The 62,230-nt window shown below is 44.8% G+C and overlaps 5 protein-coding genes and 1 long non-coding RNA gene across 11 annotated transcripts; 3 read left to right on the forward strand and 3 right to left on the reverse strand.

Annotated features, from left to right (window-relative positions):
• The first annotated feature begins 3,476 nt into the window (after positions 1-3,476).
• On the forward strand, positions 3,477-9,091 carry LOC111861031 (zinc finger protein 703-like). Its single transcript, XM_023845292.2, has 2 exons — positions 3,477-5,180; positions 6,682-9,091. The coding sequence occupies exons 1-2, from the start codon at positions 4,911-4,913 to the stop codon at positions 8,197-8,199; spliced, it is 1,788 nt and encodes a 595-aa protein (XP_023701060.1). The 5' UTR covers positions 3,477-4,910; the 3' UTR covers positions 8,200-9,091.
• A 3,769-nt stretch (positions 9,092-12,860) lies between these two features.
• Positions 12,861-17,240, reverse strand: LOC111861027 (uncharacterized). Of its 4 annotated transcripts, XR_002842155.2 has the most exons (4): positions 16,859-17,240; positions 16,442-16,651; positions 14,017-14,118; positions 12,861-13,450 (listed from the first exon to the last, which is right to left on the reverse strand). It is a non-coding gene; the product is annotated as an uncharacterized lncRNA (long non-coding RNA). The 4 variants fall into 4 exon arrangements; XR_011992441.1 differs by having other exon boundaries at positions 14,017-16,651; positions 16,952-17,240; XR_011992440.1 differs by having other exon boundaries at positions 12,861-13,068; positions 14,017-16,651.
• Positions 17,241-24,376: 7,136 nt separating this feature from the next.
• On the forward strand, positions 24,377-34,287 carry gramd2b (GRAM domain-containing protein 2B). The gene is made up of 14 exons (XM_023845287.2): positions 24,377-24,795; positions 25,782-25,901; positions 26,594-26,681; positions 27,234-27,303; positions 27,596-27,699; positions 27,821-27,919; positions 28,002-28,073; positions 28,460-28,540; positions 28,763-28,874; positions 29,538-29,642; positions 29,730-29,817; positions 29,989-30,093; positions 30,388-30,472; positions 32,497-34,287. Exons 1-14 carry the CDS (start codon positions 24,686-24,688, stop codon positions 32,533-32,535), a joined length of 1,278 nt encoding a protein of 425 aa, XP_023701055.1. The 5' UTR covers positions 24,377-24,685; the 3' UTR covers positions 32,536-34,287.
• A 340-nt stretch (positions 34,288-34,627) lies between these two features.
• aldh7a1 (aldehyde dehydrogenase 7 family, member A1) lies at positions 34,628-41,884 on the reverse strand. Its single transcript, XM_023845286.2, has 18 exons — positions 41,628-41,884; positions 40,738-40,791; positions 40,576-40,641; positions 40,359-40,439; positions 40,003-40,126; positions 39,555-39,687; positions 39,125-39,169; positions 38,173-38,250; positions 37,322-37,419; positions 37,186-37,227; positions 36,944-37,038; positions 36,721-36,805; positions 36,375-36,481; positions 36,076-36,192; positions 35,640-35,737; positions 35,475-35,548; positions 35,298-35,373; positions 34,628-35,024 (listed from the first exon to the last, which is right to left on the reverse strand). Exons 1-18 carry the CDS (start codon positions 41,820-41,822, stop codon positions 34,970-34,972), a joined length of 1,623 nt encoding a protein of 540 aa, XP_023701054.1. The 5' UTR covers positions 41,823-41,884; the 3' UTR covers positions 34,628-34,969.
• A 1,345-nt stretch (positions 41,885-43,229) lies between these two features.
• phax (phosphorylated adaptor for RNA export) lies at positions 43,230-50,483 on the forward strand. The gene is made up of 5 exons (XM_023845282.2): positions 43,230-43,361; positions 44,613-45,232; positions 47,970-48,090; positions 48,269-48,352; positions 49,452-50,483. Exons 1-5 carry the CDS (start codon positions 43,257-43,259, stop codon positions 49,719-49,721), a joined length of 1,200 nt encoding a protein of 399 aa, XP_023701050.1. The 5' UTR covers positions 43,230-43,256; the 3' UTR covers positions 49,722-50,483.
• On the reverse strand, positions 50,041-56,626 carry LOC111861021 (la-related protein 6-like). Of its 3 annotated transcripts, none has more exons than XM_023845281.2 (4): positions 56,506-56,626; positions 54,537-54,600; positions 53,743-53,956; positions 50,041-52,207 (listed from the first exon to the last, which is right to left on the reverse strand). In XM_023845281.2, exons 2-4 carry the CDS (start codon positions 54,560-54,562, stop codon positions 51,245-51,247), a joined length of 1,203 nt encoding a protein of 400 aa, XP_023701049.2. In that variant the 5' UTR covers positions 54,563-54,600; positions 56,506-56,626; the 3' UTR covers positions 50,041-51,244. The 3 variants fall into 3 exon arrangements, with proteins under 3 accessions (XP_023701049.2, XP_023701047.2, XP_023701048.2); XM_023845279.2 differs by lacking the exon at positions 56,506-56,626 and adding an exon at positions 55,406-55,517 and having other exon boundaries at positions 54,537-54,657; XM_023845280.2 differs by lacking the exon at positions 56,506-56,626 and having other exon boundaries at positions 54,537-54,712.
• Between the last annotated feature and the right edge of the window lie 5,604 nt (positions 56,627-62,230).

The following is a 62,230-nucleotide window of genomic DNA, read 5'->3' on the forward strand; positions in this document are numbered from 1 at the left end:
GCACTCTTCACCTCCCTCACCATCTCCAACAGGGCGACGCTCCAGGCAGCATGATCCGCAGCAGATCTGATCACGAGAAGAACTGGTGTTTCATTAAATTACCGCCATGCCGTGGGTCTGTGAGTGCCGCGCGAGATTAGCTTAGCTTCAGGAATGTCTCCCTTATTGGATTTCCCTTAGTCGCGTTAGGAAAGCCATAGAGTTAATGAGACTACTCTGTTATCCTGTTAACTATTAACTTTATCAGATAAATAGCACCTTCTTATCAAGTAGCAGTAAGGCTACGCTGTACCGCCATTGCAGAGGCCAAATGTACATCCTCACCAGCCAAGTAGAGGTGATGAAAGTGAAACTAAATACACAGTTCTTGTTTAATCAGTATATATTAAAGTATATACATGTATTAAAAGGAAGTCTTTGTTTTGGTCTAGCAATCAGAAAGTCCAGAGTTTATATATTGGCACAGAGTGCTGTTATTTTTCATACCCTGCACACACTGACCCCACGAAAGCATTAGCAGGTTGGAATGACATCATCTTCCGTATTTTCCCTTTGAACAGGAGGCCAATGCAAAGGAGGGTGGATGGATCAAGCCTTGCTCCTGGGCCCCACAGGTGTTTAAATTCGATGACACAAGGTGCCCCTTGGCAGGGACTAAAAGTACGAGTATGTGAGACAGAGCCAGCGAAAACAATGGGGAAGTCAGACAACAGGTAATTACTCAGCAACAATTACGTCTCCCCTTCGCATTTGCATAATCACATTTGCTGGGAAATCGATGTCAGGATGAATTAAAACGTTACAAAAACACAGCAAAAGTGCTAGATCATCCGAGACACGTTGCAGACAAGATTTAAAGAGGGTTCATTTACTTTTATCCAGTGACACCTCAGGTTTGCCAAATGTAACATGAAAAAAATGACAAAGAAAATGGAAAGCGGAGCCACGATTTACAATGTGTACTGAACTTGCAAACAATTTATACTGCTGGCTGACCTGGATTATACTGATGATATAAGAATGGGTGCAAACACAAATGGACAGTTCCTGGCTCACAGCCGTCAGGACACCCCATAGGGTCCCCAGAGGAGGGGGGAGGCCTTTGTGCACCACGTCTCCAGATGTCAGCCATCGTCGTTGTTGTCCCCCCCCCCCCCCCCCCCAGGGGGGTAGACTGGCTCAGAAAGGCACACGTGTGTCCCAGCACCTCTGTCACGCGTGTGTATATGTAAGTCAGCCTCATCCAGGCTGTTTTGCTCAAGCTTAGCCAAAGTGACAGGCGGTGGTTTACACTACCATGCTGCACCACAGAGTAAGAAACTGAGAGAGAGAGAGAGAGATAGATAGATAGAGAGAGAGAGATAGATAGAGAGAGAGAGAGAGAGAGAGAGAGAGAGAAAGAAAAAAATGACACACAACCCTTGCCCTGTTTCTCCACCACTGTAACTGGAGGGAACGTACAAGCCAGCAAATTGCATTTGTCACTTAATTAGAAACAGGCACGGCAAGGACGCCTTTGGGTCAAAGGTGGCGTTTGTGGCAAGTCCCATATTCCTGTTTGCGTTGCATAAGCTCAACAACACTAGTTAGGCTCACAGTTCGATAATGGGACTATTTTTCATTGCACGGTAAACAATCTCAAATGTCAAGAACAGTGCCGGTTCTGAAATATAGTTATGATTAATAAATAATATTAAAGTATTTTCTATTGAACATGGCGACCTCACGTGTAAATAATACAGCAGAAACAAGCACTCGCTGTTTCCCTAATCTAACTAAATCCATCACTAGATGATGTGTCGGATCCAAGGGAGGCACAACTTAGAAAGCTGATGTCATATTCCGTGGTGGGGGTTGCAGGGGGGGTTGTGGGGCCTGCTTTTAACGCCCGCTGATCACTTGTAATACTGGTGATGGGCTGGATTTTAAGTAATTGGTCCTTAAGAAGTCAAATATGCCATGGTTGCTAAGACATTGTTCCTAAGTGTGTTGCGAGTTCAGGCTTTCTTGGGAACACACGGATCCCTCGATGTTCTTTTTTAGAAGTCTAGCCTAGGCCAGCTTTTCTGAACGTGGATCTGTTCCAAGATCTCGGTTGTAAATGTGCGAAAAGTGTTGGCGAAATGCAGGCCGTCCGTTTCTGCTGGTCACAGGGGCTCCGCGGCATCTCGTAAAGCCCCGGCGAGACGCTCAGAGGTGATACGCAGCCCAGGCGCACGTTCCCGGCCCGTTGCTTTATCGTCTTCATTTTTATAGCCTTCAGATGTCCGCGCAGCTGCTGCACATGACATGGGGTTGTCCTGGGGTGGTGGGGGGGGGGGGGGGGGGAGGGGTTATGCCTGCCTCTCATCACTGACAAGTATGTGTCAGCATCCGAGACGAGCCAGGGCCGCTGTCCCACTGCCGCCTCTCCAGCTCCATTTGAACTCTGACCTTGATCTATGACGTCATGACGTTCCAATTACGCCCCCATGATCTTGCCCTGTGGTGGACCCTGATTGGCTACTGGGATTCTCAGTCTTTTATCTGAGGATTAGTCCACCACACTTTTCAAATTTTCCTTTTTAACTGCGCCCCCCCCCCCCCCCACCCCGGCCTGCGTGTCAAGGATTAATGACCATCATTCCAGCTGAAATTTCCGGCAGATCGGGGAAAATAAGCACTTGACAGTCCAGTCAGTAGCTCACAGTAAAAACTCAACAATTCCTATAAATGACAGGTCACAGTAGCGTCATTAGGTCATTCAGACGAGACGTTTATAAACTTTCTTAATCTAAAATGCTAAAGTCATCTCAAGTACTATTTTAATGGTAACTGTTCCTTCTGATGACATTTCTCACTCATTCTGATTGGGCCACTAATAATAATCCACCCATTGTCTAAATATATATCCTGGTCAGGGACTTGAGGGCCCCAAAGTCTATGCCAGGGCAGGGGTGCCAGGAAATAATAATAATAATAATAATAATAATAATAATAATAATTGTATATTTATTATACAGTGAGATCCCACAAGATGGATGGTTAGGGTTACCATAATCATTACAGTCTCCATCTTGGCTCCTCGAGTGGTGTGGAGCATTTGTGGGTGATGCTGGCATGTTCTGCCCACAGGTTATGAAGGATTAAAACTGACAAATTTCGCACACAATTACGACTGTGAAGGATTCGGAGCATCAAAGCCCCTCAGACTCCGACTATTTCTGGCCACCTCTAATAGCTCTTGTCAGGCGTAATTTTTAAGTACTTTAACCAATTCATTGTATAATTAGGTTAACAAAATTAGCTCATTGGCCAGTCAGTCAGCAGTAATGCAATAAAGTTATTAACATTCCAGATTTATGTGCAGACATGAGCATACGGCCATACTTGCTCTATTAGATTTATTCTCGTTAGATGTGAGAGCCGCAGAAAACGCACCGACTTGAATGACATTCATCGCTAACCTCGTATGGTTATTTTCTGAGACACATTGCTGGACTCCCGCGAGATAATGGGCTCTTTAATTAAAACCACAAGCTTTGAAATATGCGCTCAAAATGTCCTTTGGTTAGATGACTGCTCGGGATTTTTTGGTTAGCTGCAAAACTTCATTCATTCCTTTATATGCTATAATTAACGTTAAATGAACAATGCTCTTAGGCATTTAATTACAATATATTCATTGGCTATCCTGGAAGTAACGTAATGCGTTTTTTTAATTATTGTTTAGATTTGTATTTAAATAGCGTTCTTCGACTTAAAGGCTTGAACGCCCATAATGGCAAGAAGAAACATTTACAGAGGAGGTGTGACAGCGAGTGTCCTATTTGCGTCCCAGAAAAACAAAACTAAGAGTGGGAAGAAAGCAGGTTATACGAGTAGTTGCAGAGTAATGCACCTGACAGTCATCAATAAGCAGTAGGACGGAGCATCGGGGGACACGAGTGAGTCCCAAAGTAGAAAAGCGCCCCCTTTCTGCCATCAAGTTTATTTTGGGCAAATAGAGAGAGGACAAAAATCCGCCAACGCCGCCCGAAAGGACAAGAGGAGCTACGCCGAATGTCGCGTCCTTCGAGAGGGGATAAGACCTTTCACACATGCGGGGAGCGCTTCAGAAAGGATCCGAAAGCTGAATGGAGGGCAGGCGCCGCCGAGCTGCTTATCTGTCGCACTCGCATTGTCCTTATAATTACATGAAAGAGGGAGAGATCGGGCATGTGAAGCAGGGGAAAATCAAAGTGACTCCGCCTTCGGAAGAGTAGCGCCGACCCTCTCATTAGCGATGCGGGCTCCGGTTATTGGACAGCGGCTCTTTTGCTTTGAAGGTCTCCCTCTGATCTCGGATATTTTAAGTGTTGATGGTTGAAAGGGATGCGTCTTAAGAAAAACACCGTAGACGCTGAGCGGGGGAACTGCGCACTCCAGCCTTTAAGGGCGATCCGAGTGAGGTTTTTTTTGGGGGGGATTTTGTGTCTTTTTCTTCTTGCTCGTCCGCCCGCCTCTCTCCCCCTCTCTCTCCCTCTCTCTCTTCCCCCATCCCACCGATAGAAGTCTGTTAAAGGGTTTCTTACCCACTCCCGGGCAGCTGCGACGGTGGTGACTGTCGTCTTTTCAAAGGAGGAAAAAAACGAGAGAAGGGCGGAACAGGCTTGAGGGCGATGAGTGAGTGAATCGAGAGAAAGCGCTTTTTGTCTTTTAGCCGGGCGGAGAAGTGAAGGACGGCCGCTGCCTTGCTTGGTTTGGACTGCGCAACGGGAATATTGTTAAAGCGTTTGCTTGGATTATAAAAAACACACACACACGCATACGCACACAAGCGCCCCGAGAAAGGGTCGAGTAGGTGATAGATTGATATGGTGTAGCACAAATGCTTACTGAATTGCCAGCAGCCGCAAGCCTTGCTCGACCCCTGATCCGCCTTACTCCAAATGCACGATTCCTCCCGTGGATGTAAAACGCAGCAGACACGCAGCCAGGCACCCGAGAGCACCAACCGCGACGGCGGCGACAACAACTCCTGCTTTCCCAAGAGCCCCGGGATAAATAGCTCGCAGGTCTCCTTGCTGTCACCCTCCGATCCCCTACGACAGGCGAAGCGGCTGCCCATCAGGCTCCTCAAGATGCTGACCGCGCATACGAGCCACTTGCTGCACCCGGAGTATCTCCAGCCCCTGACTTCAGCGCCAGTAAGCATCGAGGTAATGTATCTAGTATCTCCTTTTCGCTATTAAATTGCACACCGATCCCCCCCTACCCCGACTAAAGCTTCTTGCCCCGTTATTTTAAATCTCTACGACTTTGCCGATCGCCAGTTGTACCCCCCCCCACCCCCCGCCGCCTTTCCGACGCCTTTGCGCACTTTCCCATAATTTACCGCAACTATTTCTGACGCGCTTATGTTACTATTTCATGTGTCGTTTTGCTTTCACGTTTGAAACGGTTCGCTTCCCCGATCACTCTCGTTATCTTGGTAGTGGAACATTTTCCTTCATATCTCTACATTTAAAGCTAGAACATTTAAAATTCAATTGACATACTAACTCAGAAATTAGCACATGAGAATGTGCGTTGCCGTCGTGCGATATTTAGATACGGTTCTGTACGGTTATAGTGAAAAACTGCAAGTTTGTTTTTAGCCTAAATTTTAACTATATTTTCTTATTCACTGGCTCCTTAATCTCGACGCTCAAAGTGCCCTGTTATACAGAGGTTCATATTTCAATATTTAAACCGATATCGCCTCCTCTTTTCCCCGTTTCCCCCGACCTTAGGGTGCCACCCTATGATTTCATATATAGGCTATAGCTTTCTATCAAGTGCCCGTACGTGCGTAGACTCAGAAGAGATTTACGACGATATCTTAACTATTATCATTATTAGCCATGATAGCACCACTATTATTACTACTGCTACTAATTATTATTATTTTGTTGCGCATCAAATTGCACGAGGGAGGCGAGCGATTCGCGGGAAGTTAAGTTATAGTTATATTTGTGTAATGTGTCGTGTTTCCATTTACAATTAGAGATGATAAAGGAGAATTCTCTGCAAACTACTGAATTTGGGACAAATTAATTTCTTTCGTTGCGGCCACTGATTGTCTGCGCGCACAACCGGGCGCACAGTATTTAATGTCTAGTAATTTACCGTTAAGCAAATCAAAGTGTATATCTTATGTGGGGTGTTTTTTATTAATAGGGGAATCGCCGTTGGAAGTACTCATTTTATGCTCAAGTTCGTTTTGGGTGTCACGTAACTTAAATAACTATCATTATTTGTCTTTTTCCATACATCTTTAAATGTAATTTAAAACACTTTTAATACAAATAAAATGATACAATACATATAAATTAGTTTTTCTCTAATAGGGTGATTTCAGATAAACGCGAACGACAAAAATAGCAAATATTTGAAAATTATGCTTAAGAAAACATTTTTTTCAGCAACGTAATTAAAGATCAACCTTTTAAATCATGTTTTTCGAAACGTACCACACAAAAACATATATCAAACATACATTTTCCATAAATTAGGTGCAGCAACATTTTGAGTGACGTTTGGAGTGATTTATTTGTTTTTTACATTGCGTGCACGCGGAGCCCTAACAAAGTGATCATTGCTGTTATGCCAGTGATTTGTCTTCCTTGTTCCGTGGTTACCTCGTGACAGTGACGGTATGCTCGTTGTCTCCCCCTGCAGCTGGATGCCAAAAAGAGCCCCCTGGCCCTGCTGGCTCAGACATGCTCGCAGATCGGCAAGCCGGACCCACCGCCCCCCAGCAAGCTGAGCTCCATGGCATCCGGGGGCCTCGGCGAGAAGGATGCCTCCGGTCGCTCCTCGGGCTCCGGCCTCAAGCTCAGCGAGCACCGGCAGCCACTGGAGGACAAGTCGAGCTTCAAGCCGTACTCCAAGGCGGGTGGAGAGTCCCGAAAGGACGGGTTGGGCAGCGGCGGTGCGGATAAGGCCGGGTTCCGGGTCCCCGGTGGCGGCGGCACGGCCGCTTGCCCGTCGTTCCCACCACATGCCGTTTCTCCACGATCCCGGTCGACCTCGCCCTCCCAGCACCCGGCCTCCCAGCCTCGGGGATCTGGATCCTCGCCCCCGGCGCCACAGCCGCCGCCCACACAGGTGCTGCACGTGGACCCCAAGTCGGCAGCCGCCGACTCAGCCAGCATGGACAACGGCGGGGCCTCAAAGAAGGACGGCGAGCCCAGCAAGCCGGGTCTGGACAGCGCCCAACTGGCCAACTCAAGCCACGCCCGTGCCAGCGCCGACTCCAGCAGCCCCGGCTCCGAGGGCAGCCCGCACCACGACGGGAAGGTGGACGCGGCGCCGGCCCAGCCGGGCCTTGGCTCCGGACACGTGGCCCCAGTATCACCGTTCAAACCAGGCCACTCTGTGTTCCCCCTGCCGCCCTCCAGCATGGGCTATCACGGCTCCATCGTCAGCGCCTACACTGGCTACCCGTCCCAGCTAGTGCCGGGCTTGGACCATACCAAGTCCAGTCTGGTCGGGGGTGGTGTGGGCATCCCCGGGAAGCACCCCAGCTCCAGCCCACTCACAGGGGCCTCACCCCCATCCTTCATGCAGGGCCTGTGCAGGGACCCATACTGCTTGACCTACCCCAATGCCTCTCACCTGGGAGGCAGTAACTGCTCATCCTGCGTCCACGACCCATCATCCACGCTGAAGTCCAGTTTCCCGCTGGTGTACCCCACGCACCCACTGCACGCCCTGCACCCCAGCTCTCTGTCATCCAGTGCCACACCCTCACTGTCCCACCCCCTCTACACCTATGGCTTCATGCTTCCCAACGAGCCCCTCCCCCACGCCTGTAACTGGGTGTCGGCAGGGGGACCGTGCGACAAGCGCTTCGGCAGTTCAGAGGAGCTGCTGAGTCACCTGCGCACACACACCGCACTCCCCGGGATGGACAGCAAGCTGCTCTCCGCCTACCCCTCCGCCTCCTCGTCCGCTGCAGCCGCAGCCGCCGCCTCCTGCCACCTGCACCTGACCCCCCAGGGCAGCCCCGGCTCCTTCTCCCTGAGAGCCCCGCCCGGCCTGGGCCTTGCCCGCTATCACCCTTACAGCAAAGTCCACTTGCCCGCAGCCCCCTCCCTGCCCATGCCGACGCTGCCGGCCGCAGCACCATACTACTCCCCCTATGCTCTCTACAGCCAGAGGCTGGGCTCGGCCTCAGCGCTGGGCTACCAATGAGCCGTGTGCATCAGACCCGGATTCACTTTGGGGGTGGCACTCATACGCTGGGCAACCGGGAATGCAATACCAGCACCCACCTATAGGGGGCGCCCAGGCTCTGATCCAACAACCACTATATACTTAGCTGCGGATTCGTCACAAGGTGATGCCACACATCGGCCCTGCCCCCCCCGATCTAACCTGTCCCCACCCTGAGCTTCCAGCGATCGGATTCCTAAAAACCTGTGACTCTTCCTGGGGTGCTAGTGACCCTCCGTGGAATCCCAGTGAAGTTCGGTCAGTGGGACACTGGGAGAACTGGACATGTACAAGCTTCACTCCTGAGCTTTTTGGGATTAGTTTCGCCTTCGTTTTACTACTTTCACATCACTTTCTCCCGGACTGAAAAAGTGTATTTATTTTTTACAGAGCGCTTGGCTTTCAAGTTGGGGGAAATTTATTATCCAAATGCATTGTTCCTAAGTATTCTTACTATTCTCATTAAAAATATTATTATGCTTATTATACACTTTTTAAAATAAAGTTTTGTGGTATGCAACTTGGCAGCAGTTTAATGGCAGATTCTCTAAAGAAGTTCTCTCCTTGTTTTCCAGTCTTTTTCTAGCCACCCCCCCCCCCTCCCACCACTGATTTGCTGTCTCATGTCTGGTGGGGGGGTGTGTCACCCCCCTCCCGGGCTCTCAGAAGGCTTCTTATTTTTTATTTGTACAGCTGACGAGACAAACACAAGAGATGTAATATTTTTTGTATTGTATTTGTGTGGGCTGGCCGTGCAGAGGGGACAGAGCCATGCACAGAACTCAACAGGAAGAAAACCATGATGGCAGTGCTATCAGCTTAAAGGGGAAGGTCTTATTTTGTTTAATAAATGCGAATTATTATATTTAAATGATGTCTTTTGGAGTTTTGTTCTGGGTAGCTAGTAGATGACCACACACGCAGGTTCACTCGCTTTAATAAGAAGCAAAGGGTTTAATAGATTTGTGAGAAACAGATTTACAGCCTGTGTTAGCTGTAACATCACAAAAAAGTATTTTTTTCCTACAATTAAGGTGAGTTGGCGACATGGACAGCAGGGGGAGCAGTGGTTAACATCCTGAATTTGTGAAATTATGGACTCAGATGGGGACCTTCTTTTTACCACTGGATCAGGGATATGAAACATCGTTCTATGTTTGTGCTATTGGAAAATTTCCCTTCTGAGCCACATAGGTATATAACTTGTGGGCCGATAACTCCCTTTGTTTTTTTAATATTGGGGGAGCAAGTAGATGTATGTTATTTCCAAACATACGCAGGCTGAGTGGTTCAGTTTGTGTGGGGATTTAAGTTCTGGGTCCAGCATAAATACCAATGCAGGGCTGTATTCAAAGAGTCAACTACATGTGAAAGTTATCTGACCGTGTGGAAGAGCTTAGGACACAGGGAGCCAGGGAATGAGTCCAGGTTGGCCTCTGATTGGTGGAGACAGCATGCCTGGGCCCTTTATTTCAGTGATTGATGATTTGTTGCTGTATTGATGGATTGAGTGATCCAGTCCCAGTGGAGGTTCTTACCCTGACCCAATGACCTTCGCTAAAGCAATGCTATCCAGCCAACTGCAAGACAATATGGTTTTCCTCTCACATTGTGCTTTTATTAAGAAAATACAGTGGAATTGCTGGCTCCCCTATGTGGTTCTCAAATTCGTTCGAGAACCTCCTTCCTGGAAAATTCTGGAGAATTCAATAAAATGTGTGTTGATTTTGCCCCAGTTAAATCTTAAAGGGGTTGACCTGCAACTTAAAGTGAAGTCACATCGCTAATGATCGCTCTTGCTGTCGGAGGTCCATTGCAGCTCTGAAAACAAGACTAACGGCTGTTCATTTTTAAATAAGGCAAAGTTAATATTTGTATTCCTGCTGAGACAAACAGGAGGAATCTTAAGAGAAATGGAGCAAATATGTGTGGTATATGATTTTGGAAAGGGTGCAGTTTTAACGGGCATTAAGCCAAACTCAGTCGTATTTTACTGATGAGCTCTGTGATCGGCAGGATTTTTTGTAATATCAGCACACTAGTATCTGTTTGAATGTTAAATGATCAAATTCCCATAGTCGCCGGATCTATCGGGTCTCCAGGGTGTCCTGTTTGGGGCCGGGGGTGTGCAGTCACAGAAGCTCCTTCTCCTTCAGCTTCCAAAGCACGTCTCCTGCTCAGGAACTCGTTGAGTCTTTTTTATTTTTTTGAGGGTAGGAGCGGTTACGCTTATCTCCACTCCAGAGCCGGGGTGAAATTCTTAAGTTCCCCCGAGTGATCTCTCATAAACGGATCACACAAGCGGAATAAATGTACTCGCCGGCCGAAGGGACTTAATTTAGTCAGGCGAACATTATCAATCTGTACAAATAAACAAGGTGGCTGCAACAAACACCATCATCGAAGGAACTATTATCATGTGTGATGACAATCACGGCTACGTCCAGTGGATGTCTAGTTCTTGCCCCACCGCAGAATCCCAGGGTGTCACAAATCGGCGATTCATTATCCCATTAGCGCGTGTCAGCTTGTGTCGCCACCTGCAGGTGCCCCGCAGTACTGCATTTGGAACAGCTGGGGGAGACGTGATCGCCGCGCAAGGGTGACGGTAAGCAGAGACGGTGCGGGGGGGAGGGGGACGTGGGAGATAAATGGTGAGGAGAAGTAGCAGAGGGAGAGGCGGGGGGATCCATCTTGTCTTACTGGAGGAATTAACAGCACTGTTACCCTTCAGCAGTCCCATCTCCCATCCATCACTGCACTCATCCCTCATCAATCACACCGCCCATCTGTTCTTCATTCGTCTCGCCGCTTCCAGCCACGTCCTCCGTCCACCCTCATGCACTCTCTGTTCCCGGAGCCCGCCCTGACGAACCCATGGCTAGGGTGGGAACTGAATCGCAGTGCCGATGGTGGGAGACGCGGGCGGGGTGCAATGCAAAGCGCACATTGTGCACACTGGACGTGATGAAAAGTCCCGTGGAGGGAGGTGTGGGGCGAGGGGGGGGACATCCGACAGCCCCCGTGATTAATGACGACAGAGTGCGGTGCGGCTCCTTGGCTGGCAGCAGGGCCGCACCCCCCAGCGGGCCAAACCCCAGGAATGCTGGGAAGGATCCTAACACCGGTGCACACGTCATGTGACTTGCTGGTAAACACTGCTTTTTATGGGACAAGAGCCCAAGCGCCTTCTTCTCAGGGTTTTGGGGAGATTATAAACTGTCCAGGGAGTGGACCTTCCCTCCCTCTCTGCCCCCCCCTCCCTCTCCGGCCCCCCCCCTCCCTGCCTGCTTCCATCTCTCATCCTTCCTCAGAGCCCTACAGTAACCACACAATAAACCAGCCCAGATGTCAGGCCCATCTTTCATCTGGGTTGTAAAACAATCATACAGGCCATTCTTTATGTTCTCCCTCACAAAGAGAGTAAAAAATGTTCTTTGGCTCTTGGTTCTGCATCCCCCCTCCCACCTTCAAACGGAACGCATGCCTCCGCGCCCTGAGAACCACGCCGGCCTTTGGAAGTGCCACGGCGCTGATTCATTGACTGTGCGACTCTTTGGTAAATTGGCCAGATCCCGCGGTGAATTAACGCATCCAAAAGGGGATGTTGCATAATGACCCCCCCCCCCTCCCCTCCTTGCCTTGTTTGTCTCTCCCTTCCAAGTCTCCAGGCGCCCTTGACATGCAAATGCACAGGGAGACGCAGCGCCGCAGCGGTTGCGCGCGAGAGGACCCTCGCAATTATGGCGCACCGCTAATGCGCGCGTTCCCAGCTGGGTCTGATTTGCCCGCGTGCTGGGGGGGGGGGGGTGGGTAATGCCGCGGGGTTGTCAGCTCCCATGCATCACGGAGGCCACGCTGGAAAGAAAAAAACCCTGGCAAGAGAACGCAGCCATCTCGCGGGGGGGGGGGGGGGGGTTGTTGCGCACTTTCTGTAACCGGGGTGACAGCACCTTCCTCGGTTTCCCCCCACGGCGGCCCCCCAGGCCTGGCCCAAAGGCCACACTCTCCCATACGTTTCTTTGCACTTTCCTGTGTTCGCATTTCATGCCACACGGTACTTGTGGTGCCTCACGAAGCCCAGCAGTCACGCATGCGTCACTATCTGCCTCCGCCGGCCAAAAAAATCCTCCCGATTTTGCAACCATTCCGCATATTTTCACACATCCAAACAAACATGGCGACTGGATGGAAACAAAATGTGGACGAAAGCGTTTTGATAAAGACAACAACGACTCCAGCTGATCATTATGCCGCTTGGCATCATACGTGTGCGGAATCACTCAGTCGTCACTGTTTTTCTCCCATCTAATTGCTTAATTGTCTGTGTGGGTTGCTGATTGCCATCTGCACCTGTTTCTTTGTGCTGCATAAACACAGGTGTAACACTCACTCTGCGGGACAGTCGCTTCATTCATCATATATGTTTTCTGGGTTTAAACCACGGATTAAAAAAAAAAAAAAAGTTTTTGTTTTGGAATTGTTGTTGGTGAGTGGCTACCCCAAACATCCAAAAGTCCTGCTTGACAGAAAGCTGTACCGCTATGCCTGAATCGGCCTTTGTGGGGCAGCCATGTCGAGATGGGTTGGGGGTTGGGGGTTGGGGGGTGGGGGGTGGGGGGAGAAAGCAAAAAAAAAAAAAACAAGAAAGACGTTTATTCGAAACTTTTGTCTGCTCCCTGCAGATCCGTCCCGAGGAAAGGGGCAGATCCGTCTCCCACGCAGGAAACGCTTTCATCCACAGCTGACAGCTTTTGTCCACAGTGGATTCGCCGTTTCATCCAATAGCAGCTGCCAATCGACTCCGGGTGTGAAAGCGCCCATTTTCCTCGTTCGCTCTCTTGCTGTCTTCCAGGTGTAAAAAAAAAAAAATAGCAGGAACGTCATCAGGCTTCCCCCCAAAGAGCTAATCCCACAGCTATTCTGTCACGTGCTGCTGCAATCAAGGGGGGGTCGGTGCTGTGCCCGTCAAGGGCCCTGTTATTCTTTCCGGAAAAGACCCAGGGCTCTCGATTGTCCTGGGATGCTTCATCCCATCCCAGGCTCCACGTTTACATCCTTTCGGGGGGGAGGGGGATTGACAGTATGACAGTACAACATTTTTGAAAGACAGTTTGATTATTTATACTATTTAGAACCTGGAGTAACTTGCCGCCCCCTCTCTCTCTCCTCTCCTCTCTCTCTCTCTCTCTCTGTCTCTCTCTCTCAGTGGTAAGTTATCCCAGCTGTCCTGGAGTGTTGTGCAAGGTGAAGAAAAAAAATGGGGGGGTGGGTTAGAGGAGGCAGAGAGGCGGACTGGGGGAAGGAAACAGGCCTGATTATCCAAATACAGTCATTAAAGGGGAAATGTGTTTTTGGAACTGTCAGGATGATTAATGGCAGAGAGCAAATCCTCACAAATGCTCTTGTTTAGTCTAACTGGCAGACACGATTCTGTCCGCTGATTTATGGCATGAGGCTGTGGTGTGGCGTGGAGAGCAGAGGAGAAGCAGGCTGGGGGGGGGGGGGGGGGGCGGTGTTGTGGTGAAAGAACATTACCGCATAGGAGGTGGGAATCTGAAATGCGCAGGAGGAGCACACTGACCCTCACATACTTCTGCACTGAGTTAGAACAGACCAGCTCCAGCAGGGGGGGGGGGGGGCTGGCCAGCAGAGGGCAATTTGAGCAGGGTGCAGCCTGGCCCTTAAAAATAAGTCTGCCACAGCTTAAAAATAAAAAAGGACAGAGGAACGGCGAAAGGGCCGTTTCCAGAGCACGCTCACACCCGGGTTCCGGTGACGCGGGGGTGCATTAACCTGATAGATCTTTTTATCTGTCTCCAATGCATCCGAGAGACGATCCTCCAGGATAATTAACATGCCACTAAATCGTATCCTGAGTCTCCATGGTCTTGCTGGCTGGGAGAAAACAAAAAACAAAAAACAAAAACGACTCCGACTTTCCTCATTTGTCACAACCTTTTAACAACCATCCCCCCCAAAGCAGGTACAAATGAAAGTGTCCAAACCAATCAGGAGGCCAGTGTCAGCACCTCATAGATAGTGCCAGGGGGTGCATGGGGGGGACGGGGACGTGGGGGGTGGTACTGGCCGTCCCGTTTCTCACTGTATTACTTGTCAGGCCCATTTGCTCCAGTAAATTCAGCAAATTAACGACGGTTACGGGGAGCCCGCGAGGGGGGGGGAGTGTCGTTATGTAGTTAACGTTGCCTTTACCTTGACTTCTTCAGCCTCTTTGTTGCCATTGCTCACACACACACACACACACACAAACACACACACACACACACACACACACACGGGTCCTTGTAGATCACTTTCATTCTGCTAGTAAACTTCATATTACAATCTGCCCCCCCCCCCCCCTGCCTCCCTATTTTCACTGCGGGGAGGGTGATGAGATTAACGACACGGACAGTTTACGACGACAGGGATATCCGGAGGCTGACGTCACGCTGCAGACTCGACGCCGGGCATGCTGGGTACAGACCACTGTGCGGCTCCTGCGTCTTTCTATCTGTCCGTGGGAAACAGAACCCAGTTTTAATTCTGTTTTGATTTGGTGCGTCACCCAAGGAGCCTGGTTCTCTTACAGAATGTCACCTCCCCGGGGTCTGGCGAGGTTTATTGCATGCGTAGCTTATTCTGTGCTACATTAGGTGCCAGTGGAGAGCTTCTGGGTTTCCAATTTATCACCCTGGCAGGGCTGTGACTACCAGCTAAACGGATGTGAAATTATAAGCCAACTGACACCCTGAGCTGCACTCCCAGATTTCAGCTAGATAACGTCCCCTAAAGGGTTAATCGGCAATGAACGAACACCTTCACGAAAAATAAACTGAATAAAATATAAATCCACAGCCACACCCCCGCCTCCACATACCTTGACCATAATTCATTATGTCTAAAGCAGTCAGGAATAGTAACTCGATAACTCAGCAAACTTTATATGAACTGTAACCAATAAATCAAACATGTAAGATGGATGATGACAAGAAAGTGATTTGGCTCCCCGGATGAAGTGAAGACAGAACACCGGGATGAACAGGACACACTGGGATACAAACGACAAACATGGATATGGACAGCGGCTGGTATATTTAAGGAAAGTCAAAATGTTGCGGCTTTATACCCTCAGAGGGTTTTTCGTTTCAGTAGAAACCTATATATATATATATAAAAAAAACCTATATAGCAATAAACTTTATTTGTGTTTAATAGAAGGCAGCAAGGTGGCTCAATGGGCAGGGCTGCCACCCCTCAGCACCAGATTTGGAGATTCAGGTCCTGTTTCAGCCTCCTTTACCTTTTTATTTATTTAACAGACACTTTTACCTAAAACGACACTTAGCATCGAGAAAGCAGCCGCTAACTGAAGAGCCTGCTGGTGAAATCATTCTGTGGAGCCTGATGTTTGAGTCAACAACCTCCTGATCACAGGTACAGCATCTGAGTCCTCTGGGTTCACAGGGGAAGCCCTCACAGACCTAAGCCCCCCCCGGCAGCACGGCTTCCCATGGCTGAACCACATCCTGAACGGATGGGACAGCAGAAAATCTAATTTTTAAAATTTATCTTTTAGAATAAATTCATAATAATGCATCATTAGTCCTACAAGCGACGGGACAATATTAATAAAAATGGGGGCAGCCGAATAGACACTCCCGACCTTGTTTTTCAATAATAAAATAAAAGGTGCCAGTTAGACTAAAAGCCCCCCCAGCGTCCGCAGAGAGAGAACACAGATCACAGGCTAAGTGCCCGTTGCCGCTGACAGCACATCTCACAGTTATCTATTCAGTATATAAAGCTTATAAACGAGGCCAAAGAGGTGAGTCAAGCCCGATATAATGACAGGGGCAAATAGGAAGGGTGGGGGCCTGGGGGGGGGGCTGGTGTACAATTAGGTTCCTCGGGGGCCAGATGTAAGAGAATACATTTTAATTAGCAGCTGATTAACACCTGAAACACCAGGTGAGGCGACTTCTGTAGAGCAATTAAAGAACAGGAGCAGACAGGCTCCTCAGTCCTGGGTTACAATCGCAGGTGTGCGAGGTCAGGATCACAATTCGCCACGGCGACAATTCCGTGCTGTTTACTTTTATATTTAGCTGCTTAGCTAAAACTTCCATCCAAAGCAAACACAACTGTACTGTATTCTTCATTTTTGAATGATTTCGTTACAGCTGGAGGTTTTACAGGAGTAATTCAAGTTAATTACCTTGTTGAAGGATACTCCTGGGACTTTGATTGGAAACCTATGAGTGCATGATCACGATGTTTCCTTCTGCCCCTTGGCCTCCCAAAAAAACAGCCAGATGTACGTTAAAGGGAGTCCAATCCAGACAGGTGTGCAAAGAGCGGAACTAAATTGGTTGTAATTAACTGATCTGTGATTTGGGAATTGTTTCACCTCGGCATCCAGGAAAATCTGCACAAGAAAGTAGAGAAATAATTGAAACTGCTTGTAGAGGTTCTCAGCTGTAGAACATGACGTTAGATACTCAAGACCGGATAAGCAGTTATGGAGGATGGTTCCAGGCCTCCTCAGCATTAGCAGTTTGGCCAGAAGTATGTAGATAGCTTCTGGGAGCAAGACAACATCTGTAAGAGATTGTTTACCCACGATGATATTAACCTGGGACAGTTTCCATTGTAGGATCCCAGCGGTACCCTGGTAGGAGATTGTTAAAATAATCACAGGCAATACGGACCCCTGTGACAACCTCACCACTTGCAGGATGTTCTCCTGCACTTGGCGTCCATGTTGCTCTTCACTCGACATCAAGGCTCCCCTTGAAATCCTGGCACTGACACTGGGCAAGTAAATAAAAAGAGAAACAGTCATTTGTCTGAATAATGGTGCCTCAACCACGCCAAGATTTCTATATTTATTGTGATCTATTCTGTCTTAACATCTACATCCTAGCAGAAAAGCAGAGTCCTTCATACTGGGTGCCCTACGTGGCTAAATGCTCTTTATTCATCTTGAATGTTTCTCAGAAGTACAATAATAGTGCTTCTCTTGACATCAGAACTTACAGGTTCTAATATCAAAAGGAGGAGTGTCTTCAACTTGATGACATCACTCAGCAAGATCCATCAGGTGGGGGCAGATTGTACCACCGAGGGAACCAATCAGATGTGCCCAAGTGAGAGTGGCCATGGCATCTGAAAACCATAGAGACAGAGCGAGAGTGGAGAAGGGAAGCAGTCTGTGAGAGTATATAAAACCTGTCCTTCTCTAATATTTACAAGTATTTCCAGTGGATTACACACCTTCGGCTGGTATGGAGTTCCACCAAACAAACAGGATTTTTAAAAATCACTTTTCAACATTCTTTAATTATCTTCACCGCTGTAACGTGACGAGCGTCTCCATCATTATTATAATGGCCCAAAGCTGGGCTGCTTCCCCGCCTCCTTACTTCCAGGACACACCCCGAACCACAACTCCAAACCCGGAAAAAAAACAGCAGCGCATATCATCAGTTGGGCCCCCTTTCCCGGGAGGGGGTGCTTTCGGGTGCCGTCAGTTTCCACAGAGAGCCTCTGGCTGCGTCGCTCCGATATTAATGACAATAATAATATATCTGGCCACGCTAATTGTGGGGGAGGTGAAGGGGTGCAGGGCACACAGTTTCTAACTCTCCTGTAATAACTCTTTGGGAAAGGACATGAATCACCACTGCCTCCCTACCCCCCCCCCCCCTAAAGAGGGCAGGCTAATAAATGGTGAACAGCTGCAGAACCTGCTGATTTATTTCACTGGGCCTGCTGGAGAGGCTGTATATTCTGCTTTTATCCTCCCCGTGCCTTTTATCTGCATGCCGCTCTGTTCGGCTTCTCCGCTCTGTTCGGAGTCACCGGCGGCACCCCTTACCCCGCTATTCCGCTTCCCCCGGTTCCCCGCCAGGCGGAAGAAAGTGCACGAGGGGACACTTTTATTTACCCAAACTTGTTGTTATATACGAGCGTGCAGCAGGCACACACGGACACGCACACACAGGCAGACGCGCCGCCGTAAATCTCGCCGGGAGGAGAGCGCGGGCCGGCAGCCATATGGAAAAGTTATGCGAAGCTGGCGGAGGGACGGATGGATGTGGAGAGAGGGATGGAGCTTGGGAAAGAGAGAGAGCGATCGAGGGGGAGACGAGACGAGACGAGAGGCTGAGTGTTTACATGACCCCGCTGGAAATAGACATTCACCAGTAGCTCTGCTCCTCTCACGCTGATGGCGGCTGCAGCGGCGAGAGAGAAGATCCATCCCAGGAACCGATGGCCGCGTTTTGGAATGGGGGGGTGGGGGGGAATCAAAGTGGGACGTCAAAGACAACAGGAGAGACTGGAAGTGCTTAGTAAACAAAGAGGGGCCATGGAGGCGAGAGGCTGGAGTTAGGGGAAGAACAGAAAAAAGGCAGGGTGGGGGGACGGGGTGACTGGGCAGCATCCCTTATGTCTTGAGGGCTGGCCAGCTGCAGGCCCCTTTGGTACCCCCCCCCCCCACCTCCGGCCCCTTGTCTGCATGTTTAGGGCCATGATTAATGACCTAAAGGCCCAGGTCCCCCTCCCAACACCCCGTTCCCCCCCCACCACCAATGTCATCCACGCCACTGGCTGTCAGGCTAATGGACGTGGGCAGACAGGGAGCCCCCAGCCCCCCCCCCCAACCCATAACGACAGCCTAAAACTCTTCATTTCCTGACACTCACAAACAGCACTCGCACACCCCCACCGTTACAGAACAGACACTCGAGGTGTCAGTTCTCAGGAATCGTTGGCGGGGTGCGTTTACGTGGTGTGTGTGTTTGTGTGTGTGTGTGGTGTGCGCGCATTACGCGAGATCCGGGCCACATCGTGTGAGAGAGTGAAGGAGAGAGGGAGAGCAGAAGAGGGAGGGAGAGAGGGAGAGAGAGAGAGGGAGAGCACCTCTTGCATGTGCACCGTTCCCAGCCTGTCAGAGCGCTGTCAGCCAGTGATTTATGGTCGTGAGTCTCCAGCCCTTCTTCACTGCCAGTTCAGTATTGTTACAACTGACAGCTAATGAGGCCTGACATGCTTTCAAGCAGAGCACTTAACGGGGCTCCGCTCTCCTCCACTCACAGCCTCCATTTTCCTCCTTTCTCTTCTATCCTCTCTGTTTTTTTCTTTCTTCCAGAAGCAGTGGTGCTGAGAATGACTGCCACCGTCGCCGCCGCCACTCATGGGACAAACACACGGAGGAACAGGCGTGTCACGCAAATGCGCTGCGGAGTCGGTGGCGCGTCACCCAGCCAGGGAGGAAGTGGACACCTTGGGGCTCCCAGACGACATATGAACAGAGGAGGGCTTCCTGGGACTGCATTAAGCCGAACTGAGCCTACAGCTCGGTGTGCTCAGTGTACTGAGACTAACTTATATTGTCATGAAGCAACACTTAAGTATGTTACACTGTGCCAAATCCACACATAGTTGTATTACACTGTGTTGTGTCTACGGTTTGGAATATTACACTATGGAGTGTTACACTACATTGTGTCTACACTCCAGAGTGTTATACTTTACTCAATGCTTTGGTGTATTACACTTTTGGTGTATTTTATTTATACTTTGGAATATTACACTGTATTTTGTCTGCACTGTAGAGTGCAACACTGCATTATGTCTATACTTTGCAGTGTTTCACCGTGTGGAACCCAAAATTAGGTGTGTTACACTGTTTTATGCTGAACTGTATTATATTCTATAACTGTACTATACATGTACTGTAATCTATATTTTGGAGTGTTACACTGTAGTGAATATACATTTTGGAGTGGTATACTGTATTGTGTTACTCAATGTTTAATATCTAAATTTTGGAGTGTTACATTGTACTGAATCTATACGTTGGTCTGTAAACTTTGGAGTGTTACACTGTATTCTGTAACACTGTTCTGAATTCATCTCTTACTCCTCCCTGCATTTCAGCCATCACAGAACTGAACTGTGTAACAATCGCGCGCTGCTGTACAATTATGCAGACACCCGATGGAGAAACGCAGGCACCCCAGAGGCCCCGACCACAGAGTGACAGCAGGAACTCAGGAAGTGGTCATGATTTAAGATGGGCCCGGCCGGGAGCTCTGGGTGGCCTTTCCAGTGAAAACACGGCGAGCACACACACGCATTCATTAAGAAGCGCAGGCGGCTGAACGCCGATCCCGGTTATTATTACTGCCGCGGGTCGGGTGTTCGCAGCTCCGACCGCAGAGCGCGGCTGCATCTGAACTGAAAACAGGCTTCAACGAACCTTTCTTTTCCTCCACCCCTCCTTCTCGCCAGACCCGGCACTATAATCACTAACAGAGTGCGCTGGCAGCTTCAGCCCCCCCGCCTTAACCCCCCATCCCTTGTCAGCCATGATTAATGGCGGTCCGGTCTGGTGCAGCTTACGTTGCCAGTTTCAGCATTGTTCCCTCGGTACTAAATGAACTCTGACAGACTCCCCCCTCCCCGTTCTTTTTTGTTTAATTGTGCCGCTGAAACTTGCTACAGCGGCACCTATCTGCCAGAAGTCGCGCAGTTAATCTAAAACATCGCTGAAAGTTAAGTGGTTTTAAATAGACCTACTTCCGAAAGGGAAGTGAGGTAGACACTATCACTTAAGAATCATAATTTATCTGTCTCGCTTCTTTTTAAATCCTAAAATAGACAATTAAAACACTCTGCTGTGGTATCCGTTTTTAGGGTGTAAATGATGTGCAAGTTCCGTAAGTGTTGAAATTACCAGCCCATGTTTGTTTATTGTTTCACTTTAAAGCTGCTACTTGTTACCAGCTTAGTCAAAGCAGCGGCAGAACAGCAGATCGACTTAACCTGGCACGTACCATGTGAAAAAGATGTAATGGTGATGCGTGACGTTGCAGTAATGGACTGCAGAACAGCCATTAGCTAATTAATTTTATATATAGACATGTATATGATACAAAATAGAACAATATAGCTCCATTGCTATGCCCCTGTGATGAAACAACTTCAGATTGATTAGTTTCTTTCCTTCTAACTTCGCTTTACCTGGAAAGTGGTTCCGTTTTGGAAACATTGTGAGTATTGGGGGGGTGGTTATATTTTATCATTGTGTTGTCTTTGTCGCCATCTATTGGTAGAGTGAGTTTCCGGAACTTGGAATAAAGATTTCGCCAGTACTCGCTGGATGGCGCTGCAGACTCACACCTCCAGCGCTTTTATCAGCTACAGCTACATCTACTTCTGCGGCTTGCGTTCTCCCACGGTGTGCATTTGCTTGCACGTGGTTAAGTGGATTTGTTGCTGCCTATAGTGTGTATGTGTATTTTTATGGACAGGAGACCTAGATAAGGATATATTGTGGTTACAGGGACAGGCCATGGAACCCAGCGTTCCACAATTAAGTCACTCCAGCTACTATACTTCTTAAAGAATGACACATCCAGTCAGTATATAATAGGAGTATTACGGGATTATAAATTATCTTTGAAGAAACATTTTAAGAACAACATCCTATTTTAACCAGATGATTAAAGAGGTTAAGTTATGTGTATTTGCAATTTTATGGGCAATATAAGCTTGTGGGTGTGAACATAGCTTATGGGCTTTCCTGCACAGAACCACAAACACAATCCATAACACTAATCTAATGCTTAAATGTTATTAAATCAGGTAGTTTGGTGGCGTAATGGTCTCACACCTTTTAAGTTGTGGGATCAAAACCTCTCCCTGGCTTTGTGTGTGTGGACTTTCTCACACTCAAGGACACTTTACAATACAGACAGATACAATACAATACAATACAATTAAGTCACAGCAACAGCAAAACATCAATGAGAATGTTACGTATTGGTAGAGACATAATAGCATTCCTGAAATAAATGAGTTTTCAACTGGAGCTTGAAGATGTTAACAGACTTTACCTATCGCAGACTGTGAGGAAGTGCATTTCAGAATATAGGTGTTGTGATACAGAACGCCCTGCCGCCCATAAAGGATAATCTGAATATAGGTACAGGAATAAGGTTGGAGCCCAAACATTTTTGTGTGGGATGGAGTGTAAGGAAGAAGAAGGTCAGACAGATATTGAGGGGCAAGTCCATGGAGGACTTTGTAGGTGATCAGTAATGTTTTAGATTTTATTCTATAAGTGACAGGCAACCAATCATGAAGAAAAGGAGAGATGTGAAAGTTTTTCTCAAATGTGTAAGTAAACAGGCAGCAGAGTTCTGAACATACTGTAGTCTGTTGAGACGTATTGAGGATTTTTTTATTGTATAGGAAAAAATATGCTGGGATTTATTAAACCCTCTGGGTATCAATGCAAACCAGCAATGACCACAGAAGACCATAACTGGTTGTCAGCACTAGTAGCCCTCAAACTCTGAGATCTGCAAATGTGCAGGACAGTCACGAGGATTTAGGTTTGTGACAAAAATCCCTTGACTTGTCAGCCCACTCTTAACACAACCTTGGGTACTGATATGGACTGTTTCTACACTCAGTCGTCTCCAGTCATGGTGACTGATAGCCAGAGGGCAGACAAAGGAAGAAATGCAATGAAGTCAAGGTGGGCACTGGCCAGACAAACACTTTTCAAACCCTGGCAGAAAAACAAATGCAGAAAAAATTATATTGTTTTAAGCCTGTCATTCGATGCAGCCGACTGATCAGGTTGCTTTTCTGGGTCATTATTAATTCAGCTCAAATGTTTATCTCTTTTTCAGGAAGAATATGTTTCCAAAGTGTTTAAGGCTCTTTCCACACTTATCCCATAGCCTGGAAGCCAGATAGTACCCCTCTGTCACACAGCCATTCCTCTTCCCAATGGACTGGGTTTCTGAGGACTGGGAACTTACTAGGAAAAACTGCACTAAGGAAACACGTGACCCGTGGTTAGTCAACCAACAGCTCATAGCTGTGGGTGATTCAGCTCACAGCTGTTGTCCATTCTTTCTTTCTTTATTTGACTTCCATCATCCATCCATTTTCTATAACCACTTGTCCTATTCAGGGTCCATTCACTCACACATGCACACCTAGGGGCAATTTGGTAACTCCTATGTTTTTGGACTGTGGGTGGACCAGAATGCATGCCCGGAGGAAACTCAATGATGACATGACAGAGACCCGAACCCTGTTCCAAGAGGTGTGAGACAACAGAGCTAACCACGCAGTTAATCTAGATTACAGTCCGATAAACAGTCCTCTTTTGCTTAATTGTACAAATTCCTGCTCGCACAAATTTCGGGTTTATTTTTCTGTCGAAAGGGGAGGGCGGTCGTAATACTATATTTACGGTATTACAGCTTCTCACAAGAAGCTTAAAGATTAATATCTTCCCAGCCAGCCTCAAGACCCTGACTTCAATGAAATAAGAGAACATTACCGGACACGTTCAAAAGTAGTAAACAAAATAATTTTATTAATACAATAGTACCATATGAAAAAACATTTCTTTTGTAAAACTTAATAAGTCTCAAGCAACTTAACAGGTGACGCCAAGAAAATTAAATATGTCTTTCTGCCATTATCAGGAGAAGTCTGGTGAAGTTAGTGACTAACTGCTCTGTGACCTTGTGTTATCATATCATGCTGAATAAGCAAAGCTTGAACTACGTCAGTTAGGTCTGTATTTACATTTATGAAGCCTTCAGATCGCCTGAAAATTACACTGAGAAGCTTGACGGGCGATTTCCAATATTTCCCGATGATGCAGCACCAATGAAATAGAATTTCACAGAGTAATTACATCGCGATTTTCATTTTATGTCATACAGCAGGTGGCGTAGTAGTTAAAGCAGTTGAAGTTTTGACTAGGTTGTTTCAGACTAGGGGTATAATTCCAGGAAGAGTACTGAAATAACTAACTGTATAACTAACTATAAAAGGTGGGTGGAACTAACCGGTTTTGGTAAATATTGCCAGATAAACACTTGAATATATACTTTATAAGACGGGTAGTCAATTTTCTATAACACTTACAAGTGAATAATCCGCATGTCATTGTAAAACCATTAAACGATTTCTGTGAAATGTGAAATAACGCCTTTAATCTATCCCCATGATTTAAGGCCACATGTTACAGAAAAGCGTTGGTTGGTAAATCGAACATAACTTCATCTGAATTTACAGTAATCGGCCTATCCGGTTACTGAGCTGTATCAGGCAAACGCTAGTAACGTTACCCGGCTGATTCATATTTAATCACAGAGCTAAAGCCTGTACTGCAGATAAGCAAAAAAGAAAGAGAAGGAAAGCAGGTAACGGGGGAGGCGTTAAATGCGTACTATTTTCCTGTAATGCGTGAAGTTTCCTGGGAAGCTCGTCCTTTCCCTTCCTCTGGATACGTCCCTCCCCCCACCGTGTTTTAACTTCGGGGCGGTGGAAGGGCTCCAGCTCAGAGGACGCTTGGCGGGGGAGGGTTAGGGCCGGACGCAAATGAGGGAGACTGGGGCAGCGGTCAGTGGCCGGCGACATGGTGCTGATCACCGAGCAGCTGCAGGCAGCCACGGCTTCGCCCCTTACGCCGGATGAGGCGAGATCCGCTAAGACGGCCAGGAAGGATGCCAGAGGGATTCACTCAAAGTACGTCCGCCTCGCAAACTTTTTTTTTTTGGGGGGTGGTGGTTTTATCATTACACTGTAACGGTAAGGCCTAAAAACGCTACATTTTGACGCCGGTTTGCAAAGTGTTGTCTTTGTGCTTTATCCTTTGTCTCCGGGAGCGCCTGGTGCAGCCGATCGTCGGCGATTCCAGATCTTGTGTTTCGCCATTTAAACCCCCCTGGATCTGGTAAAAAAAAAATGGGATTTATCCAGCGGATGTTGGCTGCTTGTGATTCCCGCAGCGAGCGACTAGGCGACCGTGGACGTGGACCTGGTCCCTTTGCATGCATTGATAAAATTTCCGGTTGACGTTGGTTTATTTTCTCCATCGACCCGCACCTAACTTTGCAAAATGCAAATGACTAGTTAGGATCGATTAGCTTAAATGCATTAACTTTGATGTGTGGGGGGCGAGTAAAGCAGTTTGAGGAAGCGCAACAGGCGTGCATTGGATTGTACGGGGCCGTACGGGCTTGTTGTTTGTTTATCACGGATGTTTGATGTTTTGACGAGCAAACATGAAACAGCCTTTTGAACCTAGAGGAACTGCAATATGATCCTTAAATACCACTGTGCTTTGGCTTCTCTCGCATTTCTGTCAGACTGCTACCGTATTTTCCCTTGAAGCCATTTAAACCCGCAGCTGACACTGGCGTTAAATGCTGATAATCGCATTATTTTTTTCCCCGTGAATTAGCAAAAAATCCTGCATACGAAATCTTTGCCCATATAGGGGTATATGGGTGGGCATAAAATGATTTGAATTGTATCAAATAATCATTTTAAGTATGAAAGTGAATCGGGTTCATTTTTCCTCCAAATTACTATAGCCTGGGCTGATATTTAATCATATTGTACACGATGTATAAACCCGTACATCAGCCTTTTTTTTACTGACTGAGGAACAAGTGTCACCTAGTCTTCTGTTCAATTTACCAGTTAAACCCCGTAATTCTGTAACGCAGTTCCGAGGCCGATAATGAGGACAGATTCAAGAGAAGCGGAAAATCCCCCGTTGTCCTCGACGTGTCAATAGAAACCGAGCCGGACACCTCGGAAATTAGGAAGAAACCGTCACTTCTAAGGTAAGGTCCCCCATCCCTACTGTGCGGCTTTAAAAGCACCTGGTGACACCGGAATCTCACCTTTTAAGAAAAGGCAAAGCCTGAAATGCTCTAAACTCCACTACAGAGCCAGGGGAAGACGGGGGCAGTGTTTCCCAGTCCGGTCCCCGGGGACTCACAGACAGTCCACGTTTTTGCTCCCTCCCAGACAGTCCACATTTTTGCTCCTGCCAGGAGCTGGGAAGGAGCAAAAACGTGGACTGTCTGTGGGTCCCTGAGGACAGGATTGGGTATGTAGCATGTTATATGTTTAAATAGTGCAAGCAAGTCGACACTGAGGATACAGACTGTCAGTTTGAACTCTGTTAATAATAATAATAATTGATACTGTCTCCCTACAACACTAGACTAGTATGTAGCTGTGTGTGTTCAGAGCTCTGATGTTGACATGCGAACAAGGTTTACATAACCACGACTGGTAGGTTTTAGGTTACCCCTCTGCTCTGTGTGACAACACAGGTTACTTTGATCTGATCTTAACTCTGGTGCCAATTCAGAGTCCAGCAGCTGAAAGTGAAATTTGTGTTTAATGTTTTCCACAATGAAATTGTTTTGAGCCCTTAATTATCCATGTGCATGTTGTAAGAAAAACCAGGGGATTTATTCTTACATATGTGATTTTGTTTTTGTTTTCCCCTTTCTGTCCTTTTAAGGTCGAAGGGTATCGATCCGCTTCCCTTGTTGCAAAGTCCAAGTGATTATGAAGCCAAGCTGGAGAGGAAGAAATCTCAGTCTACCCAGGTCGGTGTTTTCTTTAATGTAAATAAATTTTATTTACATTTAAATACAGCTTTAATCAGTTCATTTAACTGCATTTAAATTACTCCTCTTCAAGGGACAGAGAGAGAACCTTAAAGAATTTCAAATGATTCCAGTGAAATAAATAGACAACTGAAGCTGAGCAGAATAATTTTAAACAGTCTATCACCTTAAAATGCTGCTTATTGTTTAATAAACCTGCAGTTCATCGCTGTGCAAAGCAAAGGGTTGCTTTTGCCAACTGGACAGCAACACCACATGCAGCACCTCTTTGGACTTTAATCAGTCCTGCCTGATACCGGCCGATATCTGGGCCATTGTCTCGTTTAATAAAACAGGTTCCACTCGACTCTTTATCTATAAAATCCTTGAAAAATGTCACATGCTGCTGCAGATGCAGGATTATCATTTAATTGCTTTCTTTTTAGCAGAATATAAAATTATGTAATATTTAGGTTGCTGCTGTTTTGGGTTTTATTGGTTCTTTTATTGGGTTTTGTGCGTACGATTATGGTTTTTTCTCCTTTCTCTCAGTTTTCCAAGACAAATGCCCAGTATCACAAGCTTTTTAAAGAGGTCAGTAAAGATGAGCCCCTCCGACAAAGTAAGTGAACTCTGCCGCCTTTTCATTTCTACTCTTCATCTCTGTTTGGGATTTTAGGTCCCTTGTTTAACCTCTGGTGCCTTTTTTTCTCTACAAATGTCTGGTCTGTTCCGTTAAATTCTGTTCATTCTGTTAAATCGGCCACCTTGTCATGAATAAATCTCATTTAGCGTGCTGGATGTATCACTTCTGTGTTATGAATGCTTGGCTGGTGATGCAGGGAGATGGGGTTGGACGTTAGGACCTGGGGAATGAAATCCAAGGTATTAATTTAGGCCTCTTCTCTCTTCAGGTTACACCTGTGCCTTGCAGAAAGACATTCTTTACCAGGGAAAGATGTTTGTCTCCGAAAACTGGATCTGTTTCCATTCCAAAGTCTTTGGAAAGGACACCAAGGTATCACAAAGGTTTCCCGCTGTGGCTTTAGACATGTATATGTTTCTGTGAGTGGGAAAGCCCGCTGGTTTAAAAAAAGTCTCTCCAGCACTGACTATTTTCATTCCCCTCCGTTATGTAGATAGCTATTCCGGTGCTCTCGGTTACCTTCATTAAAAAAACGAAGACTGCCATCCTGGTGCCAAATGCCCTGGTCGTTACCACCAGCAGCAGTGAGCGGGTGAGTGAGTGAAGGTGTCTGAGTTCCTCTCCTCCCCTGCCTGAAGATCTGAAGTGCTAATCGGCCGACCCTGTGTCTGCAGCACGTTTTTGTCTCATTCCTGTCCCGCGACACCACCTTCAAGTTCCTGAAGACCATCTGTGTTCATTTAGATGTAAGTAGTTCCCAGAGCATATAGACTCCTTTTCACATCTAAATGTGGTTCTGAGTTAAGATACCGTTTTAGTTTGTTTCTTGCTGATAAAATGGTTCTATGATTGGGGAACTTGGTTCCTGGATTAGGTGGTTGTAAAACTCCACTACAACTCCAAGATCTATTTGTCTTAAACTCCCCTCTAAAAGAGGGGACACAGAACACAGAACTTAAAATAGACCTGAGGAATGTAAAGACGTTTTTAAGTGTACAGCAAAAGCAAATGACGAGTCGCAGTGTGAATGTTAGTTAGGATGGACGTTGTTGCTTCGCTTTGCCGTGCTGACGTTACGCCCTAGCTGTCCTTGCAGGATGAATTAATCCGGCACATTCTGTCGTGTTTCCAGGGAGACAACGTGGGCAGCAGCCCCGCCCCCTCGTCTGCGGAGAGCAGTTTCAGAGCCACTCGGCCCTCATCTCTCCCACTGGTCAGTACCCATTTTTATGTCCTTTCTAAAGCTAATAAGAATTTAAACAGTCTACTCTCTAACCTCGAAGAAGGTGAAGACCCTAGGTTGATTGGCAGGGGGTTGGAAATGTGATGTGAGTGGTCATGGTCTTCCCACCTACAACACATTGCCTGTTCTGTCTGCTGTTGTCCAGAATAGTCGAGTCCCCAACCAATGAGGTGCGGCATCTGTTCCTTGCAGGGCTTTACTGGGGATTTCGCGGAACTGGACGGCGTGGTCCGGCAGCGGAGGCAGGAAATGCTGGAGAGCAGCAGCTCTGGATCACAAACCCCAGACTACGAGAAGATGGCAGGTATGTCTTTGTACCACTTCTCTGACCCCGTACCTGTCCTGCACAAATGAAGGTCCTTCAGATTTCTTAAACCACTTGTAATTTTGACACAGACAACCAGTATGCTTTTTTGATTCGGTAACTATTTCTGTCGGTTGAGTGTGTTTTGATACGGAGAAGCTGCATGTTTCTTGTTTAAATTAAGTTACTAATTTAAGGAGAAATTGTGGGTAAAAATCGGTTTTCTCTTCAGATATTTGAACGTGAAACATTTTTTCACGATAATGGTCACACAGGCCGGTGAAAAATGGCCCAGGCGTTTGCTGAGGTGTTGCCTGTGGCATCATATGTGGAGCTGATGGGATAACAATTGTTCTACATCCACCCAAAACTCTAGGAAGTGTTAAAGCACTGAGGCATTTACATCTTAAGCGCGACTTAATTGCTCATCCGTAAGGCAGCATCTTGCTTGTAACCCATGACAACGCAGTATTGGGAACTTTTTCTTCGCCAGACAGTGGTTGGGCGTGACGGGCATTTGATACTAAGCCCGTGTAAACGGGAACACAAGCAGCACCCTGGCATGCATGGGCAGGCGGGTCCACGTGACATTTCCTGCTCGGCGGGTTCAGGCAATCCATCAAATCCACCCCCCCCCCTCTCTCTCTCTTGCCTGTTGTCAAGAATTTCCCAGCCTGCCACAGAATTTCCTCAACGGCCAAGTGGCGGTGCACGCGGATATACACCGGCAGCAGACCCCAGACCCTAAGCATACCCCTCATCGCAATGGTACGTCCCCTCGGCCATTTCTCCGACGCGGGTCCCAAAAAACCGGTCATTGTAAAACCCCCGTCCGTCCACTGTGTATCTGCCCAGGTTTGGCCCCAGTGATGGCAGCTACACACGACCATAAGCCGTCACAAACTGTCTCGCTGAACACCCTCCTCTTCATCTATTTGTTTTTGTGAGTTGGATTTTTATTATTTTTTTTAAATATATATATTGACGTCAACGTTTGACTTGGGCAGTCTGAGGTGGTCAGATTCTGCCATCGCTATTGACGCTCGGGCGGAACCAAAACAGGTGTCTGTCCCACCGTCCCTCCTGACCAGGTCGATGCTCTTCCTCCCCACAGAGTGTGTGTCCTGGTCCTGTCCTCATGTTATATGGCCTTTAAGATAGTGGCTCTGGAGCAGCGGTTGAATTCACTGAGGTCTTTGACGGAGTTCCCACACAATGAGTAAGAATCCTCTAAATCTCCCCACTGCTGTTTTTGCTTATATTTAAACTGCAGTCATTTAGATAAAACTTTGGATACAAATATCCTGACACGATTCAAATGAAGGTAACCTTAGCTTGACATTCTCAGCAGAACCCTTCGTACAGTTCAAATGGGCATCCTTCAGATATGTTCTTTTCCTTCAATCCTACGTCCTGGCCTTGTCTCTCCTAACTAGACTTGTCTTGCAGCCTTGAGTAGATGTTACATATGGTTGAAAGCTGCCATTTTGAGCTGTAAACCTTTCCGTTGTAGGAATATTCTGCATCAGAAGTCCCAGACGGAGTTTAGCGCAGAGATCTACGGAGAGTTGTCGACCAATCTATTCAAGCTAGAGAAGGTACATGCCTAAGCCTTGTGGGAAATCTTTTTGTTTACTAAATATGGCATCCTGAGGCTGCTGAGGGACTTGGCGCAAGTAAAACCCAATAACAGGACTGTTTTTTTTTTTTCTTTCTTTTTAATAGAAAGTCATTAGTAAGTCATTTATAGCAAGCCGTCTCGCCTATGGCTCGCGTGAGGTGAGCTGCTCGTTTTAGATTAACGGCGGTTAACCAGCATGTGTGAGACTGCGGTCTGGCATTTACGATCTAAGGTATGAAGTAAGTAGGTCTTGGGAAACGACGGCAGTTTTGGGTTTATGTATGTGTATATTGCGCGTGCACAAAATAACGGAAACGCCACATTAAAAATTACTTGAACTTAATTACAAATAGCAGCACAGATACAAAGGTGAGTCGTTAGTTTGGCTGCCGATTTAGTAGTGAGCAGTAGCTATGAAAGAGGTCTGAGGATCAGCACTTTCAAAGCCGCTCGAGAGCCGTTCAGTGCGTGTGGCAGTGGCACACCCAGGATGTTCTGGAAGGATTATATCACAATAGCTGGCTGGGGAACATCTGGAGATCCCCCACCAGAAAAAAGAAGCCTTGGAAAGAGAGGAACTGCTGGGATCTGCTCAGCATTCAGAGGCTCCAAAGCTCATGAGCATTTGGGGCGGCACAATATCGCATTGCGATTATATGATGTAGGTGCAATAATTTGACGGTGCGTTTCAGTACTATATCGACATTTACTTACGCCCACAATTTGGTAAGGATATTAGTAGTACGCCTAAAATATTAATGAGTTAGTAATCTGTATAAATGCAGCGTATCCTCATGTTAAATAAACATGGCGGACTTTTAACTCCAAAAAGTACCACCACACCATTGACGTCTGTTTTGTTAATCCTCCTCTTTCAAAAGATGTTGTGGTTGCTGAGCTGCCCCTTTCTTCACCACCTCTTCAGTGCTTATAAATTGCTTTCATGATTTACCAAAATAGTAGCATGTGGCTCCACTAACTAAATTTACTAAACGTAAGGGTATGCCGAATGTATACGGATTATTAACTTTTTGGTGTCACAAAAAGCATTAATATTTTAGGTGCACTATTAATCTGCTTACCAAATAGCGAGTGTAAGTAAACGTCCATATAGCCGGCATCCGGACAAATGTTTCATCCGGTTTCATCTGAAGCCCTGGTGATTATTGCGCATGTGCCATAGAATCGCCATTAAATGATAATGTTATCATGCAGCCCTACCCAGTAGCACCATTTCAGAGATGTGATGGGAGAAATGCATTCGAAAGATGCTGAATATTTGCATCATTGGCTTTCCCAAAGCTGGCATCTGCGGCAGTGCTGCTGCTATTGGGAAACCACTTGCGTCTAAGGCCGGTGCGGAATGAGCCATGACCTACAGTGGGGCCCACAGAACGTGGATCCTGAGCAGTAGAAAGTCTACCTTTAATGCACGAGGTTTGCTGTTGAACACTGGAGTATCGAGTCATGAAGTGGGCGTTATCCGGTTCCATGCTTATTGCATGGTGGTATTATGGCCTAGGAATACGAGGCCGTTGCACGTGGCCAGGTGTAGCCCATGGTGCAAACACTGTTCGCTCATGTTATTCCCAAGTTCTAAGGAAATTCCCTCATAGACACTGCCAAAGAAGTCAGCGGTTTCATGAACATCTGTCTGAAGTCAAACACCTTCCATGAAATCCACAAGCTGTAGATCTAAATGTCATTGAACTTTTATTGGAAGTTCTGGAGAGCAACGTGTGAGGTTGATTTCCACTTTCTCTGTCTCCTGAAGAACTGAAGCCTTTTTTTTCCTTAAATGGTCAAATATCCTACTATATCGTACTGTTTTTATGACTGTCATAAGTTGACAAAAGTTGACCCTACTTCTTTAATATATGTATATAATATATACACACACACACACACAAAGCAAAAACCAACAATGTAGGATGTTGTTAATTTTACTTTTTCAGGTGTTTTCTGACCTATTTTTCCTGTCTTTCCCATTTTCAAAACTAGATTCAGAAGAATTTGCAGAAGCTTCTAGAAGAGACCTGAAGATTCTTCTGCTGCCAACACTGGATGGGCTCTGGGGAGTTTGTTAGGGTGCATCACTGACTTTTTAAAAGTACAAGCCTTTCTCTAGAAGGTGAACAACAAATTTTAATGGTGCAATAATTTTTCTTCCGTACTCTTCAGCTGTCTCAGGACTTAAAAGTGCACTGTGTACCCAATAAATCTCTCCCCAGTTCATAAAAAAGGACCGAATGGACAAACAAGTAAATTTGCTTTCACTTTTACAAGCACCTCTTTAAGAGATGTTTAAACAAGACTCTGCAGTGAGTATCTGCTGCAAATGAAGCGTCTCTTCATGGAGATCCCCCCCGTCCCCCTCCCACCTGGGGACAAAACCGGCAGCTCACGTAGCCGGTGTGTCCGCGCGCCAACACAGCGCTCGTTCAGGATTACGATGCATTAACGATTTCAGTTTATTGGTCAACTCCTTATTCCGGCGCTGGAAATGAAATCCGTATTGCGTAGGTTGTATATCGCTTCCGTTTTAAGAATTGTGATGTCCAGCTTAATTTACCGTGCTTAATGATAAGCTGTGAGAAATCGGGAAGCTTTTTCTCCCCTTTTCTGCGAATTCAAAGAAAGTCTTGTGTGATTCAAAGTGCACTTGTTTTGCTCAAGTCTCTAACTTCCTCAATTCTCTTTGACTGGTGTATTAAGAGCGGTGTTAGTGTTTGCAGAATGAACATTTCCACTGTATTATTGCGCTGCTTTTGGGGGGGGGGGGGTGTTTGCATGTGCGTGTTACTGTGTTCCATACAGACAATTTGTTTTTCACTGGTCTGTACGATTTCAAAAACCTTAACTGAGTGTCGGTAAAAGGGGGGGGGGGGGTCTTCTATCTCAGTCAGGCATATTTTCTTAATCTTTTCTTATGGACAGTCTTTGCTTGCCAAGTTATCTGTGTAACAGAGTCCGGCAATAAATAGATCTACTGTAATGTATATGAAATAATTTATTCCTTCTATGACATTTGGCAAATTCTGTTAAATCAGATGTGGTGATTCATGGTATCGCTGCTTATGATATAGATTTTGTCTATGAATTGAGATCATCTTGAGTTATGGAGTTTAGGCAGATATCATGCCTGTACGAGAGACGGTGCAAGCTGCTTCAGTCGCCAGCATAACTTTCCATCTCCTCCCTTGTTGGTCAGGCTTTTTCTGTACTGTTTTGGTCCATTGCACACTTACAGGAAATGTGTAGTGTTCATTTTAAAGCGGGTCACACCTTTTGTCATTCTATTGTCAGAAGGATAATGAAAAGTCTCCGGTATTCATACAAGTAGCCACGCCTCAAACTCTTTGACAAAATGAAACCATATACTATCTGAAGTGTTTTAGAGAAATCTGTCTATTCATCTATCAGTTACCACTGCTGTGTGGTATCGTGAGCAGCCTTTGACTTATCCCGGCCTGCACAGGGCAGGGTTACACCCTGGATGGAATGTCAGTCTATCACAGGGTATTTTACAGAAATGTCTACAAAGAAAATTAGTGTCACTGAACTTGTTTGGCAGACTGCCCCCTGCTGGTGGGGCTGGGTGTGGACACCCTTATTATACCTTTCAGATAAGAGGTTGAACTTGGTGTACTACATCTTTTTTTGGACTTTAAACAACTCTTCTGAGACAAGCTCAACAGGTGGAAAGTTCAGGTTCACTATGTACAAAATTCAGACAAAGATTGTGTTTCAACCAACCAGTTGAGTACTCTGTCAGTATGCCACCCTATATTCCACTAGCTGTTTAAAACAAAATCTTGGTCTGGATTTGTACTGAACTTTCCACCTCTGAAGCCTAGAACATATAAAGCTTATATACCTTTACAGTTCCTTTGATTAATCGCCTATTTTTAAGATGAACAGCTTATTTTGAAGCTGGTTTTCAAAGGATTTACGTTTCTAACAGACTGAGGGGCTTAAGCTACAAATCTGCAAGGACCTAACCCTACCTAAAATTATGACTTAAGTATGACAATCCATAGAATGTCAGTGACTTAAGAGTGTTTTTCCCCATTTGAATGACCGTTCAAACACTTTTTTTTCAGGGCAAAATCACAAAACGAATCACAAACAGTAAGCTACAAACATACCTGATAAGGCATGGATTATTTGTACAGAACTTGGAAATGGAAGGCAGATCTCACACAAATTGTCCGATAATATACACTTCATGGTTTACATCTTTTCAAGGCAGCTACAGTTTCATGTTGAAGTCACAGCAGTACACAAAAAACTGCTCAAACTGCAAATGTAGTTGGACCTACTGAGAAAAAGGTTTGTATGATTAGTGTTCGAGCCCATTTTCACATTTGTCCAGTAATATATAAAGAAGGAAATAAGCCAGTGAGGTTTAGTGGGAGTAAAATCCAGGGTTTTGCCGTCCTGCCAGCGTGGGAAGGGCAGGTTCCCCATCACGTCACTCAAACTTGATTCCCTGGGCTAGGGGAAGGTCTTTGCTGTAGTTGATGGTGCTGCAGGGATAAGGACGGCCAAATTTGTTAGTAACTTGGTCTGTGATGTGTCATTTGTGGTCGCAGTCCATTTAGAATGTAAAATTAAATCCAGCTTGATTTCAGTGGGTTTTTTGGCTAGGGGGCAGATAATGGAGGAATGGTTGTTTATGGGTCAATTAAACTCCTGTGTCATTTAGGGACATATTTTGCAGGCAATGATCTCAATGGTTCTGGAATATACATTTGGGCCTGTGAATTAGCTTCACAGTTGGTTTAGAGTTGGATACGCACCAGGTGGACCTCCTCATGTACTGCTTCCAGGAGTCGCTGCCTGATTCTCTCCCACCTCCGGTGTGTTTTTCCCCTCCTTAAATAAAAAAATAACAAACCACAGCATCACCAACAGGTCAGCATTTACTGCCATAAGGTGGCGCCAGTGGCACCGTGACGCTGAGCCAGCCCGCTCACCGAAGGCGCCTCCGATCTCGGCCCCGCTGGTCGGAATGTTCACGTTCACGATCCCGCAGTCGGATCCTTTGGGGCTGGAGGAGCCCAAATGGAGAAATTACATCCAAAAATGTCCAAACCACTAAGAGGAAGCCAATTTCAGGGTCAGAGCATGATTGTTCTCACCCAAGCCAGCGGAACACGCGGCCCATGTCTTTGGTGAAAATGCTGCTGGACAGCCCCTGCTTGACCTCATTGTTCCAGGTGAAGGCTTCCTCCTCGCTCTGCCATGAGACAGAAGTTAGCAGATGCATCAGATGCCGAACAAACAGTCCTCTGGACAAGGTGGCGTGTTTTAGAGTCTGTTCGTATTAAGCATGTAAAGTAAACTGCACAGGCAACTCCCATGAAATTCTACTCTGGGCCTCTGACAATGTCCACATAAACTTAGTCAATGCTATCTTCAGAATTACGTTTACATTACACGTATTTATGGTTCTGAACTAGACTGATCTTTCTATAGGTATTCATTACTCTCTCCAGAGTAGGACATCTCAATGAACCCTGTAGCTACACGCAAGCAGGGGTCAGTTTCAGGCGTTGGTGTCAAGCAGGTGCTGACCTTGAACTTCAACACATAAAGGATGGGTACAAAGGTCTCCGTTTGCACAATGGGGGCGTCGTGCGCCAAGCCGGTGATGATGGTAGGTTCCACATAGTTTCCGGGACGGTCCATCACCTGGGGGTAAGAACAGAAGAATGTTTCCAACACTGACCAACATGCACTGAATTACAACCTGCTAGAGGTCATGGCAATGTTTGTGTAAACATAAAGGATCAAGATTAAGGTTAATGCTAAACTTTATAGGTTTTTCGCTCCTGTCAGCTGAGTCTTAGAGTTCTGGTTGTTAACACACTCACCTTTCCTCCATACACAATAGTTCCTCCCTGCTGTTTTGCTTGATCCAAAGCCTGCTTGTATTGTTCCACAGCCTGTTTGGTGTGGAGTGGTCCGTACAGTGTGTTTGCTGTTGGCACGAAAAGCAGTCGTGATCCACATAAATGTAATTACTTCCAGTGAGCCAGGGTGGTTCTAGAAAAGAATTAACCCTCTGAAGTCTGATTCAGTTACACCTTAGTTGACAGGAGGCTTTCTTAGTTTCTAGTAAAATAATAGCAATAAAACAGTTATTGAGTATGTCTGTTACCACACAGGTGCACTGCCATCATACAGATGAAAGGGCTTCTGAAGAGGTAATGAACTCACGGTCCCAGGGGTCACCGATGCGGATTTGTTTGTACGCTTTGGCTATTCTCGCCACGACGTCATCGTGAACGCTCTCGTGCAGCATCTGGAAGAGATGCACCAACACGGGATCTGTGTTACATTAGTGTTGAGGCTGCCTGAGAAAATACTGTTTGGCCCCAGACCAGTTAATGAAACCGCAGTACGGAGCGGTGGACCGGAAGCCGACGCCCCTTTATCTTACCAGCCTCCTCGTGGTGGTGCAACGCTGACCCGCGGTTCCCACCGAGGCGAAGACTGCCGAGGGGACGACCAGGTTGAGGTCTGCGTCTTCGAACACTGATGGGAGAAGAGAGGAAACACAAATGCAACCATGAGAAAACCATCAAGAGTCAGACAACATTATTTTGGACAACCTCTGTCGAGTGGAGCCCCCGTCAAAGTCATACGATGAACGACCGATGGAAAAAATGGAATAAAATTTACCTATAATAGCATTGTTGCCCCCCAACTCCAGCAGCTGACGGCCTAAGATACAGGAAGGAAGGGGAGAGATGTAAATACTAAGGCCCTGACTACTGTTCAGTCAACTGAGCTTCTGCATGGCAAGGTCCAGACTCACCAAACCTCTCCTGTACCATCAGGGACACCTTCTTCCCCACATGAGTGCTGCCGGTGAAAGAGACCAGGCCCACACGCTCATCTTTTGCTAGTGCCTCCCTGTGGACAGAGGGTGCAGAATGACAAACGAGTTAAACCAATCAGTGATTGGCATAGTATGGTGATCCCACCCACCTTGGCTTTCAGAGTCATTTCTCCATTTAGACTGGCATCCCTTCCCGGGTGCAGCCCTACTTCTAGGCCTGTGCTGCCTGAGATTGCTCTAGGCCCCTACACAACTCTGAGAAAGATTAGTGGCTGGAAGACTGATGGATGGATACATGGACGAATGGATGGATCTCATGACCATATTTAATCCTTCCCATCAACACATCAGTTGAGATGGTTTCATCTCAAAGAAATTAATCTTATCCATTTATACAACTGGACTACTCACTGGTATCGGAACAATAGATTAATGTTACAAGCCTTTGCAAAGTACAAGATATCTTTATTGTAACTGTACAAGTTCAATGAGACGTCGTTTGGATCAATCCTGCAAAGGCTTTAATAAAAACTATATAAACAAACAAACAAATAAATTGCATACAGCAATGTAGAAATACAAAAACACAGTACTCAGTCGAAAGTATAACAGGAATACTGGACATGAATGGTTGAGAGGTGTGGCATTACTGCAAGATAATGACCATGATCAGCAGTATTGCATGGTACTATGGATTACATACTGTGACTGTGAACTACATGTTACACACGTAACATAAGGATACTTAACATGAGGAACTTTTGGAGGAACCGCCACCTCACCTCTGGAAGCTGCAGAACACCCCTACACCAATGTGCGAGACTCACCCAATGTCGGCACCGCCGCAGGTCATGGAACAGATGGCTCCAGGAAGGTTGTTCTGCTCCAGCACCCCGGCCACGATTCTGTAAGATGAGAGACGCAACCAAGTAGGAGAAGAAGCGGGGAGAGTCCAGCAGGTCCAGCATCAGCCCTCAGCATGACCATCTATACTCAATGTGGTGAGCCCTACTGCTCTCGAAAGAGCACAAAAGATGCTCAAGGGCTAAGACTATCACAAAAAGACCCCGAAGCACTAATGGATGCACTACTGTGACCAAAAGCTCTTCCTTAACTCTCCTAATATAAAAGTCTTTGCTGATACTTTCAGCCTTGAAAGCTCAAAGGGAGTTCTCAGAATATCCAGCCACTGCAGGGGCCTCATGACCTTGCCTGAGCCTTACTTAGTAACGACGCTGTGCTCCCTGCCACACCTCACCCAGAGGTAGCTAGAATTGATTTGCAGATTAACTTGGCATATCTATCCTATGCACTTGGCCTATTTGGTTCAGATCTACCAAGGTATGGGTGGGAGGGGGCGGTGCTGGGCACAACCAGATGGAAGACCCACTCACGGCCAGCGATACGGTACGATAAAACGATTGTGTCTGACAGGTATGTGTGGTTTGATCAATCGGAGGAAATGTGCTATGAAAAGCAAATAGTTTAATAGTTTTCTTTGTTTATTTGGTCTTGATAATGGCACTGGTTATTTAAAACTGACAAAAAAAATATGTCGTCTATAGTGTGATTTTGTGTATCGTTATGGGACTGGCCCACCCAATATTCTGCCAGCCCGCCCTCGCTGTTACTTCTGGCTCCGCTATTGGTTCAGATTGAGAGTTTTGGACTTCTGTTGGCCGTTTTCATAGAAAATCCATGAGAAGCCAAGTCTGGCTGCAGGACCCAGACAACTGTCACTGAAATGAGAACAATCAGCAGCAGGTGGTCCATACTTACTTTGTCACGGCGACGCTGGTCAGAGGTGTTGTGGGGGCCCCTTTCCTAAGGAGGCAAGCATTGACACGTCAGCTAGTATTGCAGAAACAGTGTTTGTGACATCAATCCATTTTTGCTAATATTACTGGCAAATTCATACTACTTCAAACAAAGAAGGCTTTTCAGGAGTTAGCTGTACAGACAGTAACCTCAGAAACTAACCAATATGGCTGAATATTTGTTAATGATTTGGGTTAAACGGCAAGCCAACAGGTCAAATACTATTTAACAGAAGTGTTACAACCCAGTTCACGAGAATAAGGCCATCAATATCAGGCACCGAGGTCAATCTTCAACATGTTTGTAGGGGGCCAAGCACGATGTTAATACAACACATAGGAGCAAGCCTCGGGTGCCGGGGGGTGAGGGGGGGGCGGGAGTGGTAGCTGACCAGAGGCAAACGTTGCCACAGATGAGCGCAATTGCGTTGTTCCAGCCGTACACAGCCACGGGAAAGTTGAAGGCCGTGATGATGCCTACAAGCCCCACCGGGTTCCATTGCTCAATCAGGGCATGGCCAGGTCCTGGAGACGAGTTTATTTTAAGAGCTGCCTTAGTACCAAAAACACACATACACAAATACTGCACAGACACATCAATGTGCATGCAGAGTCTTTGTTATTCTAAGACAGGGGTCTCCAACTCTGGTCCTGGAGAGCTACCGTCCAGTAGGTTTTCTATCCTACCTGGCTTCTGATGAGCCACAGCTGTTCTCAGGTAAATACCAGGAGCAGGTGTGACTCATCAGAAGCCAAGTGGGACAGAAAACCTACTGGATAGTAGCTCTCCAGGACCGGAGTTGGAGACCCCTGTTCTAAGATGACCAACTGTAGACCCACTCTCCGAGGGCAGCACGGGGCCGCCAATCATCCGCGACAGGCCAACGGCGTAGTCACACACGTCGACGTACTCCTGCACCTCTCCGACGCCCTCCACGTAGATCTTTCCCATCTCCAGGGACACCTGTAACCAAAGGGCCATCACAGCCAGGAAATGGGATGTCAGAGCCTCCACATGATGGAGATACTTCATCATTGAAAAAGTCAATTAAAAACAGATTCATATTGCAAATAAGACTCCCAGTGCATGAATTTAAGTTTTTAGCAAAGTTATGCTTATAAAAAGGTACAAGAAGCTGTACAAGCAAATCATTTAAAGTTCAATTGAAAACTGTCATGGAGGGTAGGGCTCCCACCAAGCTCCCCAGCACTTTAATCTGTTTCCTCAGTGCATCTCCTATCTGCCGCACGATCTCCCCTCGTTTCGGTGCTGGAATCTGATATTTGAAAAGAAAGATGAGAATACAAACTTTTCGGAACAATGGCTCTGCATGAGCTCCATTTTTTTGAAATGTCACTTTAAGGGGTATTACTTCTTGGATCATAATCTAAAGTGAGACATAATTTACTTACATCTGCCCAGATTTTCCAGGCCTCCTTTGCCTTCTGCACAGTTTCTTCATACTCTGCCATGGTCGCCTTAAATATTTTTTGAAAACCACTTCATATTAAGTTACCATAAACCGCAATCAAGTTGATTAGCGATGATGAAAAAGCAAATGTCACTTAACTTACCTGGCGCACTCTGGCAATCGGCTCATTGTTGGCTGGGCAATATGAAGTGACGACCTGTGAACACCGTATTGAAACGATTTGTATCTTTTACAGATAAATTGGGAAGAGAATATACATTATGCACAGTTATTAAGACAGCACCTTACCAATAACACTAAAATAGTGTCCCGCAAACTAGAGAAATAAGCCAATTTCATTCCCATTTAAGGGTGCATCATTTAAGGGATGCACACAAATATATGTTGTATGGAAGCTTCAACGTCCACATAACTTTTGAATCAGTCGCTCTATACACGTAGTGGTTTCTTGGATGTTTTCAGTAATCGAGAGGGATGGTCCTGAGATGTCTTAACAGGTAATTATTCACATGGACAGTGTTGGTAAGTGTAAAAGTGCCGCGTGCCCCATGTACTCGCACGTTGATTAACCAGAGATCGGTCAGACAGGGACAGTGTGATAAGCAATGCAGCCTCCGGTTATATCATCAGCTAAGACCCAGTCTAGCGAATATGCCTCTACAGTCGAATTTGAACTTGTCTGATCTGACTGATCCTTTTATTCTAGCTCAGCTATGGCGACAACCTGTGCAAAGTTGCCACTTTCATTGTTGACCCTCCACGAGAAATTCGTGCAGTTTATTAAAAAAGCTCTCCTGTTCTACATAGTATGAATTTATCCACACAAAATTGAAGCATATGCTTTACTTGGCGATAAGTTACATTTCCATTAAATATACTATGGGAATATTAACGTTTTGCCTTGATCCGCTACGCGTTATAAAATAATTTGTCAACTTTTTACGATGCGTGATGCTAACGTAGCACACAATTCTTGCAGCCATTTTTCGATTTATATTTAGAAACATGGCTAGCTGGCTTATCTCCTCTTACCTCTCCCTTTCCTCCCCAGGTCCCATTATACACGCCGTCATTCTCCTCTTTCAGGCCCAGTTCTTTGAGCCACGAGTATTTGGGCTGATTGATCAGGAGCGTTGACATAGTCCTCGACTGTCGATAACTGGCTAAAATGACGGTCTTCCTTAAGGCCCACTGCCTCGCGATGTTAAGGGCTATAAAGTGCGGCATGGCGTGTGGGGAGGAACAAGTGCTGAGCTGCTCACAAGCAAGCAGACGGGGCAGGTCTACCTCGTGACAGCGGCTCGCGCGATTGGTCCGCATGCGGCACGGCCCTTCGGTCGCAGTACGTTTTACTCTTTTAGGGACAAAGCAGCTAAAGCCGAAACAAAATAAAATGCAAGGACACGTACATAATAACCGAAGTTTCGTACGAGCTGACTTGTCAAACTATACATCCTTATACACCCTATACTGGCTTACTAGGAAAATAATGGAAAAATAAGCAACGGTATAGATTCACAGCAGCAAACCAAAGATACAAAAAAAATAGATGTTTAATTATCACAATCAAATGGTTGCCACCTCTCATGCATCTGGCGTCACACTCACATATGAAATCTTACGGCAAATCTATATTATTGTATTATAAAGCTAAAATTAGCTACAACAAAATCGTTGGGGTAGTTTGCCTACTAACTATATACAAGGTAATAAAACTGTCACATACATGTAAATGCGTGTGCAGCTTGTCTCGAACTGAAAATCTCACCACAGCTAGCTGACCAAACTTAGTAACCCTGCAAACTTACAAAGATGATCTGTATATGACCCTTATAAGACCGACCTGTCAATGGGTTTCTCGTAGAGCAGAGTGGCGCAGCGGAAGCGTGCTGGGCCCATAACCCAGAGGTCGATGGATCGAAACCATCCTCTGCTATTTTTCTAATTACATGTCCACAGACAACTTTTTTCAAAATAGGAAAAAGCAAATGAGTACCAGCAATAAATCTGTTAATGGAAAATGCGAAGGAACGGTTCAATATTTCCACTTTTATTTAGTATATATATATATATTGCTCCACTATTTGTACCTGTCTTTAAATATGAGTTGCTACAATTAAATAATCGACTAGATAGTATCTAAGCACACCATAAATCATTTTAAAAAGTAATGCTTGTTAAACAACAGCAAGATATCGTGCATAACAAACTTTTGCAGCAACCAAGTAGCAGCTGTAACAAATTAAAACACACGCACAACCAAAAACAAAGCGGGGTTATTCGCTTGGAAAAAAACAATTTCAATTTCGCATGCAGTTTCTCGGCGTCATCACTATTCATTTCCTTAAATACTTTAAAGTAAAATAGTTTTAAGTCATTTTCAATATTTATAAAATTGGGAGCAATCTTAAGAAATATACACTTACGAATATGAAATTTGCCAATTATAATGACATTATTGCAAAGGTATGCAATTTCTTTATCATATTATAGAAAAACCATATACCACTGCAGTACTGCAAAGTCAATAATACTATAATACATTGCTTTCTGACCTCCAAGTTTATAGGTGGCAGTAACAAATTTTCACAACCGATAAAGACACTCAAAGAATAAAAAAAAAACGCTGTTGAAAATCCATTTAGTTCCGGGTTATGAGAAATGGCGGCGATTGGGGCAGATAAAATGGATGATCTGGAAGATGGAGAGATCTCTGGGTCTGACTCCGAATCTGAAATGGGAATAACGGCTGGAGAACGAGTCCAGGTGATTTAATGTCACTGCTGTTTCTGAAAAAGTGATGACATTGGAAAAGTATTGGACACATCCCGCCAGTTTTCATAGCATAGTCTACTAGACACCCTGCCTCTTGTGCAAAATAAAGCTAATATTTCTGTCTAGCTAGAAGGTTTAGTACCAGACGTGGTGTTTATTTGGTTTTCTTAATGTTTAAGCGTAATTGTTACTTAAATTATGTAGATTTAACGTTTCATTCCACAACTTGCCTTTTCTTAAGGCTAAATACGTAGCCATTTACCGTGTTTGCGCAGCATCATTATGAAGTATTAAACGAGTACTTTCTGAGAAGTCAAATGTTGTTATATTCAGAAATGTCCCTATAGTAGTCGGTTTGTTGAAATGATAATTTTATGCTCTGAAACATAAAATTAAAGAGGGAGACGTTCGGAGGGCCCGACCTAACAATGGTTTTAGGTAAACTATAGACGGATTGATCGTAGAGCAGAGTGGCGCAGCGGAAGCGTGCTGGGCCCATAACCCAGAGGTCGATGGATCGAAACCATCCTCTGCTATTTTTTATATTCCTCCTTAAAAATTACAGCCTTGCCTGTGGCCTTTGTAGGTGTAAGAACTATGATGGGGATGTTATATTATGCTTCCACAAGCAAGTGACAGTAACAGTCTTGTTACTTGCCTGTTCTGAATGTATCTTTGAGTAACAGGGGCACCACTAAAGATTTTGGGTGACCGTCAGACCTAGCATTACAACATCTGTCCTGGTATACCAAGTATTCTGAAAAGGATGTTAATGAATTACAGTTTCTCCCTTTATCAAACTCTTCCTTATTTTCCATTCCACTTCGCCAGAATGCGTAAATCCACACAATAATAGTTTGTCTTTAATGAGAAGTTCAGGAATAGTACCTGTTTCATCAAACTACACGCCATAACCAGTGAGGTGCCCAGTATACAGGAGCTTTTTCTATTGCTCATGGGTAGAGTGACCAGGCACCTCATCCGTGTCCCTGTTTGAGAAGAAAATTTGGTTACCATGAGTTCTTTAAAATCCCTTAGCAAAGTGTGTTTAAGGTTACTTGGCATTCTGCTAAACAATTAAGTAATACATTTGTTTTTTTTTCTCCCTGGTGCCTTGCAGTGTTTTCTGACATTGATTTGAATGTTTGATATCGAATATATATAATATTCGATTTATACAATGTTTGTGTGACAGCAGGCACTTGCTGACACGTGGTAATGAGTCTCTCATTGTTCTTCTAGCCACATGTAGCTCCTGGTTTCATGGGCCAGTCATTCCAGAGCCGCCCCCCCCCTCAGACAGCCCCCTCCGTCACCAGTTACCGCAATATGGCTGCAGCCGACAGCAGCGAGAGTGATTCTGATTCCGATGAGGGAGCCGTCCTGTGGAAGCGGAAGCGTCAGCGCTGTTCCCTAGCTCCTCCGGCCCCACCTGCGCCCACCCCAGCCCCTCTGTCCGCTGGGGCACTGGGCCGGCGGGTCAACAACATCTGGGGCTCAGTGGTGCAGGAGCAGAGCCAGGAGGCAGTAGCGGCGGAGCTGGGCATCATGGGAATGGAGGGCGGAGTCAGCATGAGCAGCCGGCAGTGCGAGACTTACAACTATGTGCTGGCCCGCAAGCTGATGGAAAAGGAGAGGCAAGAGATAGAGGAACAGCAGGGCGGCGCCGTCGAGGCCATGCTGGACGGCCAGCTGGACGAGTATATGGAGAAAGGTGACAGCAAGGAGAACGGTGGCCACCACAAGAGGAAGCGGCCGGCCAAGGAGAGGCTCGGGCCCAGAGCGGAGATGGACATTACGGGCCGATACGAGATAGCAGTGGATGATCCCGAGGAGAAGGTGGCAGACGAGATTGCACACAGGTGAGCTTGGTGGCTGCTGCAGTGTGGATGGTTTCAGGTCTAGATGGAAGAAATGGCCCGAAAGCCTTCAGAACATAACTTTGCAAAATGTCACCCTACCAGAAGAGTTTAGGTATGAACTAGGACTTAAAGTATAGAAGGTAATGAGAGCAAACTGAACAGATCTCAGTTCAGTGTAGGGCTGAGAGATATGGCAAAATATTTTATCAGGTTTTTTTTTTCTGTATCAAACAATATTGATAATTATAACAATATAATTCAAGTCATTATTTCCTTACTTGACTGCTCCATTTTTGCTGAAGAATTGCGCTGAAGCGGATCCAGAACATAAAACAATGACAAATTCAATGGACTATAAACTGAAAACTAATTTTAGTAAATAAATCATACAGAAATGTTGTAGGCCGTAATGGTAGAAAATGCAGACAGTAAGTCCTGTTGCTAGGATTTTTTTCCTCTGACTGCCTCGCTGTTCATTCCAGGGAAGGAGTTTAGCTAGGGCTGGGCGGTAGGCTCTAAAATAATATTGCAGTGTTTTCAGAGATTTTTCACAATATTGATATTGATTATTGGTTTAATGATGTATTTCACCAACAACAGACTCATGCCTTAATGGAATTTGTGTAAAAATGATGCATTATAACCAGAGATGCAGCAATTGTATCGGCCAACTATCGGAATCAGCTGATACAGCAAAAATCGCCCATAAGCCAAAGGTTAAATATGAGCCGATATTTACCACCGATAATTCCTTTTAAAATAGTGACCCATATTGTTCTGCACATCCGCGCACTGAACAGTTAGAAAAATGCCTGCTGCGTGGACTTATTTTGACATTAGCGAAAATTACGTTAGAAATGCATTTTGCAAACATCACACTGCTAAAATTTACTCTACTAATAAACATTTCAAAATAACAAATTTGATTGTTCACCTTAAAGTGAGACGGTGAAGAGCATGAAGAGTTTCTGAAAAACAAATCGGTTCCAATAAAGTAGGCTGCAGTGCTGCCGAATGACATCAGCCAGTCAGTGATGCAAGCGTTTGATAGCAAAAGAAAGTTCAGTGCAAAATCAAAAGATAAACTCCGTAATTTTCCGAGTAATATCACACTTGATGATCAGCCCTTCTCTGTTATAAATGTTACAAATATATAAGGTTGTATACAGTTATATACTGCTCTGGGACTGTTGTTGTATGCCAGAGTTGCTGTTTTCTTACCAAAATTTTTCGTATTTTTGGAATAATTAATTTTCTTATTTTATTTTGGTGCAGTGTCCCTTTAAACTTAAGCATAAACTCCCAAAAAGTCGCTATTGGTGTCAGTTTTCAAAATAATCGGCTGTCATTATTGGCCAGAAATTTCCTTCTCAGTGCATCACTACTTATAATTGTCGATAATGCAAGAAAACAAATGTTTAGGCTATATCTCAGTACAGTTTTCAAACTGATGGCAATAAGTGTTCATAATCACAATGCAATATTTTAGATGTAGTCCAGTGTTATGAGGTTTCATGCTCTTCTCTTGCTAGAGATGCGAGTTGGTTCTTCAGCTATTGTGGCCCTGATCGTTTATGTAATAAATTGCCCCAGTTTTTGTAAAAGAAAATGGAACAATAATTACAACAAGTGCATAATGATAAGTTCTGCTCTGGCAGGACACATATTGATTCTTCATGATGCAAAGATCAGGAAGACGGCTTTCAGAAAGCATTTGTCTTTGGATAATTATATCATTTGATTTTGCCTGTTTCATGTCTGACCTAAACAATATTTGAACAGTTAGGATTGTTTTGCATTGTCTATTTCTGGCTAGCTAATTAGACTTTTCGATTTATCACTCCACTCTTGATATTTGTCAGACTTTTGAGAGGATTTTTGGATATACAGCAAGGGTAGCTGTGTCCATCTCATTTTCTAAATAAAATGTCAAAGTAATTTACGGATCATTCATTCATCACAAGCGAGTGGCTCAGTGGCCAGCATTTCAAGCACCCAGCTCCTGGTTTGCAGGTTTAAATCTGACCTCTAGCTCTGTGTGTATAGATTCTGCAAACCCCAGTTTGCATCGGTTTCAGTTCTGTTCTTTAATTTTTTATATAGTGCTGAGAGAGAGAGAGAGAGAGAGAGAGAGAGAGAATATATATCGAGGTTTCCACTCTGAAGACATGATTTTGCAAATTGGTGTCTCTGAATTGCCCAAAGTGGTTGTGTGTACCTGTGGAGGACTTAGATCCCCTGCACACTGCTTCCCTGCCTGATGCCCTGTGCTTCCAGGGGTGGGTTCCTGGCTCTGAGAAACCAGACCCCTATAATTCTGTTGATGTACTTGACTGCAACATCAGTGTTTTCAGTATCAATAAGCATTAACAATTCAGTAAATCCTCATCTGGGAATATGTAGACTGCCCCCTGGCATTGAAGTTAAACACTGAGTTCCAGAACTCCATTGACAACCTGAAAGGTTTACATTAAAACTGACTGTAAATAACAAGTGAGCATAAGTTAAAAACACCTGTTTGCTAAATGAGTAATCCATCTATCTTTATCCATCTTTATTCTGCATCTCCTGGTGTGTATTATGGTCCATTTTATTTATATATTTTTAGATGTATGTGATCATATGAAATGAATTGAAATGATCCTTTTTAAAAAAATTAAATGTACCACTGTATACCGATTGTGTACTGACACAAACAGTTAATATTTACAAATAAAATGTTTCTTTTTTGGTTCAGACTAATGGAGCCTAAAAAAGTATTGATTGAGCGAGTGGTGAGGGTCATTGGAAAGAAAAAAGCGATAGAGCTTCTGGTGGAGACAGCCAGCATCGAGCAGGACGGCGGCCTTTACACCATGGTGAGTGTGCCCCAGCGCTGCACGCATTTTCACTTTTGTTCTCCTGTTTCTCCACCCTGTCGGCAAATATTTGACCAACAGCAGAGCTTTTTAGCTGTAAGCAAACCTACTCGCTCCCCCGTCCTCCTCCCAGACCAGTTCGGCCGGTATTGACCGGCTCTCGTCCATTTCCCCGCAGGACGGCAGCAGGAGACGGACGCCCGGCGGCGTCTATCTGAACCTTCTGAAACACACACCCAGCATCTCCAGTGAACAGATCAAGGTACGTCATCCACTGTCGGCCGCTTCTCTGCTGGATTCCTGGGTTTTCAACGCTTTTGACATTTCTCCGAGGTCTCGGTCATATAGCTTCTCGGCAGCTCGGCCGTGGGCTGGAATGCGACCCCCCCACCTCTCTGTGCGGAGGTGTCAGTATCTCTCTGTGTGCACACAGGTTGCTTATGGGTATTTGTGTTTGTGTTTTCCTCCCGTAGTCCAAAATCATGCACCTAGATGAACTGGCATCTAAATTTGGTGTGTGGTTTTTGCCGTTCGGGACTTGGTACCCGTGATCAGAAGGTTTCTGGTTCAAATCCCGTGCCTGGCAGAGTGATGTCACCCTTGACTCCAAACTGAAGAGCAAATTTCCCAAACTCACTCAGTCCATTTTTAGTTGTTTTTGAGATGAGACCACAAATGACCTAAAGTCAGGCTGCTCACATGTTACAGGATCAGGAACCAAAACGCCGTCTTCATTTAATCCAACAAAGAACTTTCGTTAAATTTCAAAAACACCAAGTCCACAGAAATTACACTTTAGTTATGGCCTTATCCCATCCACATATAGCGTGGAATTCGGGGGAGTTTCTGTAATTTGCTCTTTAGTTGATCGAGGGACACTGTCTCTGCTCTCTGACCCTGCTTTGGGCAAAAGTCTGAATTGTCCATAGTGTGGACTGCCCTGTTCTTCCTGCTTCCTGCATGGTGGTTACTGATGGTAGTTATGAAAGATGGATGGGTAAATGGATATATTGGCTAAATAATAATATTAATAATTAAAAAAAATAACAATAAATTTTATTTATATAGTGCTTTTACAAGATCTCAAAGATTCTTACTTAAAACAAAGAAAAACAAGACAAAAATTACAAATCATATTATGGATAGAGAAGGTTAAACACTTCAGCAAACATAAAGGTTTTTAGCTTGGTTTTGAAATCTGAGACAGAGACCGATAGACAAATGGCACTGGGGAGGGAGTTTCAAAGTGGGGGAGCGAAACGAGAACATCCTGTGCGTATATGTGCCTTGGCCTTGCTGGCCAAACGCCGTGGAACGCGTAGGCGTGGTAGAGTGACCTGCCGTGTCTGCGTGTCCCGCAGGAGATATTCCTCGAGGAAAACCAGAGGGAATGCAGCAACAAGAAGGCTGCCAAGAAGAGAAGACGACACGAGGTGGCCAAGAAGATGAAGCAGGCGCTCAACACGCTGAACCTGCAGGAACATGACGACATCTCCCGTGAGACGTTCGCCAGCGACACTAACGAGGCACTGGAATCCCTGGACGAGGCGCCGGAGGGGCCAGCAGAGGCTGCCCAGGGCACGGAGGACACGCCCGTGGTCTACAGCTCCAGTGACCTGGAAGTGTTTTGATGCACGGCAGCCTCCCACTGCTGGGCTTCTGCAGCAGGTTTGAACCACTGTGGCTCTTGGTCTGAAACGGTTGGGTCTTTGAGCAATGGCTCGAAATTTCAAAAACATCACCAGAACAGCGTGTTTGTCACCATCCGTCATACCTGTAGGGCTGGAATTGTCAGTCTCTGCACTGTGAATGGATTTTGGCTTGTAGGACTTCGACCAAATGCTGAACTGGACAGTAAATCTAACTAATTTCTGTTTAAAGGTCCTGCCTTTAGGTGGCAGTATCGAGCTCTGTTTACCTCTGTGTCAGTTATCTTACTACACACTAGTATTCACAAGTTTCAAAATCTGATTTTTTTATTTTTTTTTTGTGACGTGGAATACTTTGACAGCCAGCAGAGGTGTAAGGCTCCGCGATCAACCCACTCTAAGAATACATCAGCTAAGCATGTAGTCATTTTCTTTATCCCTGTTTAGCCTCTTGCTGTCTGTGTGTATGCAGCTGTGTGAGTCTGCTGAACCACAGGGCGTTTTGTCATATTCATCAGAGAAAGATGAGTGACTCCCTTCAGATGTGTGATCAGTACAGGCACACTATAGACATGAAGGTCTCCTGCAAAGAGATCATGTGTCAGCTCCTTTGCCCATAAACCAAGAAGAAACTTTGGATTCATTTAGATTTCATTTTTATTACTGCTGTAAGCTTTGTGTGTTTGTTTTCCTTTTCCCCCATAAAGATTTTGCTGTTTTCTCAAATAAAAATTCCTGATATCATCCTTAGTGCACATCTGTTGGTTTTTGGAAAACCTGGTATAATGAAACAATGTAGATTTTGGTATATATATATAAATCTTTAGTCTTATCAGCATCTTGTGCTACTTTCAGAATTCTATTCAGATGTGCTGGGCTCACATTTTGAAAGACTGCCTGATAACATGACTTTTCTATGCCAATTCTACTCAGCAAACTGATTAGTGGAGTTCAGAACAACACTTAATTGTGCAATTTATTTGTATATGACAATGGAATTGGTTATACAGAAAATTTTGTCTTTTAATTTTTTGTACTGTCTATAAAGAACAGCTTTTGAAGAACCATGGCCGTTATTTTCCAAAACACTTCATCTTTTCAAAAACCAGAAAATAACTCTCTCACAATGGAGCCGGGGGCTGTTGTCGGCTGAGGGCCGTGCCGCAAATTGAAGCGTCGCCATGGCAATGGAACACTCACGATACACAGCCCAAACTGGGCCACTACAGCTATCACAGAGACTCTGTATTCAAAACATAATAGACCCTCCAACTGGATTGTCATCAACACATTGAAGTAAAAATATTGACCATCAACCTATTCTTTACTGTTCCTACGCAGTTTATAGGGCCCCGGAAAACAACAGTAGGTTTATTTTGGTGACTGCGGTAGAGTAACGCCAATCGAATGCAGATGTATTTTGTGATGGAGGGATACCTCCAACTCTGCATTAGTTACCCACATCATCGATGCATTTGCCAAATGCTCCCAAGTTACAATCTTCTTCAAAAGTTGCTCGGAGACCTTCCTCTTCCAGCAGTGCTGTGAAACCCCGTGGTTTCGTCTGGTCCCTGCGGGTGGTGGGTGACCCCCAGGGGCACAGGGTCCGCAGCCTGGGTCTTCTTTTGCCCCAGGTGGCTCACTTTGAGGTTTCCTTCCAGGGTCGGCGCCTGAGGGTTGGGCAGCTTGTAACTCTGCATTCGGAGGCTACTGGCCCCTGCTTCCAGCTGCGGAAAGTCACCTTGGTCTGGACAGCCAAGTTTGGGGCTAGAGTCTGCCACCAGAGCGGCCAGCGGGAGGGGGCCAGGCAGAGGTGCACGGGGGAGCCTGGGGCAGCGGGGACTGGACTTGGGTGACACCCCTAGGGGGTTTGGGGAGGAGCAGGGTGCGAGCATGGAGGAGGAGTCCGACTCGTCTTCCACTCCGTGCTGGAGAAGTGTCATCCTCTGGATCAGGACACCCACACTCCTCCCGTCACACCTGTCCTCCATGTGATCTACGCCCAGTCCGGACATTTTCCCGGTGCTCCTCCTCACCAGCAGTGCCCTGACTGCTCCGCCCCTCCGTGAGAGCTCACGGTAGGCTCGACCCGCCCCTCCCAGGTCCTCGTACTCCACCAGCACACAGTCCAGGCAACCCAGCTCAGGATACCTGTGGATGTACTTCCGGATTTCCGGCGGAAGCTCCTTACCGGGCCGGATGAGCCGGATGGTGCTGATGGTTCCAAAAGGGCTCAGGATGGCGATGGCCACCTCCATACTGCTTCTAGGAGGTTGGGTCACATCCCCTCTGTGGGATGGTTCTGGAATGTTCCACACCAGTAAAAGCCGGCTGGGAGCTTGGACTAGGAGAGACTCTGGTATTGGGGCTTTTCGACGCACTTTGGTCCTTTCCTTGTTCAACTCCAACTTCAAAGAGTGATGAAGAGCATAGGCAGTGACTCTCCAGTCCTTGGTCAGCTGCTTCATCTTCACCATCAACAAGAAAAACATCTTTTAGATCTGAAGGCTGCACCTCAGTACAGCTTAAAGCAGTGGTTCTCAACCTTTTTGTAACACATCCCAATTTCTACTGTGCCAGCTCAGTTGCCACCCTATATCAAATATAGGTCTAAACGCTATGATCAAGCTCACAGTGCACTCTGCAATTTATGGCAATCAATGCCTATGGCGCAAATCTGATTGGATGTGCCAGTGAATTTTAAATCAAACATCTGTGGTTTGGCTTCTTGGATTGGTTGAGGGTTCACTAGTTTTGCGCAGTAAAAGCAGTAGCAGACCCAAGACCCGTTTATGTAGGTTAATTCTAGGATTTGGCCCGGGAAATCTGATCGTGGATCAACATAGGAGCATGCTGGTTTTAAAATGCTTTACATTTCCAACTCCGCCTCACAACCTCATCAGAACTTGTCGCGACCCACATTTTGAAAATCGCCGTTTTAAAGCAACCAATGCGTAACAAGATCCTGTATCAACTACAAGTAGTTTACATGGTCACACAATAAAATTAAAGACAATTGGAATAGAAAATACTGCCGTTTTACCACTCTCATCTTATCTGTTGCCCTTCCAATTTTGAGCGCAGTTTAAAGATATTGTATCTTTAAACTTTCGAAGACGGTGCAAAAATATATATTCGTATGTGTCCGTAGCGCTCGTATTTAACCACTCGATGGCAAAATGAATGATCTGCACTAGGAACTAATCATTTACCGAAATTAGAGACAGGGTCGTTCAATCCTATAGGCTGCCGCCTAGGGCGCCAACTTCACAAGGGGCGCCGACTTGTCAGCAAGTTTCACTTTGCCTCGGACGGGGGGCGTCGGCGGTGATGCTCGCCTAGGGCGCTACATGACTGATAAATACCCATAACGTTTACTCTGAAATGAAAATGGCAAACAATACAAAATTACAACGGTTGCTGGGTTATAATACAGTATTTGGTGTCACGCTTAAGGGAAAAACAGCTTTTAACATGTCTATTTATTACGAATAGAATTTCTCATCGTATATAAATAAAACCTATAGTAAAAACAATAAGGATCCAACGGCTAACTGTTTGGACCCCTAAATATGATGTTGAAATTAACAAAATGAGCACCGATAGACCTTTTCGAAACGATCGACATACGTATTATGTAGGTCATATAAATCAATTATGGCATAATTCACGTATTTGGAAAACTAGATAATAACATATATCTCATCTGGTTTCTAAATTTTTGGATTCGGAGAACTGCTAAATCGATATTTGGAAGCGTAGCAATTAGTTTCAGCAGTAGTCTGTTTTATAAGAAGTAATACCCATCCATCGATCCATAATCCATAAACGCTTATCCAATACAATGTCACGGTGAAATAATAAAGAAAAGTTACTCTATAAAGGTTTTAATTAAAATAGCGTGCTACCGTAGGCGTTAACATTACTTGGCAATCAAAATGTTAAGCTTCAGTCAGGAGCTCAATAAATCTCCACAGTTTACACCTGAACTGGAAAATCCTACCTTTTTAAAAGACGTAAGCAATTTGATGTTCACGTAGCCCATTCTGTTTCTTTTCACATGTTTTAAAAGGAAGGCATCTTTGGCTAGATTCTCGTCTGAGAGATAAAATTCTACCTGGGATACCATCTTCTGTACCAGGTCAGCCCCTGGCGGTGTCCAGTCATCTAGGTCTATGTCTTCATTATTGCCACTGTTAGACGCGTTATCGGCGTTACTGAAAAAACAGAGAGACAGCAAAACATATAGGCTATAGGAAAGGTAAGTTACCACAGCTTAAATGCATTAACTATACAAACTAACTCGTTTTTTATTTTAAACATATCTTCCTTTATTTGGAATTATTTTTTGGCTTACGTACTTTCAAAATAATTTATCAAAACCTCAACCAGTATTTGCATTCCTACCTTTATTCAAGAATTTTATATATATATAGAATCCTTAAAAGTTAGTTATATAGTCAATTGATAATTAACTGGAGGAATAAACTAATTATATAATGGATCATTTTTACTTTATATATATCTAGGTTATATTAAAGTCAGGTGGAATAAACTAACGTGTCAGTTACACATTCTATATTATTCTTTTTTAAGCAGGCGTGCAGTTAGCACCAGGGACGGATGGGATGGGAACCCCTTCATATTCAGAGTGACCTCGATCCGTCCGTCCGTCCGTGCGTCCCCAACTTACAGGACAAAAAAACAGCATCTGCCGTCTTTGCATAAGGAAAAAATATCCTTGGTCCCCCCCAATTCAAAAATCCTATCTGCGCCACTGATTTTAAGAGTACTTACTTTTTAGTGGTATCGCTATTGTCCATCGCGATTAAATCCGAAACGTTTGTTGCTATTTTCCTTCCTTTGTGGAAAACAGGAACACTTGTCAAAAATACAGCATGTTTGGAAACACCACTGACTGCAAAATAACAATGACAAGTGACACCGTTTATTCTTAACGGAGTCTGCGAAGGATGAACTTGCGCTCAAATTTATAGCAGAGAAAACGTCATCGGGATAACTAGAAAGAGGCAGGGTCAGCGGGGCCGATAACATAAAGACATTTTTACATTTTCGCTATATTATAATGTCGCTGGACTTTCAGATTCTTAATTAAAAATGATCAACTTTTAAATTAAGCTAAAACGCAACATTAGACAGCATCAACATGATAATTTAATTCAAGTATTAATTCATCACGACAAAGCAATTTAAAATGGAAGGAAGAAATGATTTGATTTCATTTGAATTATGCAATGAAATATTCCGTCATGTGTCTCCCCAACCGAAGGAGACGTTTCACCGGTACACGTTCAGCGGCCACCTAGAATAATAACGATTACGAATTTGTACATTTGCTTAATTGTCACTGGGGCCGTACTTTCGAGGGTTTGCCAATTGTACCCTTAGCTGCAGGTAATTATACCTTTTAAGGTACAGAAATGGACTATGATGAACATATTTGTACTGCTGGGGGTATATTAATGTTGTTTGTGTCTTGGGGGTGTTCATTTCTGTGCCGTAAATTAGGTACATTTATCTACAGCTAAGGGTACAATTGGCAGACCCTTGTGCGTACAGCCCCAGTGACAAGCAAAGGTACAAATCGGCATTCTTCTTTTCTGACAGCGTGCCTAGTACAAACTGCAATCTCCGATCGTGTTAACCTTTTTTTCGAGTTAACGGTTGTTTCACGTCAGCTAAATACATTCCAATATGAACGTGCTTTAAAACAAAGTGTTACAGCTCTTGGTTTAGACCGACTACATATTTGTGTAGCTATAAGGGGATTGCTGTGCCTTCGGTTGGAGCAACTGCCAAATGCACAAATCATGGCGCGGGGCAGGAGAAGCCGTTTAGGCCAAAAATGCATAATTCACTTGGACATATATATATATTGGTACTATAGGACTTGCATATACATACAGTACATCTTGTCGTGCATATACATACAGTACATACATACGCATACATATACTGTACATACATACGTATGCACGTACATACATACAGTACAAGGATGCACATACATATATGTATGCATTACATGAGAATATGTGTGTACGAGTATGCAGGTATAGGCTATGAATGAGAGAATGTATATAGGCCTATGTAATTATGTATATTAGTGCGAGAATTATGTATACGTAAGGGGAATTATGGAATTTTGGCCTAAACGGCTTCTCACAGCTCATATAGCCTAGTCTAGTGTCTTATGCGAGTAGAACGGTAACATGCACTAAGGTGAATAACATATCACTACAAATTAATGCACATCTGACCACCATTCTTATATTTTTTTTCTTATTTTAATTTTTAACAATTCCGCAAGTTTCATAGATTTCTCTGGATTATCACCTTTACCTTATTTTATATATTTCACTAAGGTGCTTTAAGGACAGCAGTGTTCTGTTTGCCGAGGAAGCGCTATGTTGAATGCCAGGCGATTCTAGATCAGAGGCAGAAGTCAAGTTTACCTGGGGCTTGATTTTATTTTATTGATTGATTGAAGGAAAAATACTCGGGGTTAAGCTTAAAATAGGCTTAAAATACTATAGCCCCGAGTGATCGAACCAAACGACGCCCATGTTGAATGCTCTATACGGATCTATACACAAAGACGTGGGCCATATAGCTTATATTTTTTGTTTTCATGACAAAAAAAAAATCTATGCACGCTGCACTTCAGGAGTGCGTTCCCCGAAAATATCTTAAGCTGTACCATAACCTTCCGAGGTGTTCTCCGAAACGTCCTTAACTATTATACCTTCTGAAATAATGTCGTATGGTTGCTCCGAAACAGCTATCACGTATAGATGTTGTCAGCTCTCACCGCTAGTGGCCCCCACTGTTCGGACCGCACGCCTCTGAAATCAGCATTTGCATCTAGAAACATATCAAGCTGTTAAGCAATATGTACTCAAATAATTCAACAGTTGTAACTGGCTAATAATATTTATAACAATGCAACATTAATGAGAATGTTATCATGCAAAGAATTAAATTGTACATTACAATAGATGCATGTTGCGCTGAACATGTACTTGCCTTTTAAATTACATTTTCGAAAATGATTTATGAAATGTGGATACTTATGCCCACTTATTTCCTAACTCAACTCATCACAAACATACATTTACAGGGAGGACCTTTCAAAATAGTGTCAGAATACACACCTCTCTAGTGTGCCAATGTCACAGTATATCAAAACTTTGTTTCATGAGGTTGATAAGAGTCAGCACTGCAGGTTTTAAACGCAGTCATGTGAAATCGAAAGTACACATTCTTTCAGTTATATAGTTTTATGTATCAAGACATACTAAAAACATCATCTGGTCCTTGCCTGCAGGTTCTAAAATTATTTACATCTAACCACATGCGTAAAAACAACACACAACAGATCACTGTGTGATTATTTATTTAACAAAAATGAAGCCAAACTTGAGAAGCCATGTGTGAAAAACTAAGTGATTCAACAGCTTGTACAACGACTTTAGCAGTAATAACTTGAAGTAATCATTTTCTGCATGACTTTATCAGTCTCTTACATCAGTGGTTCTCAAACTTTTTCAGCAGGATGCCCCCTTGTGTAGGGTGAATCCTTTTGTGGTCCCCCTCCTCAAAAAAAAAATCATGACGCAAAACTGTCACGCCCAGCTCCGTACGATCCTCGTGTGTGCCACGCCCCCTCATTACCTCGTGTCAAGTCCTGATTGTGATCACCTGTGTCCTGTTATTTCTGGCTAGTCTTGTGTATTTAGTCCGCGTCTGAGTACGTCTCGTCAGATCCGTCATTGTATTGTCTGTTAATGTCCATGCCTGTCTCTCCTTTCGTTACAATTAAAACTCGTTTACCCGTATCTCCGGCTGATCTCGCCTGCTTCCCGGCTCGCAGATTCAATGACTGCAAAGTGCCCAGGTCCTGTGGCTGCAAAACAAGCCCAAATCATCACCCCTCTGCCACTGCGCTTGACAGTTGGTATTATGTGTTTGTGCTGATATGTTGTGTTTGTTTCTCGCCAAACATGGCACTGTGCATTATGGCCAAACATCTCCACTTTAGTCTCATCTATCCAAAGGACATTGTTCCAGAAGTCTTGTGGTTTGTTCAGATGCAACTTTGTAAACCTAAACCATGCTGCCGTGTTCTTTTCTGAGGGAAGAGGCTTTCTCCTGGCAACCCTTCCAAACAAGCCATACTTGTTCAGTATTTTTGTAAATGTACAATCATGAACTCTAATATTTAATATGCTAACTGAGGTCTGTAGAATCTGAGATGTAGCTCTTGGATTTTTTTTGTAGGTTTTCTGAGCATTGCGTGTTCTGACCTTAGGGTGAATTTGCTGCGACGTCCTCTCCTGGGAAGACTGGCAACTGTCTCGAATATTTTTTACTTGTGAATAATCTTTTACACTGTAGAATGATGGACTTCAAATAGTCTGGAAATGGCCTTATAATCCTTCCCAGATTGATGGGCAGCGACAATTGCTTCTCTAAGATCATTGCTGAAGTCTTTCCTCCTTGGCATTGTGGTAACACACACCTGATTGCTCCAGACCAGCAAACTGCCAAAACGTCTGCTGTTATAGAGCTGGTCACACTTGCTGATGATCAATTAATGAAGTGCATTTGATTAGCAGATCCCTGGTTGCTACTTACCCTCTTAATTCCTATGGAAGCAGTAAAGGCACATAATTTTTCACACACCACCTTTGCATTTTGACTTAGTTTTTCAAATAAATAATGACAGGATGTAATATGTCATGTGTTGTTGTTTGTCTGAGGTTGTATTTACCTCATTTTAAGACCTGCAAAGGACCAGTGATTTTTTTTATTAAGTCTTGATACGAAAACCTTAGAATTTAAGCGGGGGTGCACTTTCTTTTTCACATGACTGTAAAATACATTAAGTCTAATGTATCCCCCTCCCACCCAGGATTAGTCCTTTGTAGTCAATGTAGCGTATTGTAAATTCTCTTATGTTAAGACGGTAACACAGCATTTCTTTCGACTATTGTGCCATATCTCGTCCCAGTATCAATGACATGTACATGTATTGGCAAACACAAGAGTTTATTTTGAACAATTCAAATTGAAAACCCAAAGTGTGGGGGACGACGATTGTATTGTGCATTAAACCTGCTTTGCAGAAAGAGTTGCTGATAAAATTGCATGGTCAGTTTCATAACTTTAGCTCTTGTGATGCGTATGTTCTTTGAGCTGTTCATCAGGTCAGAGCAGCTGAAGAATTCAAAGAATGTGGAATGTTGGTACCGTAACCACAAGTGAGTCTGGGCTCAGTTCTCTGAATTCCTTCTGTTTTGTTGTCTGTTCTGTATATTATTTTATACTGTTGGGTGAACAGATGTTTGACGCCGCATGGATCATGAAATTATTTTCCTTCTTTTCTTTTCACTTATTTTTTTCTGCAGGTGGTTGATTAGCCTAATTTTCTTTTGTTTTCATAGATCTGGGAAGCAGGCACGGGGCCAACTACTGTGTAATAACAGCTATAATTTGCCCACTGCTTCTCCAAAAACTACGTGGAAAAATGCAGCAACATGGCATGATTACAAACCTCCCGTGTCTCGTTCACTCCCAGCAGTTTTAAATAAAGCACTATAATAATGCGGTTAGCAAGAAAAGTGCGGCGACATATGCATCTACCCTCCTGCAGCCCTGTTGTTTGTGACCAGCACGTCAACACACTGTCATAACTGGATTCGATGGCTGTATTTTTAGGCAAACAATGCATCCTTATTTTCACTGGTGACATGAGTTATATTAGTATGATGAGTGACATTGGATTACATTTGGATGAACCATATTCACATTTTATTCATTTAGCAGACACTTTTACCCAAAGTGACGTCTGTTTTTCAGACAGTCCCTGGAGTGACTGGGGGTTAAGGGCCTCACTCAGGGGCCCTGCAGTGAAATCACTCTGGATATGACCCTTGGATATGACCCTTGGATATGACCTAGTCACCTTCTGATCACAAACACAGCATTGCAACCTACTGAACCACATACTGGCATCATATTTATTAATATATATTTTTTTGGCATGAGACAGATATACTAATGCCTGGAGGAAACCGGAATGAACTGGTCTTTTTCCAGAATCTTGAATCATATAGGGCTGGGACTATTTATGAACCATTAACCCAGGAGGTGTGAGGTGATAGCATGGTGCCTCATTGGCATATATATATATATATGGATATCCATCCATCCATCCACCCATTTTCTGTAATCACTTATCCTATTCAGGGTCGCAGGGGGTCCAGAGCCTATCCTGGAGGCTACAGGCGCACAGCAGGGAACAGCTCAGGATGGGGGGCCGACCCGTTACAAGGCAAACTCACACACCAATCACTCACACGTGCACACCTACGGGGAATTTAATTCAAACCCAGATCCCAGAGATGTGAGGCCGCAGTGCCAACCACTGCGGCGCTGTGCCACCCCGTTATAAATAAATAAATATATATGTGTGTGTGTGTGTGTTTATATACAATCTTCCCATTATAAAACTGACCAGAGGAGAGAAATGTCACATTCACCTAATTCAAATACCCACAATACCACCCCAGACATGTCCAGAAAGTCTCAGTAATTAAACAGAATAGATATAAACCAAAGATTATAATGTAATAATGAGTTTTTAAAATATTTTTAATTCCCATATGTTTACATTTATTACAGGTCACATATATTTGAAGACCATAATTTGGGGAGAACTGTGGCCTCGCACAATCAGGATTTGGTGGGGGTTAATTCCCATCCAGTGATTTTATTACCCAAATTGCATGCTTTTCCTGTGTTTGTGTGCATTTCCTGCTGCAGTTACTAAATTCCCCTTCATGTGTGCCCTGGCATCCTGTCCAGGGTGTCCTCAGTACTTCCCAGCATCGACACTCTGAAGCAGTACTGCACAAGCTGTTCTAGAAGATGGATGGATGGAAATACAAACAGATAATTCATCAATGAAACAAATCCTGAGTAAAAGATCATGTCAATTAAATAGCAAATATTCCTACAATCTGTAGTTGCATTTTAATCACAACATTCTCACATTTATTCACTTCCTCACCTCTGCAAAACTGTGGTAATTTGTTCATTAACATTTAATCAAGTGATTTCATACCTAAATATACTGGTTAACTCCAGGAAATTAAAACCTTTTTGTCTAGGTCCCACAAGTGCATACACCTCTCACTTCGATGAATATTATTAATTTGCGAGTGACACAGATAAAAACTTTTATTCAGTATAGTTGAAACTGAGGTGGCTCATTGAGAATTAAGTGGTTTGTCATCTATTTGCCCTTTATTGTAGAAACATTTAGCTCAGAGGGTACTCATGATTGGGGTGGCATGGTGGTGCAGTAGTTAGCCCTGTTGCCTCACACCTTGGGGACCAGGGTTTGAGTCTGTGCCATGGCTCCATGTGTGTGAAGTTTGCATGTTCTCCTTGTGTTGTCATGAGGCTTTTTCTGGGTACTTCTGTTTCCCCCCACACTCTGAAAACATGCTGAGTCTAATTGGAGTCACCACATGGTGAGTTTGCCCTGTAATGGGTCAGTGCCCTATCCTGCATTGTTCCCTGAATGTGTCTGTACCCTCTGGGATATGCTCTGGATCCCCCATGGCCCTGAATAGGATAAATGGTTTCTGGAAATGGATGGATGAAACTTGTGATCCAAGCTCAGGTCTCATCACAGTAATGTCAAACTTAATTCTTCCCTACACAACAAGTTTGCCATCTTGGTATCACCAAAACAAAAGATTTTGTGTTTTCTTGATCCACATTTTTAGTTAATAGTTAATTGGTAAGTCTAAGCCTTTGTTTTTTTGTGATTTATTCCTTGACGAATTCAAAACAAACTTTATAACACCAGGAAACGTAGTCTTACTACGTTTACCAGGTTCTGGGGGATGCATTGTTTTTTATAAATATTCCTTCACCTTAATTAATATGAAAATGCTTGGAATCAAACTGATCTCTCTGTAGCCTGAAGAGCACATTCTGTCGCAGACTAATCACCCAAATGCAAAACTGCGCGCTTCAGATGCATTCTTACCCACTGACTCTTCTAAAAGCACTTGAGTTATGAACGGACTTTGAACTTATGCCATTTATACAACTGCCATTCGCAGCGTATCTGAAATAGCGGTACATTCTCTGCACAGTTAATCTATTTTTAAACACAGTTCTCTTTACATATTTATTGCCTGCTTTTCCTTATGTTATCCTTCGCCGTATTCCTACCTAAATGATCCTTTGTTGTATTTACTCCTTCTGTATGGAAGCGCATTGCACTCATAAAGGAAAAAATAGATACCATATCTCGTAATGACATTACAATCTCTTTCTTACGAGATATTAAGTCATAACCATTAGATGAGGAGTTTATTTTTTCTTTTATGGACGCAATGCGCTTCCATACTTCTGTGTAACTGGACATAAAATTTCCCTTCACGGACACA

Source organism: Paramormyrops kingsleyae, chromosome 7 (assembly GCF_048594095.1).
Source record: "Paramormyrops kingsleyae isolate MSU_618 chromosome 7, PKINGS_0.4, whole genome shotgun sequence".
Lineage (NCBI taxonomy): Eukaryota > Metazoa > Chordata > Actinopteri > Osteoglossiformes > Mormyridae > Paramormyrops > Paramormyrops kingsleyae.

What these genes read in the sequence shown, in the direction of transcription:
- LOC111861031 (XM_023845292.2), top strand. Translation starts at nt 4,911, where the DNA reads ATGCACGATTCCTCCCGTGGATGTAAAACGCAGCAGACACGCAGCCAG. An exon ending in CAGCGCCAGTAAGCATCGAG is followed by an intron (nt 5,181 to 6,681) that starts GTAATGTATCTA and finishes CTCCCCCTGCAG; the next exon opens with CTGGATGCCAAAAAGAGCCC.
- gramd2b (XM_023845287.2), top strand. Translation starts at nt 24,686, where the DNA reads ATGGTGCTGATCACCGAGCAGCTGCAGGCAGCCACGGCTTCGCCCCTT. An exon ending in AGATGAGCCCCTCCGACAAA is followed by an intron (nt 27,304 to 27,595) that starts GTAAGTGAACTC and finishes TTCTCTCTTCAG; the next exon opens with GTTACACCTGTGCCTTGCAG. An exon ending in AGACTACGAGAAGATGGCAG is followed by an intron (nt 28,875 to 29,537) that starts GTATGTCTTTGT and finishes CCTGTTGTCAAG; the next exon opens with AATTTCCCAGCCTGCCACAG.
- aldh7a1 (XM_023845286.2), bottom strand. Translation starts at nt 41,822, where the DNA reads ATGCCGCACTTTATAGCCCTTAACATCGCGAGGCAGTGGGCCTTAAGG. An exon ending in TTAAAGTGCTGGGGAGCTTG is followed by an intron (nt 40,127 to 40,358) that starts GTGGGAGCCCTA and finishes CTTTGGTTACAG; the next exon opens with GTGTCCCTGGAGATGGGAAA. An exon ending in CATCGGTGACCCCTGGGACC is followed by an intron (nt 36,482 to 36,720) that starts GTGAGTTCATTA and finishes TCGTGCCAACAG; the next exon opens with CAAACACACTGTACGGACCA.
- phax (XM_023845282.2), top strand. Translation starts at nt 43,257, where the DNA reads ATGGCGGCGATTGGGGCAGATAAAATGGATGATCTGGAAGATGGAGAG. An exon ending in ACGGCGGCCTTTACACCATG is followed by an intron (nt 48,091 to 48,268) that starts GTGAGTGTGCCC and finishes ATTTCCCCGCAG; the next exon opens with GACGGCAGCAGGAGACGGAC. An exon ending in TCTCCAGTGAACAGATCAAG is followed by an intron (nt 48,353 to 49,451) that starts GTACGTCATCCA and finishes CGTGTCCCGCAG; the next exon opens with GAGATATTCCTCGAGGAAAA.
- LOC111861021 (XM_023845279.2), bottom strand. Translation starts at nt 55,448, where the DNA reads ATGTATTTAGCTGACGTGAAACAACCGTTAACTCGAAAAAAAG. An exon ending in ACCGTTAACTCGAAAAAAAG is followed by an intron (nt 54,658 to 55,405) that starts GTTAACACGATC and finishes GTTATTTTGCAG; the next exon opens with TCAGTGGTGTTTCCAAACAT. An exon ending in AATAGCGATACCACTAAAAA is followed by an intron (nt 53,957 to 54,536) that starts GTAAGTACTCTT and finishes CTGTTTTTTCAG; the next exon opens with TAACGCCGATAACGCGTCTA.